The following is a 72,089-nucleotide window of genomic DNA, read 5'->3' as shown; positions in this document are numbered from 1 at the left end:
AGATATATTACATCTGAAAAATGCAAGGAAAGGATGGATTTATTACCATATATAACTCCAGTTCATTCATGGACATTTTAAAATGTTAAATCCTAAATAAAATTCAATTTAATTATACCTACGTATAAACTGAAAATGTATAATTTCATTGTAATTCTTAATAAAACTGAATTGTTTTTGTTATGTTATATTTTCTACAAGAATATTCTTTGTTTTGTTTCACGTTTTATTTTCACGTTTATCAAATGAATGAATAATTGTAAATTTTTGAATAGTATTTTGTTTTTATTATTAAAAAAAACAGACTTAGGAAACTGAAATATTTCCCAATTAAATGAACGTTTACAATAATTCATTAATTTTGAAAGTGAGGCAAGTCCAATTAGTTATTATAAAACTCTTATTTTTTTAGTCAGCACTGTAAACACTATTGGATTATAAACTTACATTATCTGATGCCACAAAATACAAAAAAAATATATCTATTAATACTTACCCATATTTTTAAATTTATTGAAATGCAAACCTTTAAATATCTCGTAATAACAAAAAATGGACTTGCCCCATTTTCAAAATAAATGGTTAAAATCAAGAGTATATTTCACAAGCCTCTTAATGATATATTAATAAAAAAAATATTCTGAGCTGCTTTATTATTTTTTCAAACCCTTTCTTACTTTATTAAAAGCACTATCTGATCTTATTGCACTGATAAATTATTCTCCATACTTATTCAGAATAGTATCTAAGTTTTAAAGAATATGTGATTCAAATAATCTGAGTTTCAAAGAATGATTATTTTTTTAAATAAATAGGTTTTGCTTATTTTATATAAATTGTTTAGAAATAATGTTTCTCTACAATCCTTACAGTTTCTAGATAGCGTTGTGTGCTATCTTACGATTCAAAGAATTCCCTTTCGTATCGGAACTCTGAGAGCGCCATTTATAACTCTTTTATATTTTATAATGATGTCATTCGATACACTTTCTAGAGCATCTATTTTTAGTTTGACATTTTTAAAAAATACAAAATACTTATTTATTTTGACCCCATTTTTCTTCTTTGCAAATATCTCTGCTTTCTTGGATTCTAAGCTTTCGTTTTCAAACTATCACTCCATAATCCTTTTCTTACTTTTCCTACATAAATCTTGCAAAAACAAGTTTTCAAATATAATCTTCGAAAAACAATTTTTAATAATTCGCTATATTTTGTTCAACAACAAAGTATCGAAATCTTTTGCAATGTTTTATATATAATTAAATACTATTTTATGTAATCTTTTATATTTTATTCCTTAGCTGCATTAAATAATACATTATAAAATATCCTACTACTTTCTAATAGTCTATTCTATATTCCGTTATTTCTAATTGTTTATAAACACGTATTTCTTATACTTTTCAAATATAAACTCATAAAAAACTATATATAATTTTCAAAATATATTTAAAATAATTTATTATATAAAAGTCCTTACTTTCTTTTTATAGCGACAGAAATAAAAAGAGAATAAAAATTCATTGTAAAGACGAAGTCAATTTGTCTAAATGGAAAGACTATAAAACTTTAATTTTAAAACAAAAACATTTGTTCTTATTAATTTTTAAATTATAAAATATATATTCAATAAAAACAAAGGTAGTAAAATGTTAATATCATTGAGGCTATAGTATGTGTTATCCGCAAAATTCTGTAAATATGAAAAATTTTTTAGTGAAAACAGTTTTAAACTTTTCCATCTGCTTGTAAAAGCATATTTTAATATACCATGGCATATCAAATAAATCATAACTTTAAAAAAAATAATAGAAATCAAACATACATAAATAAGATTAAAATTTAAAAAGTTTTTGTAAGTTCTAAATATTTTGAATGCTGAGTATAATAATATTTGGAAAATTAGGGATTGATGATTTTGAATTGTTACTGATTGATTTGATTGAAAAATAAAGAATGATAAAAGAAATCCATGCAAGAAATTATTTTTAATTTTTTTTCTTTTAAAATACATATGTGATATTTTCGCCAGAAATGGCATTAAAAATTCACAAAATTTCATTACTATTAAGAAAATACATTTTTTTTTATTGTTCTTTGTGTATGGAAAAAAATCTCATAATTTGATTTACTTTGTTATAAAATGGCAAATAAGATTTATAAGGCATAAATAATCCCTTCTTCTTTTAAACGTTTAACAGTTTTAGGAGATTGATTAGAATTACTTTTTATGTAATAATCTCCTTTCAAATAAAAGGATGTTTCATCTTTAATATAAATTTTTCAATTAAAATTAATTTAAAATTATCCTAAATTCAATAAAACATTTTCTTTCTAAAGTTTTAAAAACTCTTTTCTAATGTTATTTCTATCCCTTATCTGCAAGAAGAAAGACAAGTTTAGTATAATTTTACTTTGTTCAACAATACTGGCTCAAGCTTTAAATAAACTTGGAAGATTTTGGAACGGACTTCAAAACTTTGAATTCTAATCAGATTTCGTTGATGATTCTTGATTTGCTTCAAATGTTCCATTACCACCGAGACAAAATTTTGGCTTCCGCAGGAAGTTTTCAGGTACCAACTGAGATGACAAAAATCATAGAACAGCAGCATGCAAATATACAGATAGTAGATGCGTTTCGAATAAAATGTATAAAGGGGCAGTACATTGGCAAGGCTTTCATTTGTATTCAAATGATTCACATGGAAAGGTTTCTGACGTGATTATGACTATGCGACGATTAATAACAGACTTTGAATGCGAAATCGTAATTTGAGCTAGATGCACGGGACATTCCATTTCGGAAATTGCTGGGGAATTATTCAACATTACGAGATTCACAGTGTCAAAAGTAGGCCTCGAATACCGAATTTCAAGCATAACTTTCCACCATTGGAAACATAAAGATCGAGATTCTGCACTTAATGACTGAAATTAGTAACGCGTGCGTGGAATTGTCACGTGAAATAACAATATTGTATGAAATAACCGCTAGAATCAATGTAGGACGTACGACGGACATATCCGTTAGGATAGGGCGGCGAAATATGGCTTTAATATGATGTGATAGCAAAAGACTGACTCGAGTGCCTTTACTAACAGCACGTCATCGTTTGCCACACTTCACCTGGAAAACCTGGCTTGGTGAGATGAGCCTCGATTTCAGTTGGTAACAGCGAACCGAAATAAATCCCCTCGATCATTTTATTATTTCAACTATTTATGGGATATAATGGAGAGATTAGTTCATGCTTTAAATTCAGCATTGCCAAACCTTTCGCAATTACGGATATCTAGAGAAGGAGGATGGCACATATTTGCAGGGGATTTACAAGTTGTTTAGTCCATGCCACATCGAGTTACTATATTTCGCCTGGAAAAAAAAAAAGTTCTGACACATTTTTAAGAATTTTTCCATGACTATAGTCACCTGAACGTACATTAGATATTTTTAAGGTTCAGTTTCTTAACTTAAATCCTTCCTGTTAGATCTTCTCACAAGTCCATTGTGCTCCTAAAGCGAAGAGATAAAACAAATGTCACATGGGACATTTTAAGAAATATTACTTTCAACCTGTTTATATTTTTATTATTATTATATCAACAATTTTAACAAAAAAGCTTATAACGGGCAAGTAAAATATGTATTATTAATTTAAATTATAATATATGCTCGTTAAACTGAAAATATCAACACTTAAACACCTTTTAAAAGTCTGTTGGAATTTTATTACTTAAAAAATTGTATATATTAATATTTTTTTATTCATTTCAAATTTGTATCCAAATTTGCCGAATGTTGTTCAAAATTTTGGGGGAAATGTAAAATTTGGTATAAGAATCAAATGTCAAATATCCTTCATCTGTATCTTTGCACTTTTTTATTTCACTTTTTACACATAGATATATAAATATATACATATAGTTTAGAAAATGTTTTTTATAGGATATAAAGCTATGATTGTTCCTGAAAATCCTATAAATAAATTTTTTGATGAAAATGGTAGTTTTCTGTGTAAATATATTGGAAAAATATGCTATGTTGTTACCTCATTCATCTTCATTTATTAAAACTGAAACCTGATATACATTAAAAAGGACAGTACAGAAGTTTTAGCAGTTGTACATTTTCTTCACTCTCTCAGCATCTGACTTAGTCAGACTTTGCTTATCATAAGGATTATACAACTTCTGACCGTTCTTGGCGACCATTGTGTTAGAACCATCCTTGGAGAAGGCGTCGTTGCCATAGATCATAATGGAGTCGTAATCGAAAGGTGTTAACAAGAGGTTCTGTGTTGGAGCCAATTTGGCGAAGTTGAATTCCATACCTAAAAGTATCAAGAGTTAAATGTAAACATTCATTGTCAGTATTTGGCTGAAAAACTATCAGTAGTTTAAAAAATCTAGTTCTTCAGAGTGAGTTGGTTGTATTGACTTGAAATTTCCATTTCTATTTGAATTGAAACTTTCAATCTAAAACTCGTTCATTTAGCAAGAAAGGTTGAAATTTTAAAATAAATCTAATTTATTTATTTATATTTTTTCAGGTTTGGATGAAATGACATTTTAGGAAAGTCGTAAGAAGATTACTGTATTAAATGTTGTTTAAATAACACTTCTAGCACAAAATGTTGTTCTCTTTGTAAAATGATTCTTTCAAAGTATGTAAAAAAATATTGATATATTTATAAATATACCAAATGTTTAGGAAGTTAGTTATCAAACAACATTAACTGATGAAACTTTTAAATCTTCTTTAAATAATAAGAATTGGAAAGCTATTTTACTCAAAGTTGCTTTGATTCCAAATCTAAATTAAAATTATTTTCGGCTGATATTATTTCCCTTTCTTCTATCCCACACGAAAAGTAAAGAAAAAACGTTTATAAATATTATCTCCATCTCCATAGAATTTTACACATCTTTCTTTCGAGTTAATTCAAAGTCAATGTATTGACTTTTCCCCTCAAAAATAGGGGGGGGGGGACTTAAACGGAAACTGCAAAGTGCAATGCAGAATGCTATATAAATACAGTTTTGGAATGTTAATAGAGAGTTCAAAGATTTAATTACAATCAATGAAAACACAAAGAACCTTTTCACATTGCTCTTAGTTCTTCACTCTTGCCTTCTCTTTTAATGCATCTGCGGGACTAATAAAGAGAATTTCTGCACCCACACTAGCTGTAAAGGAGTGTAACCCTAAAATATTTGATTAAAGCAGTGGGATTACGTATTCCAAAACATCAAGTTTCTGACAGACATTTAGAAGCTCAGTATTTTTCCTTTCACCGATATTTTACAGCTTCCGTTGTTAAATTTATATATATATATATATATATATATATAACAGGTAATTTTTTTTTTCAATAAAAATATCAGTCATGTAGATGCAAAGAGGAAAATTATTTAAATTCATAATTTGGATAAAAAAAATATTTCATTTTTATTAATTTTTATTAAATATTATTTTTTCAAAATTATTTCTTGTTTTACAAAATTAATTCACTCTCCATAATCTCACTAAACAAATAGAAACAAAACTTGCATCTGAACATGATACAAACCTTTTTGGACGTTTTCAATGTAGATGATTAGATGGTCATCTCTGTCTGATCTGTTCTGTTCGTGGTAGAATCCTAAAGCGTGACCAAGTTCATGGATGGCTGTGCCCACGTACAGACATCCATTGCCAAGAGATACCATCTGCTGACCACCTGTCCTTCCAACGTTGGAGTAGCATCTGGAAGTGAACAAATTTTATCATTATTTCTTATGTTGCTAATGGAGAAAATTATAATTTGACTGATTTCATTATTCTTCAGAATATAAATTTTCATCCTTCCCTGATTTCTTTAAACAATTCCATTCATTCAAAGAAAATTCTACAGATTTTACTGACCCCGTTAAAGTATTGTGTAAATATTCAATATATTCTGGAAATATTTACGATTCTCAGATGAAAAAGTAAACATGTAATCCAGCAAACCACTTTCAAAATTCCACACCTCATAAAAGTAATTTTAAAAAAGAAAATGTTAAATAAAACCAACCTGCAATGACATGATTGGCTTGAACAATCTAATCAGTCTTTTCTTAAGAATATAGTTCTAGCAAATTCTCATTTTTTTTAAGGGTTTGGCAAAATAAATTGCTTTTTGAGAAAAAAGGCATATGAATTTATATTGAGTAAAATAACGTAATGCAAAATAGAAAATAAAAAAAGCGTATGCAAAGATTGAAAAATATTAAATGCATGCATTCAGAAATCCATGTATATCGATATTATTTCTTGGATATTTTATTGGCTATAATTGATTAAAAACACAGAAATTCAGAAAGTTATATTCCAAAAGAGATAAAAAATTTATAATATAATTCTAAATTTTTGAACCGACGTAAAATCATGATTTTAAATTACATTGAAAGTTTGCTTTTTTAAATAACAATGTAAAAGTTTTGCACCTTTACAGCAATACGATAACTATTTCAACTGATATAACTGTAAAACAATTTTGTTATTAATTTTTGCCTAGTAGAATTATATGCGTTGCATCACTAGCATTTTTCACCACTTCACTCATAAAAGTAGGCAATTTATATCACCATGGAAACAATTTTATTTAAATGCCAAAACTTGCACCTTGTGATGTCTCAATTCACAAGATATTCAAGTCTATGAGTATCCATTCCCCATCTATGAGTGACATCAAATTATCAGCTGAAGAATTTCATTCTGAATTTGACAGGACATTGCATATTCACAGTGATTATTTAATTGAGCATTTCGAAATTAATTAATTAATTAACAGAAAATATTTTTATGTTTATTGTCGTGACTTTTTTATTCAATTAATACTTTAATTAGTCGATTGATTAATTTCATTGAAAGTTCATCCGAAAAGTTTCGAAAAAAAGAAATTAGGTTAAAGAATCTTTAGTACTCACCCTTGGCCTAAGAAAATCCTGATGTAATCTTTTTCGGTAGTCCTTGGAACAAATTTCACGCATGTGTAGGTATGGTAGTTCTTGAAAGCATCCAAGATGAATGGTGAGTAACCAACTGTTTAAGAGAACATCATAAGCCATTAATGAAAATAATTATTATCTAAAATAATTATTTATTATCACTCGTTGTTTAATGAAATGTTATTACAAAAACATTTTGTTTCGAAGATGTGCTTTAGAGCTAAACTCAGAATTCCGACCCGTTGACAGATAATGAAGTACAAATATCTTTTGATTTCTTTATTACATCATGAAGAGGATGTTTGTCTCATGATGGCAAATATTATTCCCTCTAGATCCACATACTCAATGGATTGGATTTCGAACTTAAGATGACCTGGTCTTTAATCCAAAACTTTACTATAAATTACCTATAACCTTCACTTCCTAGAACATATTTATCTATACTTCCTTAACTACCTAATTGTCTATAACCTTACCTAGGATACCGAAGCGCCAATAGGAGCTAGGTAGACATAAAATAAAGTAATCTGGGCTTTAATCCAAAACCTTACTATAAATAAATTGTAGCCTTATCTTCCTAGAATTTATTTATCTATGTTACCTTACCTACTTAACTACATGTAACCTTATTTAGGTTCTGCACCAACATGGCGAGGAAGATATAAAATATCTTCTTAAAAATGTAATTAAAGTTCGGTTAAATTGATACTATAAATTGATATGGTTGTAGAAAAATAAAGGCTTAGTACCATTATTAGTACAACAAAGGCTTAGTAAGAACCATTATTTATTCATTACAGAACTATCCTTAATTAACTATATTTTCTAACTATACTACAAAAAACTTTTGAAAAGAAATTTTAATTGAAATATGAATGTTTTAATTTATCCAATTTAATAAAACGTATGGAAGCACTTTTTGCAAAAACATTTTAATTGGACAATTAATTGGTTTCAATTAAAATTTAATTATCCTCTTTAATTATTCATTAATTATTATGCATGGATTTCTGCAACCTTTTCCGAAAAAAATCATTTTTAAAAGAATTAATTAAAAACCTAATGATTATTTTTCATCATAAAAAATGTATATAATAAGGAATTACAGGATTGAAAAACAGCATACAGAAATTCTTTGTATGCAATTATTCAACCTAAAGTTATGCTTTGTATTCTTAGAGATTTACCCTTTTTCTGCAAGAATTGCATTTTTTTTAAGATTTAATTGCGGATGTATATATGAAAGAATTACGTACGTTTACAGAATAATATCTGAATAAAAAAAAGGAAATTCAAATTCTTGTTCAAAATCAAGTAGCGGGACAATTTCATCATTTTGTAAATCATTGTTTTGATTCCCTCTGATTTTAATAAATTTTACAAATTACCATCAAAATAATACAAAATGTGAGGTACTTCAATTAAACTTGTAACAAGTAATATTACAAATGATCTATATCAATGATAAAATAATTTTGAAACTTAAATTGATTAATTTTTGAATTGAAGTTTCATATTGTAAGACATATTATTGAGTCATGAACGATGACTGATTTCATTAGTGATTGACTGGTCATTGCATTTTAATTACGAATTTCAAAAAATAAATAAGAAAAAGATTTATTGGAGCGCAATTAATTCCGAAGAAGGACTATTTTTTAAAATTTAAAATGAATAACTCTTCTGGGTAACTCTTTCTTCTTGAACTCATATTACTCTAAGAGAGCTTTTAGAATATTTACCCAATAGTATATGACTATATTGGATTTTTAATACGATTTTTAAACCATGAAATTTACAAAAGTACAAAGAAAAAAATAAAAATCAAATTTATAAACATTATCATGTTTAAAATAATTGACTTACTCAGAGATTGATCAATAACATATGGAACTTTACCACCAGGCCATCTGTAGTTCTCTCCGGGAATAACATTTCTCTCGGCGTCCTGGAATTTAAAAATATAGGCTTTGATTTAAAAAAAAAACACAGTCGTATTAGAAAAAATTTTAGCACACCTAAGTTTCTGTTATAAATTTTATGTAACTTTTTTTATCGATACAATTCTGATCGATGTCAAATAGTAAATCTGTCCACCTGTAAAAATTGAATATCCCAAATCTTGACTTTATCAATAAAAATAATGCAAAAATTATTCTAATAGCAAAGTATACTTATAAAATGATTTTTAGATAATCATCAATTCCTATTAGATAATCATCGTGAAATATTTTTGCAATATTTCTTTTACTGCATGTTAATTACATGTTATAGACATTCTCAATAAACGGAGAAATTTGCCACCAAAAGTTAACAATCATCAAGATTATTCTTTAAAATTTTTACTCAAAAGTTTTTTTTTTAATTTTATAACATTGAATAAACCGTCAATTAAAAAAAGTTTATTATTTTAGTTGCAAAAAAAGTTCATAGTTTTAAGATAAAAAGGCACAGTAAATTGAATATAGACGTTTTCAATGTTCATGGCACTTTCCAAAGGCATGTCTTCTTTTACTTTTACAAATGAATTCCAAATAGCATAGAGTATTGTGTCATAAATAAATAATGGCGACATTCTAAAAAAGAGAAACCAAAGAAGAATAATTGAAATGTCTATATTAGAACACCAATCAAATCAGCCCATCCTTAAACAGCAGACATCGGAGCAGATTTAAGTAAAATATTCCTGGAACATCAGCCTTTTAGGCCTTTTGAATATACTATGTACAACAGACAAGAAAACGTTATGTAACAGTGACAATAATAAACTACGTAAAACTGACAAGAATATATTATGTAAAACTGACAAGAATATATTATGTAAAACTGACAAGAATATATAATGTAAAACTGATAAAAGTATGTAATGTATTTCAGCTATGTAATGTTGCATGGTAACAGATTTGTTAAAAATTAAAATTTCCATCAATCTCCGTTGTGTGCAGACATTTAAAATTAGCGTAAAGTTGTGGTCACTTGGAATAAAAGATAAGACAGATGTTTTGCCTCCAAATGAAAAAGATAATGAAAAGATTATTTAGGGGGGGGGAGTGAAACTATCAGATAAATATAGTTCTTCCGTATCAAGAATTATCAGGATGGCTTCTGATAATTCCATTAGTTATCACTTGAGAATAACAATTAGAGAAATGCATTGATAAAATAATTTTCAGAAGCTTTCTGATGAATTTTATTATGACCAACAGAATATAATTATGCTATAAAATTAACCTCACAATTTACCAGTTTGTATCATTAAACAAATTAAATAAAATATTTCATTTTAAAGAATTCGTTTTTAATTAAAATCCCAATAATATATTTTTAAATTTATTTTGGATACATTATTTATAAATGCTGCTTGCCTCAAAATTTTTAAATTCTTTTTACAATAAACATTTTTTTGAATTGAAAATGCAAATACTTAATTATCTGATTGATGATCTGCTAGTTTAATCAGATCTTATTAAAAAAGGATAAAAATAATAGCGATATACATGAAATCACTTAGTGTTATAGTCTAAATAAATGAGAAGAAGCATTTGGAAGCAAAAAATTATTTAATATGCCATTTATTTCATAGAAATCCAACATAGTCATCAGTTAACTTTAAAGTAATATTCCAGAACAGGAACAACAGATAAATGAGATTATAAACAAACATTGGATTTCAGTACAGACGTTTTGGTGATGGAAATTTTTTATGTTTCTTCAAAAATCAATGTTGAGTGAGAATTTCAATCGAATTCTATACTATCTGAATATATATTCTATCTGTAATAAATAGTATAGAATGCAGAATCTCTGAATTCTATACTATTTATTATACGATGATTAATATAATTAGTTTATTTTACCAAAGCTTTGAATATTTTTACAAATTAAAACTCATATTTTATTGTTTCTACTTAGACATTTATTTCCAAATTATTGTAATCATTTAATGTGCACAGTAAAATATTAAATACGTTTTTAAAGCATTAAGCTTGCAATTTTAATTACTGATTTCTTTCATTTTAAAAGTATTTATGTTACTATAAAAAACAAAATTTATATAACATTAACTCTTTAAAGCGAATGTTTAATAGCGATTATAAAAATCCTGACATTCACTAATGAATGCAAACGATTGCGAGATAATGGTTTTTCATAGTGATAATATATTTATGCAGGGCAGCGACATCATTTGAAGTTTTTGTTATTAAGATATACATTATAATACATTAAAAAGTTATGCAATATTTTTATTTATTAATTTTTTTTCTTGTAGTAAAATTTTAAAACGTGCGTAAACTTTTATGAAAATACTAATAGAGTAGTAAATATAAATAGAAATAAATTTTGAGATAAAATTGGTACAAAAAGTACAAAAAAAATTGGTACAAAAGTACAAAAAAACACAAAAAGTTTTGGTACAAAAGTACTAAAAAACACAAAAAGTTTTGGTACAAAAGTACAAAAAAAGACAAAAAGTTTTGGTACAAAAGTACAAAAAAAGACAAAAAGTTTTGGTACAAAAGTACAAAAAAAGACAAAAAGTTTTGGTACAAAAGTACAAAAAAAGACAAAAAGTTTTGGTACAAAAGTACAAAAAAAAGACAAAAAGTTTTGGTACAAAAGTACAAAAAAAATTGGTACAAAATTGGTAAAAAAAGTAAAATGGTTGAAAGGTAGTAAACATTCATTTAACTCCAGCACAATAGATTTTTTCATTATTATTTTCTCGCATATGAAGTTCACCAAGAGAAAGTGCTTCTCAAGATTTGAATTTGAGCTTTTGATGCATTTCAACCTCTCTGAGTTCGACACTTTTGGAGTTATGTGTATCTGTCTATCTGCGAGCAAGATAACTCTTGTTTACTAGATGGGTGGGCTAGATGGATGAAATGTTATGTCGACTTCACTCCCAAGTTGAAGCTTCCATGAAATTTTGGATGACATACATTCAAAGAGAAACTGTGCGTACGGCAATTCCGAATGCAAGTGAATACAGTAATTACAGAGCATAAAAAAGTAGATAAATAAAATTTGGCGCTCAGGTTTAACATCTAAAATGCAGGTTGGTATCGAATATTGAATAAAATTTGTATGTTTGAAACTGTCATATGCATGTAAACACAATGACTATAAAAAGCAGTCATTTGAATAAATGTTATTTGGTATGTGATCCTTTGTCTACAATTATAATTCATTGTCAAGGGAGTACAAAATTTATTTTCGATTTTAAAATATTTGTACATTTATTGCATGCTAAATAATTATCAGTGTAAAAAAAATCGCCAAAGATCCCTCTCTAGATTTAATAAAAAGACGAAATTCATTGCAATGGTCTATATTTCGTAACTGTTGTTCGTCAAATCTATGCAAGACATTTACGATTTTATCTCAGCTTCACAGGTTTTATGTGTGAGAAAGAGGAAAAACTTTTATCAAAGAATTTCTTTTATAAAGAAAGTTTTCGAAAAAAACCACTTTCAATGGACGTTATTTGGCATATGTCATGTTAGACCGGATAGATAGGATTCTGAATCAGCGTGCACACTAAGCCAACTATTGCACGCAATGGAAGTCCACGCCTACTTCAAAAGCATTACTTGACTCTATTGGGACTATTGCAAACAGTTGTCTTAACGGAAGAACATTTGACTCTGTCCCATTGTGATGACGTGATCTTCTTGAAGTGTTCTATAGTTTACCTCGTGCATGCTCTGCTTGAGAGCATGAGCAAATGTATTTAACACGTTTGTTGAAAGACAGAATGTTGCAGTTGAATGCAGCTGTTTTGAATAAAGAATATCTTTCATAAAAAAAATGAAAACTTTAAAACCAATAATTGTAATACAATTTGTTAAATGTGTCTATTCTTTCGAAACTTATCTTATTTTCTAAAACAAATGAAGTCATTAAGATTTGTTTATTGTCCTTTAAAATGAAGTATAAATAAAATTATGTTTGTTTCACAGCGTGACCAACACAAATAGCAGCATGTATTCCATGTATACAAGAAAGTACTTACAAAGGGTCCATCAATGCCGGTCATGTCTCCATCGTATAAATCGGGATTTTGCAAAGCTAGGCGCTTGAATTCTGAAATAACAAAAGAATTAAAAAAATAGACTGGCCCATTAAAAATATCTTGTGAATGAAATTCAATTTTGCACATAAATTTGCATGCTTTTTAAAAAATTTAGACTTACGAGCCTTAGTCCCTTGTGTCGATGTTTTTGGAAGAGGATATAGGATTATATTTTATAGTTAATTTGTTGACCGTTATGCATAACAAAAACGCCTTTTTGAGTATGAGCAAGAGAATCCCTCTTCTGACTAGTAATATTTCGTTATTATTTTTATATTTACTTCTTTTTTGTTTCTTATTTCATTTTTTGGTTTTTAATGTATATGAATGAATATAAAGTTTAAAAATTTTATTTTATTTTATTTTATTATGAGATATAATATTAAAATGCACGGAATTAAATTTTAGATCCCCAAAATTTATTTAAATTGCCAATCTGCTACTATTTTTACTTTCCTATATTCTTTTTAACAATATGCTTTTCCCTTATGATATTCCCTTAATATATTCCCTTAAATATATGCCTTTTTTTATTTATTGAGTTAGAAATAATAATCTATCACATCATTGTTGCTCATATTATCTAGAGTTAATGTTACGATGATGAAATCTGAAGTCTGTTCTTATTTTCTTTAAATGCAATCGCCATATTCACTGTTGACAGAAATTTTTTTTTAATTAGGAACTGGAATAGCTTTATGGTTCTCATAAATCACGCTACTGAAAAATTCTAAATCCTTATTCGTTTCTTTAAATCTTTATAAATATTTCCATATTATCTATAAATGGCATATAATTAATCGCATTATGTCCATTATCCCATACTTTTTTTATTACTCAATTATCATTGGTGTGTCATAGTAAATTTATATGAAAGTGACTGAGTAAAGCCAGGAAATTTTAAAATCGATGAAAACTTCTTCACATCACATCCTCATTGAGGAGCACCACAGATAAGGGAATGTAAAGCTTCCGGAATGGTAGATCTTGCTACCCTAGTGGATACAGAAATGGTGTGTGGATGGCTACTTTCTACCAATGGCGGGACATGCCCCCTATGGGAGGAGTTGTACCATGGCTGGTGATGGCTCTTTAGTCTCAGCCTTAATACCCTCCAATTAGGGATTGCAATACCGGACCAAAATTTCAATACCGGTATTCGGTATTTTTTAAATCTTAATACCGGGATACCGGTTTTAATACCGGTATTAGATATTTTAGAAAAAAAAAAACACTGGTGTTTCTTTGTTTTATTTGCCAGTTTTGTTACAGAGTGTAAATATAAAAAAAAATTTGTAACTTATAAATTATAATAGTATATAATCACAAAAAAGTAAAGCAACATCTTATTTATTTAAATCACAAAAAAGTGTAAATATTACTATTCAGTCTGTGGTACTATGACAAATTTTGGAAATGTGATCTTAATGCATCAATTGTAGTGTCATTAAGCCTGAAAACTAATTTTGTGTAAAAATTACCAGTTGTCGAAAACGCTCTTTCAGCATCTACGCTAGCTGGTGGTACTGTTACCAATGCGCGATATTTTTTTTTAAGTATTTATCTCTAAATCCCTCATCTTCAAATAAATCGATTTCTCATCGGATGGTTTTGGATATAGCTGATTTCTGTATTGTATTTTGGTTCGTTGAAGTTTTTTTTATTTATCGCTAATTCTAATTTTTTTCAAGAGACAATTCCTTTTCACTATCGACAGTAGCGACATCATAATCTTCGATAAGTGAACCGAATTCTTTTGAATGTGGATAGGTTTGTGGGTAAAAAATTTTAAGAAAATTTACTATACATACTTATACTATATTATATATATACTTATAAATACATACTTTATTATATTACTTATAATAAAAAGAAAATTTAAATACCGAAAAACCGGTATTTAAACTTGTGAATACCGGTATTACAAAACTGTACAAATGGCTCAAAATACCGGTATTCGGTATCCCGGTATACCGGAATTGCAATCCCTACCTCCAATGCTATTGCAGTTATTTGGTCAGTCAGTTTCATATCCGAATGCCTTACAACGTGGTAGAAAATCTTCTTGTGGTTACTTCCACGTCATATTTTGTTTATTAATGTTTAAATATTAATTTTAATAGAAATTTTGATAAGAAAAGAGAACTTGGTATAAAAGTGTATAGATTAAGGAAAAGAAATAGTTGGTTCAGTTACTCCAATTAAACAAATTTATAAAAACAGAAGAAGAACGACTTTGTTCCTTTTTATAGTATTAAATTATTCCAGCGGGTAGTAGAGAAATAGAAAAAAAAATGTCATAAAATTAAACTATTTGCATTCTAAATATAGAGTTTTATTATTCTATATATATTATATTGATATATTAAATTGAATGTTGTTATAATGCAGATATTATTTTGTAAATATATCGCATTGCATTTACAGTTATTTAACTGATACACCGAGGAAATGCTCTCGAATTGTTATCTTCAGTTATTATTTAATCATTCAGTTATTTAATAATCATTACGAATAAGAGAATAAGCATATATCATTGAATTGCAATAATGATAAGAGTTTTTTTTTAAATCAGTAATATCATACTTCATTTATTTTGAAAAAAGAGAAAAAATTCTATATTTAATGAAAGTTAATCAGTATTAATAAAAACAATTACCGTCGTCGAATTCAGCAGGGGCTGCAGCTGCAAGGCCGAAGAGCAGAAATAGGATCATCATCTTGAATATCTGATATCTGTACGTGAGGGTGGATATCTCAATGCAATGATCATGCTCTTTTATAGAGCTAAGTTTTTATCTTTAGCTCATTATCTAAAGTAGTAGATTAGCACCTGGTTAATCGTTTACTCCCGTGAGAATATTTACATATTTTGGAAGAAAGATTAAACGAATTATTTATCAAATTATCGAAAAAACTTCAAATTTCAGAAATTCTATGAATTTTAAAGAGCAGAGACAAGATTAGATAAAACAAAACACTTCAATGTTTGAGATCCTAGAGACAATCTTTTAGATCTACACAAACTGCGTCGTATTCTTCATATTATGCAATTTTTCTAAATTTTTTTTTTTTCTAATTCATAACTTACCTTTGTTTTGAATGTCATTTAGGGCGATTTCTAAATTTTGTAGGGATATGCTATGTAATAATTCATACATGCAGCATTAGCGTATTTACCAAGCATTAAAATTAATTTTGGTTTACTCGGTAATTATTGGTCACATCTATTTATTTGTTAGCATTTCTTAATTAAAAAAGAAAGATATGTAATAAGAATATATTAATTATTATTTTATAAAAATTCACAATTAAATTTTATAATTTTTTTTGTATTCCTTTATTTCTGCATCACTATATTTATTTATTCTGTTTTTATATAAATCGATAGTCGATACGTTTGGAGGAATGTGAAAAAGATTTTTACATTATCAAACTGAATTTCTGAAATGATTTGCTGTTGAGTTTAATGTAGAACGTATCATTTCAGTGATTTTTATCAGAATAAATATTAAATAAACTGATGACATCAATAGATAAAATTGAACTGGCAAATAATTTCACTTTATTGAAAAAAAAAGCATGAATACAATTCCAAGATCTAGAAATTTCTTATTTGTACAGCCACTGGATAAAGTTAAGACATTGCTAATTTATTTCATATGAATTTTCTGACTGACCTAACAATTAATCACTGTTCAGATTCATCAAGTTACTAATTAGGCATAACATTTCTTAGGTTATGAGTGAGGGCCGGCGTCCTGGCATAGGGGTAGCGCGTCTTCCTCGTGATCTGGGCTTCCCGGGTTCGAGTCCCGGTTTGGGCATGGGTGTTCTTCTGTTGTTCTATCTGTGAGATGTGTGAATGTGCCCTCCTGTAAAAAGGGGTTGTGCAAGCGAATGAATGATGCGTGAGTGGCAAAGTCGTACTCTTGGCCCTAGTTGGCGCTGCTATAAAAAATAAGAGACGTCCCCCTCAGGCTTAAATCGCTGTCTTCGTAACAGCGGGCTTGTCAGTGGCAAGTGCCATAAGAAACAAACAAACAATAGGTTATGAGTTTTGAAAAGTAAATAAATAGAAAATAAAAGTTCTTCTAGTTACTTAATTTAACATATTTTTTCTCTCTCCTCCCCCCCCCCCCCGAATTTTCATCCGCAGCCATTTTTCCAAATCTTTGAAACATTCGGATGTCTGAACAGATTATGTCTTGGGAAATTTTAATCACTAACTATTAATTTCATAAAAATTTCACTTTAACAACTATAACATAATGTTTTTAAAATTTTATTTGACTTCTTTTCTTATCTTCTTAACAGCATTTAATGAAATATTGAAAGCTAATTTTCAAAATCATTTTACAATGATTTCAATAAAATATTAATAAAATCATAATTATAATCCTAAAATAGTTTTCCATATAAATCATTTAAACAAACTATATTAATTCTCAATGTGACGTATCTCTGCTGCGCACCACAAATCTATTTGGAGTTCATTGCACGTATAACAGGAAGAAAAGGGACGGGAAAAAACTGAGCAAAATATATTGCATCTTACTTCGTCAACCTTATTATATGATTCTGACTTCTTTAACTTTATTCAGTTAAACTTTTAAAAAATTTTATTTATGCATTAATTATGGCATTTATCAATTCTAGCCATGGTATCTGCAGCCTTATAAAAAAACATTTAACATTTTACGAAATGTTCTGAGTCATTAATTGATTCCTAAATAGCATTTAGTGATCTATCGGTGTGTCGAAAATAGAGGAAGAGGTCGTCATAAAAGAGTATTTCAAACTTATAAACTTTTATCAGAGAAAAAATCATTTTAGATAAAATGATTTCAGAACAAATTTCTTTTCTAACTTCATCCCTACTTTAGTCGAAACGTTTACATATTTTAATATTTAGATATTTTCATTTTTTTAACATATTTTCATATTTACATATTTTCATTTTTTTAACATATTTTCATATTTACATATTTTCATTTTTTTAACATATTTTCATATTTACATATTTTCATTTTTTTAACATATTTTCATATTTACATATTTTCATTTTTTTAACATATTTTCATATTTTCATTTTTACGTTTACATATTTACATTTTTTTAAATAGTTCAGTTTGTTTCCTTCTTTGGATGCAAAATTAAAAGAAAATGTAATGACATGAATGATATGTAGACGCATAAAACTCGTTTTTTTTTCTTTTGGAAATACTTATAATTAATTAAATTATTTCAGCCACATTTTTGAATAATTTTTTAAATTTTTAATGGGAAAAAATATATTTAAGAAAATTAATAATTAAAGGAAACATATGGAGAATGATACCAGTGTCGATGAGTTAAAATAAAGAACTAAAATATTACGAATACCATTTTCTTTCTAAATCTTTTTTTATTAATCTTCTCTTTTCATATATATATATATATATATATATATATATATATATATATATATATATATATATATATATATATATATATATATATATATATATATATATATATATATATATATATATATATATATATATATATATATATATATATATATATGATGTTCAGCATTCATAGACAACGTTCTATAAAATCCTCAAAAATTCACAGAAAAAAAAGAAAGCGCCTAGAAATGTCATATTTTTTTTTTCAAACCATAGTAAAAAAATAATACCAATATTACTTTTATTTATGTATGTTGACCACTGTTTTTTGATGCTTTATTGATTGGATATTACTTTATTTGAAATAATTCGTATTTCTGTCAATCATAATTTTAATGGAGAAAATGCCAAAACTATTTCAGAAAATATAGGACTGTGACTTATTGTCAACCTTTTATTTATTCTATCATTTTTAAAGAATTTTAGATAATATTTTACGGAAATATTCACTTAGTTTATATTGACTATCTCTACTAATAATAAAGATGAATATGTGTCTCTATGCTGCCGCGCTACAAGTAAGGTCATTTGACTTACAGATACAAAAGTTGGTACATTTTTATTTTTGTGTCTCTAAAATTTTAATTTATTGAAAATTAAGTAACATTTGGACAATTTCTCTAATAATATCAGAAAATATTAAATTAAAATTGTTTTTATATTATCTTAATTGTTTAAACATTGCCGTTTTAATGATACAAGCTTTTTGAAAAAAATTATTTTTCAAGTTTTAGTACTTTAAAAAATATTTTAAATTTTACAACAATATATTTCATTTATGAAGTAAAATGATGATCTAAAATACGATATTAATATTTTTCATGACATTTTCTCGTATTTGGATAATTAAGATATTAATTTCCTTGATAAAAAATTTATTTATTTTTCTGCTGCTGAGCAGGTTTTAGTATAAGGCATGCTTTCAGTAATTCATTTTTTCTTTGTTGCACTTGCAAATAAAATTTAACTTCACAATCAAGCGATGAAGAAAAAACTTTCAAAGCGCACCCGATTTTATGTACTGTTACGATTTTTTTATGATTTAGTTTAATATATAAATATGTGGATAGAATCTTAGGGATTGTTGTACAATGAAGAAAATAGCGAAAGCTTCTAGTATAGTATGGCTTAAATGCTTATCAAAATTTAAAATTTAAATATATATATATATATATAACTAAGAATGCCATTAAACTCCAGAGATGCAAAAATTAGGGGTGATTATTAAAACATACCCAAAAATTCAGGAGATCAAAAATTATCTTGAGATGGTTCTTGTCATTTGCTTATTTTGTTAAAAACCGAGCAAATATGTATTATATAATTATTATAACTAACAAATAAAGGTTATTATCTTTGTTTCCATTTATATTAAGGTATTTCAGTACGTATTTTCAAGCTTTGCGGATCAGACAGTCGGTCTTAGAGCTACCAAACTTAACGCAAAATATTTTGGAGAGTGGGAAAAAACAGCTTGGAAGAACTTTTTTTTTTTCGAAATTTTAATCAGAATTTCTTTTAAGTAAAAATGAAACAAAATTTTAACCTTCTTTGTGATAATATCCGAAAATATTTTTACATAAAAATGATTTTTGAATTCGGTTTTAAATACAAAATAATTATCTTTTCTATTATACTAATTTAATTTTTTTAAACTCTTTTGTGTACATTGAATTTTGCAAATATTTTTTAAAGTATCTTTTACAACAATATACTGAAACTGGATTTCATTGTTACTATTAATATCATACCTTATTTCTTTCGTTCATAATTGATGATCATGGTATGAAAATTCGACTTATTTTTCTTTATCAAATAGATTTTAAGCTAAAGCACGAGTTTAATAAACGTTTTGAATACTGTGACAATTATATCTATTGCTTCACTTCAGACGTAAACACTGATTAATTTTATTTTAAAGTTTTCTCATTTTTAAATATTTTTATATTATGGTTTATTAGGATTAATGTTTTATTTTTTTATCGTTGTATGCTGATTTTTATTATTGGCGCAAAATAAAAGATTGACACCTCTAAACCTTAACAACTGGACCAGTTTTGCCTATTAATTTTGCCACTTTGAAGTATGGCTAAATAAATATGGAAACAAACATATATTCAAAACAAAAGAAAGTTATAATTTAAATTCTGTACTGGTGATAAGAATAGAATGTCCTTATTAGTTGAGTATGCATACGAGTGACAAAATCAATGGGCGATGAAAATTCAGAATATATATAGCATCCAGATATTTAATTGAAGGCTTTCTGGATGAACATCTTGAAGGATATCTTTTATTTTGCGATATCTCACAAAAATTGAGACGAAATATGCAGACGTATAAATTATATAGAGATGTAAGCTGGTATAAAAAAATAAAAATTTTCAAAATCGAACAAATGATCGCGCTTTTCTTGGTTTCTCGATATATATATATATATATATATATATATATATATATATATATATATATATATATATATATATATATATATATATATATATATATATATATATATATATATATAAGTAACCAATCTAAAGTAAGAAAAAGTTTGAAAACGAAACTAAAATGAAAACGAAACAAAACAGTTTCGAAATCGCAACTAAAATTTATTACCTATTTAAACTAAAACCAAAAAGGAACTTCATAGTATTTAGAGAGCGCAATTGCAGCTACTTCTAAAACACAGATGAATTGATACAAAAGTATTAGAATCAAGTTAATAGGAAAAACAAAAATCAAATAAAAATTAAACCAAAAAAATTATTAAAAAAATATTAAAAAAGAATCCGGCCTGAAGACTTTTTCAAGGGTCACCCTCAGGCAGGGATTCAAATAAAGGGATTTTTTCTGTGAGGACATACAGACATAAGCCTAATAATGATTCCTCGTGACCCGAAAATCCCCTGAAATTATGCTCAAGAGATATACCATTTTAACAGAAAGAAAATACAAAATAACAAATTAGAAAAAAACCACAAAGTAAAAATACAATAAAAACAATAACAATAAAAACAAAAACAGCATTAAAATTAAAATTAAAATTAAAAACGAAAAGGCCAGAACATACCAACAGTGAAGGAAACTTTAAACAATCGATTGTGATTTCCTGTTTTTAAAAGTTAACGGTAAATTATGTAAACAGAGGTAGGCACCCAGCGCCATCTATTGAGTGATCCAATATGCAAGTAAAGTTCTATTTTTATTGAAGCCAAAAGATTAATCCCAAACCATACCTTGTTTAATTAAAAAATTGACATTACAGTAATTTCTAGGAAAATCATTTTTAATTAAATTTTTAAGGAGGATATTTGATGCTTCAATATAAGAATTTTTATTATTGCAAACCCTTTTGATCCTGTTAACTTGTGAGAAAATTAGATTTTTGAAAATTTTAGAGTTTAGATTGGAATGGTAGTTACATAGTTTTGTTATTTTAAAGTTGAAATCATCCCTTTTATCGTATATACCAACTATTGTTTTATCATTAGCAATTTCGATTTTTAAATCCAGAAAGGTAGCCTCAAGTTGATTTATATTTGTATCTTTTAGAATTAAATCTTTTGGATAGCAATTAGTAATAATATTAGTATTGTCGAAGTTAATCAAAAGTAGGTCATCAATATATCTCCACTCGTTTATTAAATTATATTTAATTATTTTTTTCTCATAGTAATGCAGGAAAATATTAGCTAAAGCACTTGAGAAAGCTGTCCCCATTGGAATGCCCTTGACTTGTTTATAAAAATTAATACCATTAAACACGTAATTTTCAGTAATATTAAAATTACATAACTCAAGCCAGTTATTTTTAGGAATGATATTTTCATTTAAATATTCGTCATATATAAAAGTGCAGACTTTTATTAATTTTTCATGAGGTAGATTAGTGTATAAATTTTCGAAATCAAAAGTATTAAGTTTATTAATGTTGTTATCTTTAAGAAAATCCAATACTTCTTTGTTACTAGAAATAATAAAGTTGTCTTCATTTTTTATTTTGTCCAGGATAATTTTTAAGTATTTAAAGAAATGTTTACCCGTATAGTAATTATAACTACCAGTGCTACAGGTTACGAATCTGAATTTTAATGGATTTTTATGAAATTTAACTGTTGGGAATAAATAAGGATAGTTAAGAGAGCAAGTCTTAGTTTTGGTTTTTTTTGCGAAAGCTAGCATTCTTTTATCTAATTCCTTTTTCCCGGTGTTCTTTAACATATAAGTTGCATTAGAGTTATATTCATTAATTAAAAGTTCTTTATAATAATATTTACAAATTAAACAGAAATTATTTGCTGATTTATCTATTACTGTAATAACAAATTTTTCTTTTAAATTTTTTATTTCATTTTTTAATGTTTTACTAAAATAAATCCCACGTTCTTTAGATCTGTCAAAATCAGTATTCAATTTTATTTTAATTTCCTTTAAAATTCTCACTTTCCATTCCCCGAAACCTTCCGCAGGCCAGTGGTATTTTCTAGATAATTTGGCAATAAAAACATCCAAATCATTACCAATAGAAATCAAAATTTTGTTATGGTTTATTTTTTCTCTTAATCTAAATTTTGTTCCTCTTCCCATCAAATCTCTTAAAGAGTTGGATTCAATAATTTTTAAATTACCTGTAATAATATGACCTTTATCAATATCTATAAAATCTTTATATTTTTCCTTGTTACAGTAACAATCTGTTTTATTTATTTTATCTAAATTTTTGCTATAGTAATTATAATTACAAATTTTTTTCTTTAAAGTTGAAGTGTAACTAAACGCTATTGATACAGTAGTTTTATCTGCAAGAGGAAAAAATATATTATTATTATGTATAATTTTGGGTAATTTTAGATATTCGAAGTAAATATCCAAGAATTTAATCACACAGTATTCTTTGTAAACATTATTTTTATTATTAAAAAGTAAATCATTTTTTCCAATGTTAAGTTTACATTTAATAAGATCTAGAATAATACATTTAGTGTACGAATTTTTAAACTCTAATTCCCCGAATTTATTATTTAAAAACCATTTCATTTTATTATTTCTAAGACCAAAAATGTATTTCCTAATTCTGTGAATGTTTTCACTATTGTGTTCCAGATTACAGTAATTTTGAAATTCCTCAAATATAATTTGAAAATTGCCTCCTTTCCCTTTACCTCTTTTAAATCTTTTAGAAAAGTTATCTTTATTTAGAAAATTTTTAAAAATGTTAAATTTGTTATAAATGCAATTATTGTTTAAATCTGCATAACCTTCCCCATTTAATTTACTATTGAGACCATAAGGAAATAAAGTTTTCAGGTTGCAAATATAAATGTTTTCCAGATCTAATCTTTTGTTTAATTCGTTAATATTGTCTTCTAGAATGTAGATATTAATATTGTTAAAGTTATGGTTTTGAAAATGCTCCAGTTCGAAGTCAGTGGTCCTATTTTTTATGAAGTTTTTTATATCGGATCTGTGATTGTTAATTCTTAAATTAAGCTCGGTGCTAGTTTGGCCAATATATTTTAAATTACATTCTGAACAATTAAGGAGATAAATCAAATTTTTGTTTTTACAGAATGTTTGTAATTTTGAGTTTTCATTTTTGATCTGTTCCTTATCTGCCAAAGGACATGTCCTACACTTTCCGTTTCCACAAACTTTATATTTTTTTGTATTTTTAAGATTTTTTAAACAAAACAATTGTGTCAGTAATTTTTTCTCCGTGAATGCTCCTGACACAAAGCTATCCACAGTGCCCCTTGGTAGAGCGCGCGACGGGCCATGCGCTATGATAAATTCGTTATTAACTTTTTGCATAGTTTAATTTATTTATTAAAATGAAAATATATCTCCTAAACGCCAAAAACAAGGAATTCTCGAAAAAGTAAAATCAGGAAAAATGATCTGAAAATTCTTAAATTTTTTAGGCAATACACCAAAAAACCTATTGAACCCCCCCCCCACCAAAAAAACTATTAAAAATATTTTATTTAAAATTTTTTTTTTTTTTTATATTTTTTAATATTTTTTTAATAATTTTTTTGGTTTAATTTTTATTTGATTTTTGTTTTTCCTATTAACTTGATTCTAATACTTTTGTATATATATATATATATATATATATATATATATATATATATATACACACTTTCATTTAACAAACGTTTAATGAAACTTGACGAAGTTAAAGGCACTTTGCATAGAATTCGCACTGTAGCTAAATATGAGAAATGTTAAGAATGTAGAAGACATTTTTACTCAATATTTTCGTATTCCCTTATTATTCCACTGATAATTTTAAACTGCCTTTACTTTTTATGATAAAAATCGAGTATTAATAAAAAAAAAGGCAAATAACAAGTATAGTACGGTTATAAATAATGTTTATGTAGCTTCAGCATTATCTCCCTGTGGTAGATTGCTAGTTCTAGTATTTACAGCTTACATGCCGGCGTCCTGGCATAGGGGTAGCGCGTCTTCCCCGTGATCTGGGCGTCTCGGGTTCGAGTCCCGGTTTGGGCATGGTTGTTCTTCTGTTGTTCTATCTGTGAGATGTGTGAATGTGCCCTCCTGTAAAAAGGGGTTGTGCAAGCGAATGAATGATGCGTGAGTGGCAAAGTCGTACTCTTGGCCCTAGTTGGCGCTGCTATAAAAAATAAGAGTCGTCCCCCTCAGGCTTAAATCGCTGTCTTCGTAACAGCGGGCTTGTCAGTGGCAAGTGCCATAAGAAACAAACAAACAAACAACAGCTTACATTAAAATCCAAAAAAAATGCACAAAAAAAATGCACAGAAAAAATGCAAAAAAATCAGCACACAAACAACATCAAATATTTGTGGTTTCAAAGTGGGCTAACGAATGACACGAATGTTTCACAAACGAAAGACAGTTGTTAAATTCTCAACTTATTCAATTCTATTATTGTGATATTTGAAGGAGGAATTCCTGCGTATAAAAGTTTTGTAAATATTAAAATTTGATGTAAACGTTCAATTGTTTTTTTTAAAACATGCAAAATTAAAAGTAATAAATGATTTTTTGCTCAATTTTTTACTCTCTTTTTTACATCGCCTCATGGTGAAAATAAAACGTTCTATGAACCATTGATTATACACCTGCATTGTTCCAAATAAGTATGCATTATTTAGCTAACACGTAATGTCTAGAAATATGGCTTGCAATTTTTATAAATTAAATAAATGGTAAAACTTGCAAAAAAAATAATAAAAACTCAGACTGAATCAAACTCTTAATAAAACCTTTTAATATTATTTATTTGTTCTTAACTTTTTATTAGTTGTAAACTTTTTTTGAAGATGCTGAAGTTAGTCTGTAATACTATTTACTGCTACTATATCACAATTAAAAAATGCCTTCAAAATCACGAAGGCGGATTTAATGCCTTGTAAAATTCTAATGACAGCTGGCCAATTTTACCTCCAAATTCGACTGTCTTTCCATAGGTGAAGAGGAAAGAAAACTGAAGAGATTTTTACAAAGCCATTACAGAATCGCAGGATTTTGTAAGAAGGAGCCTTACAGATCTTTTTCGGATTTTAAATTATAAAATATTTGGTGAAGAATTTTAACTTAATTATTAATTATTATCAGCATGAATCTGGAGCAAAGTGTGAAAATGTTGTTATTTATTCTGAATAATGATAATTATTCTCTTCCCTCTTTTAAAATGAAAATCTAATCTAATTAGTACAAAATAAATTCATTTTATTAACCTGTGTAGAAAAGAATCCGACATGTTTTCCCTCATGGAATATAAATTTGAACACATTCTCCAAATGTGTCCAATATTCCTGATTTTGAAAAAAAAAAAAAAAAATGTTACGAAATGAGTGTAACTTAATCAATCCTTACCTACAAGCAAACGTGATTTAGTGATGACCCAATTCATTATGAGAAATTACAGCAAGGCATTTTTTATACATTTTTCAAGCATATGACTTGAAATAATGTGTAAATGAAAAGATGTGCAGTCAAATTTTTAATAAATGATATTGATTATTATGAATTTTTTATTACAAATGCAAATTTATTTAATATTAAGAGAATTAAATACTTAAATTGTATTAACATAGTACTAAATAGTACTGAAAAATAAATAAGTTTTAAAAGTAAACATTTATTATAAAAAAAAGTTATTGTAAGTTTTAAAATTAAATATTTATCATAAAAATTAAAATATTATTCTGTCTAATCATATCTGACACATAGAATTCAGCAAAGAATTCCTTAAAAATTTAGCTGTAGCTATATGTTGCTAAAATGAGAAGAATACAGAATTCATTGGTTCTTAAGACCTTTAGAATTATTATTAAATAGAAGGAAAGGATTTATACTATCTTTCTAGATGATAAATTATAGCACTCGATATTAATGATAAATATACATTGGCTCAGAAGCGATAATATTTACTATCGGTTATATCGGCAACTGCGTTTTAATAAATCTTATTTTGACAGGAGACATATTTGTATATTTTACGATGATTGGTAATACGGCTAATTTCAAGAGGATTCATGCGATTGCGAAACAATAAATGACAGACAGACACAACTGAATAAAAACCAGATAAACATAACAGTTTTCTCTTTTATTAAAATAGTTGCAAGGACTTGCAGCAATTAACATCCATACATCTTGTTGACACGCTCGATGTCTGACCAAGTCATGCTATTCTTTTCGAAAGGCTCATAGAGACGCTGCCCGTTTTTGGCCTCCATGGTCCAGTATCCATTGTGTGAGAAAGCGGTGTTACCATAGATCATGATGGAGTTGTAGTCAAAAGTAGTATATAAGATGTTTTGGTTGGGTGATAACTTGGCGAAGTTAGATTCCATTCCTGAAAAGAAAATACAAATTTATTTTCACTTATTATTTATACTTACTAATATTTTTCCTGTAAAATATTAATATTTATAAAAACTCGAAATAATTAAAGATAGAGTTTTTACACAATATTTTAACTAAACAGAATTAACGAGTGTTAGCATACATTATACACAATAAGACACGCTACAAATCTAATAAAAATTTTAAAAAATAGAAAAAGAGTAAAAAGTTTAATTTATGGAAAAACATTATCTCATTCTAAACATTTATCCCTCGTATAACGAAAAAAAAAGCACCATATACGTTTCTTAGCTATTCGTTTTAAATTGTATAATAGCAGTTATGCTGTTTTTTGTTCATTAAAAATAATATAATAATAAATTTATTGCATGAACACGCAAACTCAGCGTTTGCAAGTAATGGACATCTGATGCAATTTGCCTTTTCGCTGTCTTGTGATGTCATGCTCTTTTGCCTGCCTTAAGATAATATAGAATGTCCCACTTAATTTTAACGTTGAGGATCATTATCGTTGAATAAGTATTCATCGACTTTTATTTTAATTGCAAACGAATATAATAAATAATATTGATATTTTGAACGTTGCCTTCATGGACCAGGGACAGAGCGTCTTCCCCGTCATCTGGACGTCTCAGGTTCGAATTCTGGTTCGGGCATAGTTGTTCTCCACCATGTGTTCTATTTGTGAGGTGTATTTAAAAGCCCTCCCCCCTGTAAAATGGGGATGTATAAGTGAGTGTCGCCTTCACATGAAATAAAGTCAGACTTCTGCTCACTGGTGCTCAGGGGTCTTTGCCCTCACGAGCTACTGCACCCCTGTTTCTCTGATCTCCTGTCTTGGTTTAAGTTAGTGTTCATTCCAAAGACGATGCGCAGCAACAAGTTGAATATTATTTCTTATATATGTTATCTAAGAAAGAGTTTATGTCGTCGCTATTATCAAATGCTTAGAAAAGTCGCTAAATCAAGTAAATAATCTCCATTCAAATGGAAAATGAATGTCGTAAACGACTTCCGTAAGTTAAATGTCACCTTTTAAATACGTCATCTTACAAAGGATCTGCGGCGTCATTTTTGTTTTCTATCTAAGAGAAATGCCATGAATACCAAATTTGGAGATTTTCAAACAATGTCTATCATACCTGGGTAAACGTTTAAAACATGAATATTATGCTAAATAATGACAAAGGCAGAAGTTGTGTTCCTGTACCTTGTACAACATTGTTGATGTAAATGTAGAGATAATCGTCTCTGTCTGATCTGTTCTGCTCATGGTAGAATCCAATGGCGTGACCAAGTTCGTGAATCGTTGTTCCCACGTACAGACATCCGTTGCCCAAAGACAGAGGTTGCTGGCCACCAGTCTTACCGACGTGTGAGTAGCAACTAAGAAAAGGGAGAAATTATTAAAAAAAATGCATTGATTTTTAAATTTTTTCTTGTCATACAATATCAATTTCTATTAGTGATCTTGTTTTTAAAACTGTAAAACAGATGCTCTCTCAAACGATGTGTTTATTCATACGTGAATAAACCAATGTATTTGAAAGAATTACTAATCTGTCTGCACTATTAATTCACATTTGGGATTCCTTATTAATTGGAGATTCCTTTGATGTATTTTTTTTTTCTTTTCTTTCATGTAAGAGAAACTATGGAGAATTGACCCTGAAAGAAATTCTTGTTCGAAATCGAAGTCAACTGGTAATGCGTTTTTGTCATCCCTCATTAGTTTTTAGTTATATTGCTTTAGAAAAAATTTTCATTTCGATCTGAGAAGCCATTAAAAAGTATGAATGTATTTGCAAGAATGCCGAACCCAATTTTCATTTTTTTTATTATTATTATTATCTTGCGAATTTTGACTTTGTTGTTAGAAGTAACATTTGCCTTAAACTATTTTAGTGTTTTAAGCTTATATGTGCATATATGCTTTCAGCATACATAATAAAAATCTTTAATCGTAAAAGTAAGCACTCTAAACTGCGAAAAACGAGGGATGCAACATAAATGGACTGATTGCAAACCCGAGGAAATCGCGGGATAAGCAGTTGGAGGGTTAAGATATTCCTAACAGAATTTTTATGTGAAATGAAAAGTTATTTCTAGTTTGAAATTATGGCATTTATTTAATTTCATGCTACTTGCTTAAGTTTCTTTATAAACTCTTTGAGAAGGTTGGGAATCTACTTTATTTGGTAGTTTGAGGAAAAAGTTTGGTAGACATATTACTTCATTTTATGTTGTGGATGCTTCAAAAGGGTAAAATAACAATTAGAAAAGAATATGTGATCTAGAAAAATTTATGAAGTGTTACCAAAATGTAAGTGCTACTTACCCTTGTCCTGCGAAAATGTAAACGTAATCTCGCTCATTGGTTCTTGGAACGAAACGGACACAAGTATACTGATGGTAATTCTGGAAAGCAGCGTTGAACATATTGCCGTAACCCTCTGTTTAAAAAGAAATAATAATGGATATGAATACTAAAATGAATGAAACAGGCAACAACCTGTTGTTGGAAATTTAAGGTTGGTTTAACCTTTTAAGGAATTGTGGTAACTCTGCTTAATAATAAATATCTGTAAAGCATATCTATAATTTAAGTCTCTAAAGCTCTGACTTATTTTCCAATATTCTTTAATAGTTTCTTAATTTACGAGTTGATTGAATTATCAGCTTATTAATCGATAATTCATCCAACAATCTGATACAGAAAAAATTGTATTGCATAATTACAGAAGCTGTTTAACCCTTTCTTCAGCAGTAGGAAATATGCTTCCTACCAAATTTATCAATCTTTGTATGAAATTATGTAGGTTGGCTTAAGTTCTGACAAACCTTTTTTTGAAAGACAGAAACTTAGATGCTTCAGTTTTTTTTCTCACACAAAATGATGTGTTTTGATTTGTTACTTAATTATTAATTAATCAAATTAAATTTATCTAATAAGCTAAATGAATCCGTTTTCTTATTCTAATTTCAAGCCTAAAAATATTTTAACATAATATGACTAGAAAAAAATGGTCCCTTAAAGGGTTAAGTAAAAATGCATAAATCGTGCAAAATATATGTCACAAAAAGCTGTCTTAATATTAGGACTGAAATTGATTTAGTTTACATTAAAAATGTAAATGCGTTTATAATCTAACTTTTCTATTATAAATTATTTTTACGTTTTTTAATACAATGCATATTCAAAAATTTCAAATCTATAAGTTTTATATTCAATTTACTCGTTCTATTTGATGTATTTCACGTGATCATGTTTTGGTAGCATTTTGAGTAATTCAGAAAATGATAAATACTTACAGAGAGATTGGTCTATTACGTAGGGAACTTTTGCGTATGGCCATCTGTAGTAATTTCCGGGAATTACGTTTCGTTCAGCATCCTGAAATATTCATATGGTATACATTAATTACATTTTAGTCAAAGAAATATAAATATTGATTTTCTTTTGACTAGAAGGCTGCAATTTATATCTGGTATTGATGACAAATTCAGTCCTTAAGAGTTAGAGATCATTTGTACCATATTTGTTTCTCTTCAAAGGCAGTATTGCAATCTTAATTCATTATTGTACTTTAAGAAATATGTTGCGACTTTCAGCAATGAAATTGGTTAATTCCGTAGATTAATATAGCATATATCATTAGTACAAAGTTTATAGACTTTTAAATTTTAATTTTAGAAAAAAAATGTTGGCATGACTTTTTCTTAACTGCTTGATACAAGTGGGGATAAATAATGGAGGAATGACAACGAAAAAAATCTGATGATTTATGCTTTTTTTTAAATTTCAGCTATTTAAAAATTTTATTTTTCATCTATTTTCAAATTTTAGCAGATACCAATCTGAGTGAAATACCAAGTTGTTTTCATAATTTTATACAACTGCTTCGAAATTTCGGCAAATACCAATCAGAGTGAAATCGTTTTCGGAATTCTTAACGTATAGCCACCGGAGCATCTTTTTCTAAAGCAGGAAAACAATTATTTATGAACAATATGTTTGCCTTCCAGTTATAAAAAATGTTTAAACATTAAATCATTTAAATTATAATGTATCATCCATGGATTGCTTAAAATCCTCTCTTTAAAACATTTTTTTTGTTGCATAGCATGCATAAATGATTTGTTTAAAATTTAAGAGGTTCGGTTTATTTAATTAATTAATTATTTGATTTACATTTTCTATAGCGTTTCCAAAAAGTAGAGCACGGTTATCTACTTCTGTATCTTAACATCTTAATTTTGAATCACCTTCTTGTTTCTAAACTTAATTTTTGTGTTAAAATTACAAGAAAAAATCAAAAATCATATTTAAACCATGTGACGTCATAAAAAAGGATACTTGAAAGAAATATAGCTTATTGACTATAACTTTTATATAAAACAACGTATAAATTCAAAGCTTTATCTCAATGAGGGTGCTCGTATTTTTAAAAATGTACATTTAAGAAAACTCAAATATTGCTCCTAGAATTTTTAAGGGTCAATATTTTTTGCTATAGTTGCATTATTCAATCGCTTAAGAAACTTACTTTAGGTGATTACTGCTTTAAGAAAATTGATCAAAAATATATATATTTAAAAATATATAAAAAATATATTAAATTATAAAATATATAAAAAATATGTATTTAGAATAAAATTCAGAGTGATTATATAGAATAATGCTTATAGCCATTTGCTATTAATTTAATTGGTATTCACTTTTTTATTCATTCTATGAATTAATTATTTTTCTATGAATAGCAACTTATTTTAATCATTTTCATATTATTACTTAAACAATAATAAAAAAGAAACTTACAAGTGGGCCATCAATACCAGCCATGTCTCCGTCGTACAAGTCAGGATTCTGCATAGCCAACCTCTTAGTCTCTGCAAAATGAATAGGGGTCAAAAATAAATACATTTAAAATTCATTTTAAAGTTTTGTATAAAGGAGATTTAAATTTAAACGGGAATTAGGATTACAAAAGTGTTATCTCACAAATAAGGGGATTTTAATATTTTATTAAATTTATAAATAAAGATTTAGTTACCACAGTTATAATTACAGAAAATCAAAGTTTAAAAATGAATACATCATTATAAAAATTTTTGAACCATATCTTTATGAAATTTGTGTAGATACAGATATTTATCCTAATATCATTAAATCCATGAGATAAGCTTCCAAAGATAAATTTTCTATCCTTACGTTGATTAAAGAAAACTCTATTATTTGCCACTGCAAACTCAAATTTATTCACTTCTAATCATCTTGAACCAACGATATACTGCGGAAGTGAAAAGTTATAAAGTGGGAAAGTATTATTTTTAATGAAATCTACACGGTGCTGGTTTTAATTTTAAGATGTACAAGCTATTGCTTAGAGCCTTCCACTTTCTTGATCTGGTCAAAATATTTGTTCATATTTATATTTGTCAAAATATAAATATGAGCGCACCTGTCATATATGCTATATGTATTACCTAAACAGAACCTTAAGGAGCTTAGCTCTGAAAAAACATAAGATCTTGCCAATTCTAAAGCCGGCAGTGAATGTGGAATTTTGGAATGTGGTTTTGGAATGTGTGGAATGTGGTTTTTTTTGAACATATTATTAGAAAAACTTTCTATAGACATGGATTATATATATATATATATATATATATATATGCTCAGGGATGAGAAAAATAACTAAAGATTATAAGAATATTTTTTTCTTATTTTATTCAAAATACATCATTTTAAAAAAAAATACATATCTATTTTTCTAAGTTAGTTTTTTAAAGCGTGAAATACTGTTAAAACTATTTGGATCACTTTTATTTCAATTTATAGTTACATAATGATAAATCTCTATAATTCAATATAAAAGCACTTCCCATATTTTCTATATGATTTGTCACTCACCAAATATAAATGGAAAATTACTTCTGATATCAAATTTTTAATAAAATTAATTGAGTTAATAAGTCACATAATTAGTTCATCATGCTTATAGGATCATATATCTAACATCAACACTTTGTTATGGTTGTTTAAATACAAAAGAAGAATTTAAACAGTTCTCACAGGTACACACCCAAACGGGTCTCCCTCTAACGTGCCATGGAATACTGAAAATAACACGCCCACTCATATTCTTCTAATGTAAATGAAGCAAACTCGTTATGAATTTCTGTTCTTAATTTTTTAATGAACTTAATTAATATTCAGCTTATTATAATGTTTAAAAATCATTTATCGCTAAAAAGAGTATTTATATTCTGAGAAGATTTGAATGTTATATGCAATACTTTTCGGAAAACTGAATGATATTTTTATAAAGTTATATTTCATGTCCCAGCTTTCGAAAATATTGTTCCAACATGGGAGAGAAATGTTATGTTTCTGAGCTTGACATGTCAATTCTTTATTAACAAATAATTATTTTATCTCATAAGAGCATATCTTCAATTAAAAAAAATCAGAAATACTAAACCTTTTATTACTTCCCTAAAGGTCGCAAATAATATTTTAAAGCGAATTCATTATAATAAATATATAAATATTTATATAAAATCTCCTAATAATTTTTGTTAGTTTATTTTGAAGTAATTGATTTCAAAAAACCATATTTAATCCAAAAAAATTGTTAAAATTTGATATTTTAAAATTTAAATTATCTTATTAAGTAAAAATGAAAACGAAATTTTATTGTTTTATAAATATTTGCAGAATATTAATACGATTTTCAAAAGAACTATCATTCGTTAATAAATAATTAAATCAAGGAAATTCAAAGTAAATTTTCAACTCTTAAGTAAGAGAAGAGCATGGCTTTTTCGTCTTACCGAATTCTTCATCGTAAGGTAATCTGTTGTTTTTCCCAGGCCCTTCGCTTGGGAGAACTGCAGCCCTTGCAAATACGGCAGCCAAGCCCAGAACAATCACAAACGATCTCACCTTGAATTCTTCTTCTAAATCGCAGCTCCCTCAGCTCTTCTTTTTTGCTGTTTAAATACCATTATATCTTGTCCCAAAAAATAAGTCGTAAAAGAAAATTGGCAGGTGCATCATGCATCCTGGTCAAAGATTAAAGTTGCTTAGAGTGATAGGGAAAATAAGAAGATTAGAAAATGCAAATCAAACCACTTTTTTTGAGGATTTGCTATTATTTTTTCAGAATAAACAAAAACAAATTTATCTCAGAAAGCGATTTTAAAAAGATAACTGTGTGTAGTGTTATATTTGAGAAATGGAGATTAAAGCTTTCTGTAATATTAAGACTTTTTATAATTCCATTGAAGTTGTTCATTTAGTATATATGACACTTACTCACGCAGGGATTTGAGAGTGGGGGACTAAACTGGTGTTTATGTTTGAATACAGCAATGAATGTGTATCTACTAAAGCAGCTGGGTGAATTACAGTCGTACGTATTTGTAGTGGTTTAAAATCAAACGATTTCCTATTAGAATATTCGTTCAGTTTAATTACATTAACGCCCCGTTTCAAAGTGACACTGGGGTTATTTTGGGATGGGTGTCATAGCTCTGAGCCGCGGTCAGATGACGAGCATAACACCGAAGCTGGCTACCTCTCTTCAAGCTTCCAAACCACACTAACAGGAGGACACTTCGCTCCAACAGATTTAACGTGCACTAGACCCTCTTCCATGACGGCTCATTGGACGAATAGGGTCTTGAACCTGAAGCCCTCCATTTCCGGAGTAGAGATCCTACCAATAGGACCAACATGACCCATTAGAATAATAGAAATAGTCTCTAAAATGCATTTACAGTGATTTTATGATCGCTGCATTCAATACAATTATCATGAAATCATTGCACTGCATACAAGTTAATAAACGCTGAATATTTTCACATATTCTTTTTGAAATATATAAAATGATAAAAAGAAATCGCAGTAATCGTTAACGATAAAAATGAATAATCGGTTTACGGCTAATGATAACTCGGTTATTTCTTCTATAATCCAGATAAATCCATTATGCCAGTGAAGTTCTGAATGCAATTAATAATGCGAACTTAGGTATTATAAGCAAGCAATGTGTAAGTAGTTGCGTAAACTAAAGCTTTTTGATCTATCATTCATTTTTTGAATCATTTTTTAAATGGGAGAAAATCCAAAGGCTCCTGAACATATTCGCACAAACCGCAATTACTTTCTTATTATGATTTTTTCAGAAATTATGGCGCTCCTTGTAATTGGAAGAGTTCGTACCCTTGTAAAAAACTCTTTTACAGCGTGGGAAATTCTTTATATAAAAACTAAAATCTAAGCATCTTTTTCGGGGGATATTCTTTTTTTATATTATGTAAATAGCGTTTAACTTCATTTAGACTAAAGTTCATCATATCAATTGTTCCTCAATTATTAACGTTTGCTGTTTCCTTTTCTTCAACAATTGGTAAACGTTTCCGGAGGATGAAGTCACTAATCAAAATCATTAAACTAATGCACTCATGTGTATCATTATCTAACTTATTTTTTTAATAATTAACTAAATGTTTAAAAAATATTTTATTCTCTTTTGCATGCGCCTATTAAGAAAATCTCTATAACTGGATATTTTAGCCATAAGGATTTGTCTTTTATACTTCGAATGTATATTCTTGAATTTTCCTGTTTATTTTCTTTCTTCTATCTAGTAAAAGTTTTTAAAACGCTCTAATTTTGCTTCTAAAAATTTGCAGTTCCTGCCTCCATTAAACATTGCTTTCTCTTTTTGCGGGTTTCTTTCAATTGTTTTTAAAATTCATTATTTCTTCATCAATGATGTTTCTAGTTACATTTTTTCATTAAATTTTGCATTGAGTATTTAATATTTTTCATTAAATTTTGTAAATTTTGTATTTGTATTTTATTTGATTTATTGAGTCTGATAATAAGGTCAATTATTTTTAAATTATTTAATTTTCAAACTTCAAACTTTTTAGCTCATTTATAATTGATTTTAATAGCATATGTGATCTGTCTGCAGTCGCTATTTAAGATTTTAAAGCGAACCTATTTCAACCTTTTCTTTTTTAATAGATTTCGCCATATCATTCATTGTCTAACCAGTTTTCATATTTTTTTCACATGAATAAATTGGAGGAATATCCAGAAAATTTATAATTTCCAAATCCGTATAATTTTCAAATTTATAAATTCCAATTAATCAGTACATATACCAATTCTGTCCTCTTTCAACAATTCGTAGATTTCAAATAGAATCTTTATTTATTTATTTATTTGCGTTGAAATTACCAATAACAACCACTTCCTTTCTTACATCCTTTATACAGATATTTTCAAGTATCTGTTAATTTGAGTTAAATTTCTCTTTGGAATAAAATGAACGATGGAATATTTCTTTGAGTTTAACTGAACATGTATTGAGACAATATCTCTTTTCTTAATTAGTGCTTATTTAATTACTTAATTAGTGGTTACTTAATTATTTTAAAGAGTTTTTAATTGTAATTACCGCACATAATTTATTCTTTATTGAGAATTGTCTGCAAGTCAGCAATTCTCAATAATTCATTCAGGCTAAAAATTTCACAGGAACAACCCATTTTTCTTAAGTAGTAATATCGTTCATTGGGCCCAATTAAATCTATTTCCTTATTTAAGAAATCAATTTCAAGTTAAATAGCTGTCCTGATTAGAATAACAATGAAAAGTACCCAATTAAGCAATGCACCATAGATTTAAAAAAACGCAAAATTAATAATTAATTATTTTTTCAGCTATTTGATCTTTTTTTTTAAGTATATTTCAAATGCTATTTCGACAATTATTTTTATATCACAATTTTGGACACTCCATGCTTATGATTTTGTTTCTCGGAATTTAATAGAAATTATCGCTGCATAGACAATATTTCTGCTATTTTTGAATAATAATACTCATATTTTAATCATCTACTTTAAAAATATACAAGATATTATCCCGATTATAAGAATCCCTTAATGGTAAAAATTTCGTATCAATTTTATCAAATCTCCTAAAGAAAAAATCTGGATACTTAAAAATAATCTAATTAATTCTGAATTGCATCTTTTCAAGGAATTCTGGCCTTACATCTCCCTCTTCTAGCTTTATACTCTTTTTACTATGTTTATAAATCTTTCTGAAAAGTCAATATTATCAAACACCCTAGAAATAAATTTTTCTTTATAACTTTATTTAGTTTTCAAACTTCAAGATCTTCTTTGAGAATTGTGTTCTTTTCAATTTCGATTTGAAGCTTATTAATATCCTCATCATTACTAAACTCAATTGAAATGGTTTCTTGATTAAAATTTTTATTCTCATCTTGAATTTGGCTGACACGATCGCATCATGCTACATTTCCTTTCTTGCATAATTTTGCCGTTATTTTTTTTCTTAGAACAAAGCAAAGCATATCTGCTCTCCCCACTTCGTTTATTCTTAAATTCCCATATTCTTGATTTTGTCATTTCGGCACAGTTGGAGTACAAATAGCTTGCTGCTTTTCACATTTCCAACGTTAATATAATCAATTTAATTTTAGCTTGAAACTGAATAGTCGTGATGGCCTCAGATATCATAATCGAATATCATTTTTAACAGTTTTTCATCATTTCAGGTATCCTAATCTTTAGCTCACCAAACATTTCCGCATCCGTGTGTCATTTAATCTTTTTTAAAGATTTGATCATAAGACCTATTTAAGTAATCAGATTTTCAGTCCCATTTCCTTTCTATGAGTTAACGTTTTTTAATCATAAATAGAACGTACTTACATTGATTAAATCTTAAGAGGCCAAACAATGTTAAAGATTATAGAACAGCTTTTAATTCTCATTAGAAAAAAAAATCCTAATCAAGGCGGCGATTAAGAACGATTCAACGATTAAGAAAAAATGATACATCATTGTTTAATATGCATACGTTTAATAATTCAACAGGTATTTGTATCCTAAGCGCAACGATATTCATTCACAATTACTCTGGAAACTCATCGTCACGTAATTCGTCCATAATCACTAGGTATTGTAAATAAAGGCTTTTTAATTTAGTATTTAATTTTTATTAATAAAAATTTTAATTATTCAATTAGAAATGATTAAAAATTAATAAAAAATAGTGTAATCGTGGCTATTCACCTTTCCTTTCTTAACAGTCAAAAAAATTATAAATGTAAAACTTTAAAAAAAATGTGGTAAGTAAAAATAAATAAATCACATATTTTTAGTTTCAACGATTCATCAAGCTTAATTATTAAGTTCTTTTCAAGTGAGGCATTTTATGAGATATTTCTTAGATGCAATCTAGTAAATGCATTTATTCTATTTCTTAACTTCAAAGGGAAATCAACTATTTTATTTAAATTGAAACAATTCTTAAAATTTTTGTAGTAGTTGTAAATTTATTAAACACTGCACTTACTGCACTAGTGTATTACACATAATGATAGAATGTTCAAGAAAGATTAATGCTAATTTGCATGTGACAGAATTTTGATTCTCAAAAGAAAAGTGCATAAATGAACGAAAGTATCAGCATTTAATTTTCAGTTAAATAAAAGATTTATACAATATCAGCTAAAGAAGATAAAAAAGAACATTCATACCTATAAAAAATAGTAAGTTATTAAACAGTTCCTTATTAATCTTAAAAATGGTTATTAGGATTTAAAGATGTTTAATTAATATTCACAATTAAAATGAAGCTATGATATTAAATTGCGAAATAAATGCCAATGTTTAAATAGACGTGTAATTAAGTGTACCATGATTTGTTGTAAATCATAGTGCCTTATTTATTACTTAGGAATTATTTGATTTTTTTTTTAATATTCTGTTGTATTCTTATGTTAAAATATAGATAAAAAAGACAAATTTAAAAAGGTTCCATCAAAATTAATTTATTAATTAACAGTGTATATCATTTTAAATCTTCAATAATTAGAAATGGGGACCATTTCCGTGTTACACTTTTCATTTGCCCAAAAAAATAAAGCAACTGAAAAAGATTTTTTTCCCCTGAATTCTGGTAATTTTTTTTAACATTTTTATTTAGCATTGGTAGTTTCTTGTTTACAAAGGTAAACTTTGGTAATTGATATTTTTTATTTAGCTTTAATTTGTAAATTTTGTAGTTTTGTATGCTCTCGATTGCAGTTCAGGATTATATAATGAATTGGATGAAATTAAATATCATATACAGACTGTAGCAGAAAGTGGAAATGAATTAAAAAAAGAATGAATGAAATGTTCTCTTAAAGTAAAGATATGGCACATAATTCATGGATAAAGATCTGAATCCTTAGAGGTAGACAGGGAAGCATAGAACTGATTAACAAAAAAATCATACAAATTTAAATATATTTCGATTCCGATGGATATTTCAATTTATTTATTGCTTTTTTTCATACGCCAATAAAAATATGACTTTACTTTTTGACCATAACTTCTAAATTAGCAAATTAAATTCAGCTTAGAGTATGCGTATTTAATGATAGATTTTTTTTTCTTTGTTCCATTATGTAAAACAATTTGTTTATTGAATTAAACACATAAATAATAATGTAAATGTGTAATAAAGAAAAATAATTATAATAGTGGAAAGTAGTTGTAGTAACTTAAGTAAAAATTAGAAAGAAAAAGAATTTTTAAAAAATGAAAGGAAAAAGCTTTCTCCGAAAAATTGTGTTTCATTTTCTTAAATGAACCAACAATAATTTGCAATCACATGAGTGGTAAGCCTTCGTGTTTATCCTCTGTTATTTTTTGCAATATGGTAAAATCTCTTAGGAAAAAAACAGCCTTATTTTTAGCCCATAACAATGTCCAATTACAAGTTTTTTTACGAATTTTTCCCAGACATTTTGGAGAATTATTCTGAAGATCTTTCACAATGCTGTTTCATTATTTGTAGCTTTATATATGTTATTTATATGCAGTGTATTTATTTGAAATGTACTTTATTTATATGCAGTGTAACCAAGATGATTCTATTTTCAATTATAAGTTAGCAAATAACATTTCTTTTTTCAAAAATCATGCTTTTTCTGGCAGGTCAATCATTTTTTAATGGAATTTTTTGATTCTGTTATCCTATAAACCCAAGAAAAAAGAATATTTTTTACAGCTTTGCTGATCCAATGGATATTTTACTATTTTTAACCCTAGACAAATTGCTCATTTATTCTTCGCGAAATCCATTTCATTACTGATCTACCTTTGTGAAGAAATACAAATATCCGTCCTTTCTTCCATGTGACTCTTATGTCCCAAGGAATAACTTACTCTTTAAACTTTTAATTATATTTAATCTCAGATACTCCTTGATGTGAAAAACTGTTTACTTGTTTGAAATCACCATGACAGTTTCATCTTGTATATGCTCTTCCATCACTGGATCATTTGTTCGAATTTCACACAGTGCGTTTTCGGGCTTCTTTGTAATTATTGGCGTGGTTTTGGTGCAACAAAGGCAAAACTTTTCCTGTCGGTGAATTTTACTAGTTTACCAGAATTTCTTATATAAATCTTTCTGTGTCTGTACCTAAAATTTTGTTTCATTTGATGATTTGGATTCATAGCTATTGCTGCTTTCAAACAAAAAAAAATGATAATATCGCCTCCTAGTATATTTCAAACTATATATACCATGTAATTTCTATTTATAAAGTCTTATATCATCCACTCAATTAGACCAAATAAGTCAAATTTGTTTATCGATTTTTTAAAAGAAAAAGCCGTATAAAAGGATGGAAAGCAATCATGAAATATAAAAACAATATAAGTGGAAACAAAAAAATAGCACTAAAAGCAAGATTATAATTTTAAAAAAACGAAGAAGTACTACCAAGATAAAAGAAATTAGTTAAAAAATTTTATATTTCTGGATCTATAGTCAATTTATTACAGATGAAGAGAAATTAAAATTGCAGTCTGGTTCTTGACAAATTATTTTTGATGGCTGCTTTTCAACACTTTTTTTAAGTTAGAAGAAGTTAGTTTAAGTTTTAAATTACCAGGAGACTCTTAGTGGATTTTTTTGTTGCACAGTGCCTTGCATCAACTTTTGTTTCTATATGTTCCATGCCCCATGAATTCGGTGGTAGATGCGAAAAGTGTAAGAACGAATCCTAATCTCTTCTTTACTCTATGCGACAGATTTCGTTGCTACTCCTAATATGTTTTATATTTCCTGTTTATTTTCATTTTAGAGTTTGCGTTGTATCTTATTCTAGCTTAGAATATGGCAATCCAGTTTACTGATTCAGTATAATACATTGTGTTTGCTTTAAGGAAAGAACTTTTGCGTTACTTTATTTCATTTATTTGATGTATCGAACTATTGATCAATTTCAGTCTGCTTCATCTGTAAATATTCTGTCATCATTATGTAAATTGTCTCATGCAACTCTCTGTCTTATGTTGTACAAAAATAAACTGATTCCAAAACGAAAGTACATTTCCGAGTTAAAACAACAAGAAACTCTGAATATAGTTCCATATGTGCTACTGCGGTTTCTCTGTAATTAAACATTTCTTGCTACATACCTATTTAAAGAGACTATCTTCTGATTTTAAATTTCAAATATGGGAAAAGAAAGAATTTATTTTCGTAATGGTTTTTTTTAGCTAATTGGCCTTCTTATTCCTATATACCAAAGAAAACTTTCAAATATTTCAAGATAACATTTTTTAAACTTTTTTGTGGCCCTTCCTCTCTGTTGTGTGGGTAGTAAATTTTGATGCACCCCATATCACACGGGTTCTATTATACTGCATGTTCGGGAATGATTTGGGCATGTATGCTTGTATGAAATTGCTTTATAAATGGCAACTTAAATATTAAGTCAATAATGAATTGATTTGTAACTGTTAGAACTGATAGAATTAATACGTTTGCATTAATTCTATTAGATTTTGTGTTCTAATTAATTCTATTAGATTGCGTTCAATTAAATTTCAGTGTTTAACTTCTAATTGTAAACCAAGTAATTCTGGCTAGTAAAAGGGCTTAAGTTTTGAAAAAAATCTGGAAATGATTCGGAATGTAGCTATATTTTCGGTATTTTTGAATTTGAAATTTAAGAATCTGAAGATAATAATGATTCCATGCAGCAAATTACGTCAAATCTGCTGATGTGACTCTTCCCGTTTTCTATTCAAATGATTGCGTTTCAAACGAGTTCAAGCGTTTTGCAATATTACTGACATTTTGTAAATGATAAAATAATCATAAAGTATACTAAGCACAATAATTGATATGTTGAAAAATCGGGTAATATTGCATGTTGAAGAAGATTGAAAAGCAGAAAAGAATGGTAATCTCTATCTAGATCTGAAAAGCATTTGTTCCTAGCATTTAATTTTGTATTTTATTACTAAAAACTTGAAGAAAGCATGTATTGGATTAAGAAAATGTGTCATATAATAGTTATATTTAAATTATTAGCTTATTAATTATTGTAATTTTTAGAAAAAAAAGCTACAGCAGATATTATTCAAAACTAATTTGTGCATAATTAAAACAATGTGTGCATAATTAATGTTTAAAAATCGGTAATCATAAATTGAAAAATTTATAAATATTAAAAAAAAAACTGTAAAAAAATCTGACATTTTTTTAAAAAGTTCATTTTCTCAGATTTCTATGATTATTAAGGGTTTGGAAAGCTAAATGAATTAAAGTTGTCGGAAGTCTTGGTGTAATGTAATATTTGGAATAGCTTTCAGACCAAATAAGGGGTAAGCCGAATTTTTGATTAAGTGTTGTAGTACACAGAATGTTTTTTTCATTCTTCATTTAAATTGTTTGGCTTGATAAAACATAATGCACAGCACAGATCTGATGAAATAAACTTTTATCATTGTACAACATTCCAACTATATGAACATAGAATTTGTTCGCAAGTTCTATAGTATTTACAAAACTGCTTTCTAGAAATTTGAGGAAGTGATAAAAAGACTTGATTTCTGAAACGATATATGCTTCGTATAATGTTATTAATATAATTGAATTGTTATGCTTTTTTTAAACATGTATTCCACTAAGTTTGTGCTGCAATTTTTATTTAGTGTATTTTAGTTTTTATTTTGAGCCTTTCACTTTCTCATATACTTTTTAACTCACTGATAAAGAAATCTCTATAGAAACCCCAGTTTATCTTTTTGAATACATCTAAATTTAATTTTTTCTCAATGCCTGGCTTACTCTTAAATTCTGTAACAAAATTTATGACATTTTATATAGTCTCAACATAGTGATATTTTAATGTCCTTTACCTGTTGACAGATTTTTATACAGCGTTTAATACAAAATACTATTGTAGCAGTTGCATTACTCTTATCTTCTCTTTTGGACACTAGATGGCGATACCTGATTAGGCCATCCCATATGTCATCCCATAGTGCATTGCGATTGTAATGAGAACGAGATGTGACGCTGAACTGTGAAGCCGCGTGCGTGAATGTCTTGTCTTTGTGTTTGTGCTTGTTTAGTGTGTGAATGTGATTATTAAAAAAAAATGTTCCTAAAAACATTCGTCCTGTTGCTTCCTGTATGGATCATAATAATCTACAGACCACCACACTATTTAATAATGCTAACTATTTATTACTATCAATACACAGAATCATTTCATGCCTCCCACTTAAAAATAGTGAGCTACGTATGTGCATGTATTTCTCCGGAAAGTTTCAAGTAATACACAAAATATTTAGTTGTCAGGAATTCTAATTTCCGTTAAATCATGCCCTTATACTGGCATTGTATGGATTTTTAAGTATAGCACTCTTGCTCAAGTACCTGCCGTTCTGATCATCCGGCAAAAGTTCGACCCATATCGGCCTAGTGATTAGGCCTTCTAATCCATCAAATATATGTCGGGCAAGCGGGCATGGTGCTTGTTGGTGCAATCTGAAATCATCGGTTAACGGATCTTTCATTGGAAAGTTATAGAATTTGAGAAGTGTTGCTACGAGCTCAAGTGTTATCTTCTTCATCTGACCTACGTTTAAAATTTCGAGATCCTTCCCAAAGTATCCTTAGTTTCATTTTGAAATCGGATGCCAGTATAATTGAACTGAATTAAATAAAAAAATTACAAAATTACAAATTTAAAAATGCCCTCAATTATCTTCAAAATGGGACTATAGTTTAGAAAATCAACAAAAAAAAGTTGTAAACATCTTACTAATAATTTTTGCCGAAACTTATTCCTATCATTTGCCCACATTTACTCATATCAACAGTAATTGATAAACATTTTTATTCTTTTAGAATAATCACACAAGTTACCAACCAGCTTAATAATAATTATTTTGCAATGTTAATATTCACTAATTTCTTGCAGTTTAGCTAAAACTTTGATTCATCAGATTAACATTACTGTGCAACATACGCAGCGTATTATAAGTCAGCAAAAGAAAAGAGAAAGGTAAGAAACGTATAAATATTTCCTGTTATTTTTTCATCATGATTAGCATTCGGTTTTTGTCAACTTAATAAATTCTTATAATATTCACTAAAAATAAAGTCTGATAACACGGAATTCTAAATCAGGAAATAACTAGATATTTCAGTTAACCACTTTATTGAAACAACATTAATAATAAAAGAATATAGAAACTTTCTAATACCGCAGAGATCGAAGAAAAATGACTCCGGAATTAGCATCCGTACATCTTGTTTACTCGTTCAATGTCAGCCCAGGTCATGCTGTTTTTATCGAAAGGATCGTACAACCTCTGTCCATTTTTGGCCTCCATGGTCCAGTATCCATTGTGAGAGAAAGCGGTGTTTCCGTAGATCATGATGGAGTTGTAGTCAAAAGTATTGTATAAGATGTTTTGGTTGGGTGATAACTTGGCGAAGTTGGACTCCATTCCTGAAAAGATATCACAAAATTTATTTTATTTCTTTTTGCCAACTTATATTTGCCAAATTTTTATTTTCCCAATAAAAAAATTGATTAATTTCCGAAACTCGAAATATTTCTGGAACAAAATACAGTTTTTACATAATTATTGATTGAAATTATTGAAGCAATTATTATTTCAGTTATATATTACGATAAAATAACAATGCATTTCAAAAATAAACAAGAAGGAAAATTTATGAAAAGAGTTTAAAATATCATATTCAGAAAACTTTACTTCGTTCTATTCACTTTTTAGTCGCTTGTGAAAAAAGCATTTATTTGTCTTCTTAAAATTTTATTTTTAATAGTAGAACTTTTTTATGAGTTGAAAACTAACTGAATTAGCTTATAGGACATTGATTTTGTTAGCATTAAAAGTCACTAAACGTCACTTTGCATCCTATCTGACATTTAATGTACTTTGTTTTTTTTTAATACATTGAAAAGCCATAGTTATTCCTATTTTGTTTGTGTGTGATTTGTATTTTTGTCTATTGTTATTCATATATTGTTTGCTATTCCTATTCAATCCTCTGGCCACGTAATTCTTTAAAATCACTATTTAGATGCGATGTTTCCAAGTACAAATATTTTGTAAAGAAAGTGAACTGATATTGTTATACGATAGTAATATATATATATATATATATAGTATAATTTATAACATACATACTATATGTTATACGATAATAATAATAATATAATATACGCTTTATTATATAATAAATATAATATAATAAAGCGTAATCGTAAAAATAAACACTCTTAACTGCTAAAAACGAGGGATATAGCAGAAAATGGACTGATTGCCAACCCTCTGAACTCGCGGGATACACAACTGGAGAGTTAAGGACATGCAAAAGTTTCCTCTAAATTAAAGTATCAAGCTTCACAACTATCTTGTGAGGCAAATGTAAAAAAAAAAAAAATGGCAAATGGAATAATATTATTTTATTCTATTCTATTCTTAAAACGGTCGTGTCACAAAAAAACGCTTTTATTAGTATCTAATAATTAATTTTATGTAATATTTAAAATAATACAGCAACTCTTGTTATTTATGTATTAATTAAAAAATATTAATTTATATAAGATCACTGACACACAGAAATGCCGAATTATTTTATTTTATTATAATATAATGCCTAAAGATATGCACTTTTCAGCAAAAGTACTCGTTGAACATAGTCCTACTGGGAGGCTGAGAAGCTTCCGGTATGATGGTTAGTTGTCGTCACTCTGGTGGGTTCAGTAAAAAATGGGGGTTGGCTACCTCCCATCGATGAAGGGACTTACTTCGGTCGTAGTAATTAATCAGTTCGTAATACTCGTTGAATATCACTATTATTATGTGAGTATGTATTGATCTCTGTTCAGTAATAGACAAATGTAATAAACGACCAACACACGTTGAATATCAACTGTCATACATATCATCTTGCAAGAGACTGTGAAATGCGTCGAGCATTACTAGTGTCAAGTGAGTAGGTGTTGGTTTCCGCTCTCGTGGCAAACGAAAATTGTGAGTGGCATTCGCATGTTAAATATCATATCTTATATAATCTTATAAAATGGCTGTGACGTCTCTTTCTTTTTCTTCCAATAGAAATGCTAAAAATACCAAATTCAATGAGTTACAAACAATGTCTATCAAGCCTGAGTACAAATATCTCCTACTGAATTTGAATAATTTTAAATTGAAAATATGAATATATTCTAAATTAAAATAAACACAAAAACTATAATCCACGTACCTCGAACTACATTGTCGAGATAAATATGGAGGTAATCGTCTCTGTCTGATCTGTTCTGCTCATGGTAGAATCCAATGGCGTGACCAAGTTCGTGAATCGTTGTTCCCACGTACAGACATCCGTTGCCCAAAGACAGAGGTTGCTGGCCACCAGTCTTACCGACGTGTGAGTAGCAACTAGAAAATGGATGAAAATAACATGTTTTATTGATAGAATTTTTAGCGGTATGTGATGCGCTATGATAGAACCTGGGACCTTATAGTTCACAGTCCAGTAACTAAACCAGGATACAAAAGCGTACGCTCATATAGCGTAGTTGTTATCTGGCTTATATGCCATTCACCACTGTACTCTCCCTTCAGTGAGTCGGAGATGAGACGAACGAACGATATGGCTGTTGAGTGGTGATGTATTTAGTTATTAGCTGTTGTTTAAATGGGCCTGTACATACTTGAGTAGCGAGTGTGTGGGGGGAGTGGTTGCCGACGCTGCTGCGTCAAGTGAGTGTGACGACTCTTCGGTTGCTGCGTCAAGTGAGTCTGACGACTTTGGTTGCGGGTAGATGGCGCCACTACGAATGTACGCCATGTACGAAGGTTCAGCGTCCGAGGTCACCAATTTAGCGAATTTGAATGAGCGAGGATAGAACCTGGGACCTTATAGTTCACAGTCCAGTAACTAAACCAGGATACCAAAGCGTACGCTCATGTAGCGTAGTTGTTAACTGGCTTATATGCTATTCACCACAAATTTTAATGTTTAGAACCATAATAAATTTTGATTTTTATTGATTTTATCCTTAAAACTAACATATTTATGATGTTATTATCATAAATATCAGTGTGTTAATTCCTTGACGTATAAACGAATGCAAATTTTGTATTTATCACTAATTACTCATCTGTGTACGCTCTGTTTATAATCTGCATATTTTTTTGGTTCTTCTGTTTTATTTTATGTAAGGGAAACTATAGAAGCTTGACAATAATTAATTGTATTAACATTTAAATTATATATTATAGGGATAAACATTAATTAATTGTATTAACATTTAAAACAATAGTTAATTTCTTATTGCTATTTTTTTTCTTATCTTTTGCTCAAATAGCTTATTGGAAAGTATTTCTCTTCAAAAGAAAAAATTGGTAATGCTGTGTGAGGGAATGTATTTGGGAGGATTCCGTAACAAATTTCATTCTTTGTCTTTCTCTGAATTTTGACTTTGCTCTTTAAAACATGGAAAGTTAAGATAATCTGGTGTTTTCAACATATTTCAAGCATTATTTTGATATGCATTTTGAGTTGTGTTCTCAATTCAAATTCGAAGGAATTCTTATTTGTTTCAACTATTTAGATTTAGTTGGACGGCGCATAAGGGTAACGCGTCTTCCCCGTGATTTGGGCGTCCTGGGTTCGAGTCCCGGTTTGAGTATGGTTGTTGTTCTATCTGTGATAGGTGTGAGAGTGCCCTCCTGTAAAAAGGGGTTATGCAAGGGAAGGAGTGATGCGTGAGTAGTAAAGGCGTTCTCTACCCTAGTTGGCGCTTCTAAAAAAAAACAAGCGACGCCCCCCCCCACCGGCTTAAAATCGCTGCCTTCGTAACAGGGGGCTTGTCAATGGCAAGTGCCATAAGAAACAACAGTAGCAGTTTTATTTACTCAGCCTTTATTATTTGTTGCTTTGGACTAAACCCGTAATTTTTTCTTAACAAAAAAGAACAATATCCTTAGCAAATGTTCTAAAATAGTTATTTAAGTTTAGAATGTTCGTTATATAATATTAAAATTTTTCTAAAAGCATCCTAAATCTTTTTTCTGTAATAAATTGCTGTTTTTATTTGAAAATTGTTGCCTCTGATGGCCCTATTAGTCGCTTATTTTTCTTGTTAAAATTTAAAGGTCAAGGAGCCAAAATATTTCATTTGATGTTGAGCTTGTCTGAAAATAAATGCATGGAAAGCAAATTCACAGAAATACTATTTCTACTTTCCCTTGTCCTGTGAAAACGTAATCCATCTTATTGAACCTTGGAACAAAATGGATAAAATGGCTTGAAATTTAGGTGCGTTTTTAAATGCTTACTTTTACATTTATTTCGGTGATATTATTATTTATATCTTAGAAATACTTTTTAAATTTTTTTTAAAGAATAAGAACATCCTTAGTGTAGGTACTAAAAGGATTTCCTGGGCTCAGTATATTCACTATAATAAACATACTTTAAGATCATTGAAAGAGAAACTCCTTAATAACATTGTGTGAAACGTAAAGATTTTTCTGGTTCAAAATTGTGATATTTATTTAACTTCTCATTATTTGTGTAGAAAAAAATGTCTGAGAATATCAGGAGTCTGCTTTATTTATGATTTTGACTAAAGTTTTGGGAGACGTGTGGCTTCATATGATGTTGCGGATATTTGAAAATTGTAAAAAGGCAATGAACAGATATTTAATCAACAACAAAAATATACAAAATTTTGCAGAAAGTTATTTCTACCTACCCTTGTCCTGCGAAAATGTAAACGTAATCTCGCTCATTGGTCCTTGGAACGAAACGGACACAAGTATACTGATGGTAATTCTGGAAGGCAGCGTTAAACATATTGCCGTAGCCCTCTGTTTGAAAAGAAACATTCATGTATATGATGAGTAAAACGTACACAAAAGAGGAATATTAAAACTGCTGGATAATTAATATTAAAGAAAATACTTTCAGAAAAATTAAAGTAATATTGGCTCTGTATTTATAACATGCCAATTCTGCAAATTCTGTCTTACTTTATATTAAATATTTTTTAGCAGACATCCTTTATGTACAAACTTGCTGATTTATCAGATATAATTTACTGAGCAGTTATGCAGTTTTTTGGACGCTGTTATTGGAATACTGAAGGGAAACATTTCTTTTTTATCAACTTTTCTGTATCGCTACTGAGCCACTCAAAACACAGAGTTGTTACCTCATGAAAACAAAAGTGAGAAATGTTAAAATATGCTAAGCTTCAGAACTATTGTTAGTAAAAGCATTATGTTTTGCTAAGTTTTAGGAGAGATTTATATTTGATATATAAAACATCCACTTATTTATAAAGGAAGTCAGTCGATTAGTATTTTGAAACTAAACGTATGAAAAGCACATTTCTTTGTCCGTGATTTTAGAAATTGTAGCATCAAAAAATATGTTAAGAAGACAAAAAAAAAATACTAATTAGCATAAGATACCTTTATTTTTAGTGTTCAGCATTACTCTCGATTAATGGAAAATGCAGATTCGAGATCTTATTTGAAATTCGCATTTCACAGATCTTTCCATATTGGCTAAGTGCGCTAACAATGATAATGTATTATAAGAAGTCTTGCAATAATGGTAGAAAATATCTGTTTGTGTTATTCCCATAGGAAAAGTTATATTGGGTCCATTTTGTATTTGAAATTTACTCCTTCTGTCTACAGCTTATGGTGTCAGAATTTCGGAAAATATAAACTTACATTTAAAGCGTTCTATTCTGAGTATCAATATTCACAAGTAATTTTTGTATAAAATAGAAGGCGTTCAGAAATTTTGCAGTTGAAATTTTAGCTTTTTTTTGTATCGTTTTCAAGCTAGAAACGTAACTCAGTTAATTGTTGATACTTGAAGCTGAAATCGATCTCACCATGTAGCGAGCGCATGGTAATTTTACTCTATATATATTTCATGTGTGTGGCAATAATTGTCGTCGTTCCCAAATTAATGTAGGATAGGAGCACCTGTATGATCTATGTTGCTATTCTATGATATAATACGACGGACAGTAATTTGCAATTATCTAATTGCTTAACTCGGTATATTTGACGTATTTCAAGTGATCATGTTTTCGTAACATTTTTTATTAATTCAGAAAAATACTTACGGAGAGACTGATCTATGACGTAGGGAACTTTTGCGTATGGCCATCTGTAGTAATTTCCGGGAATTACGTTTCTTTCAGCATCCTAAAATTTTCAAATGGTAATTTATCATTATTTGATTAATTTAGAAAGTATTATTATATATTTTCCTTTGAATAGCATGTTTGGGGATAAATCCAATCCTGCAAAATCTGCGAAAATTTTTACATAGTGTTTCGATTTGTGGGCTGTTTTACCCGATTAATCTATCATTTTATTTAAATACAACACTTTGCGATTTGTAGCAATGGAGCCACTTAATTCGGCGAAATAAATTTATAAATACAATTTTATATTTGAATATTTCAGAAAAAATATCTTGTATTAGACTTTTTACTTTACTGCTTCTTACTAATATTAAAGACTAATTGTCGAGGAATGAATGACAATAAACATTTCAATGAGCAACGTGTTCTAGGGTGTGTCAAAAATTCATATTTTTAGGCTTTATTTGTAACTTCTTAACATAAATAATTTCGGCTTACTTTATTATTTTTTATTTCCCGATCTATTTCTATTTTTTTTTTTTCATTATTTTTCCGAAGAATAGAACAATCCTATAAAAAATTCTATATATTTAAATTTATATATTTAAATGAATAGATTTATAGATTATAAATATATATCTATAATCTATAAATCTATATTATTTTTAATTATCCTTTTGCAGCGAAGCTTACAGAAAAATACTCATAAAAACACATTTATTACTGAAACCCATGACGACATTAATGATAGAATCTTGACAAAATGTGATTTATTGAATTTAGTTTTCACGTAATGATGTGGCTATATATATCCCGAATGCTAGAATACTACAAACTTTTTTTTTTACAGTTGTAGCATGTAGTCCTTTAAATTGCTCTTAATTGACTTTGCATGTTTGTTACTATAAGAACATTTATCACAAATTTATAAAAAATTTCCTTAAAATATCCTAAATATATTCTTTCAGAGATATAGTGTATAATAACATTTTAAATCATTTACTAACATTTTAATTAATATTAAATTTTAATACTTTTTTAATTTATTGTCTTTTTGTGAATTAATGTTGTGTGTGATTATTTCCCACTTAGAATTTCCATATAAGTGTTCGAAAATGTATAAATACTTACAAATGGTCCGTCGATACCAGCCATATCTCCATCGTATAAGTCAGGATTCTGCAAAGCTAACCTCTTGATCTCTGTAAAATAAATGATGGATACAAATAAAATACATCATTCTAATTATTCTAAGGAATAAACATCGCATAACTGTAAAAAAAAATCAATATATTTTTAAAGAGCAACGTAATATTTAAAAATATTTCCTCTCCTTCGTTGATTTACAGTAATTATTAACAGCAAAAGAATTCAGAATGAAAAGAAAGATGTATAAAAGATTAAAAGAACTTTAGAGGAATTTTTTACTTTACTCATTTACTTTACTTTAATCATTACAGTTACAATGTAAATGTACAGAATTCTTATAATGCAAAGTTTATAAATTAATTTTATTTTAACTTTATATTCCACTTAGCATCATCTTGTTTTTTACAATTTTATTTGACATGAATAAATTTTAGAATAGAATAGAACTTTTCTAAATTGCAAATCGTATTTTTAGACCGAAGTTCAGTGATTCATCCAGAGTTTAAGAGCAAAAATGGTTTAAAAGCATTCCTCTGGATTTGGCAGATTTCTTTAAATGTTTGGCAAATAACTATCTAAACCCCTTAATTGCCAAATTGGGAAAAGTTGTAGCATAAATATTTTTGGCTGTGCATTATAATTAAGTAACATGCTTATAATTTATTTTTGCATTTTAAATTATTAATTAATTTATAGAAACTGATGTTAAGTAATGACTTCAATTACTTAATATACCTGTGTTAGTAAGGCGTGTTTTCAATACCCATGTAAGTATTTGGATCAGCAGATCTTGCATAAAAACTATTGAAAATATTCTGCTTCTGAGCAATTATGCCAAATAATATTTCACATTGGATATTTGCCAAATTTATTATTAATTAAGTCTTCTAATTTTTAGAAATCCCCTGCTAAATTTTGTGGATTGGAAATGACAGAGAGAGTGAATTAAATTTCAACGAGAGTTATTATATAAGCTTAGGTTTTTCAATTAATCGCATTATTAAAGATTGCTTACTTCATGTCTGAAAAATTCTTTTTATATAAATGTAAGCAGTATAATATAAAATAAAAAAAATTTTCAGGGGAAATTTTATCATGGCATAAAAAAATGAAAAAAATCTCTTCTAATCAAAAATGTTGGGATCAAAATAAATATCGTGTGCTTTAAGTAAATTGAAAGATGCTATAAGTATATAAAAAATGATTAAATTGCTGTCATATTTACTATTTATTTAAACATTTTATAATGAATATATAGTATTTTTTTTAGAGCGAGCGTGATCATAGCGGTCTTTTCTTTAAGTGTCGACTCTATTGGTTGAGAACCCAAGTTCGAAATGCGATTTTGCTGTGAGTGGGTCTAGTGCGCACTGAATCCATTGGTGTAATGTGACTCTCCCCCTGTGTGGTGCGGAACACTGGTAAGGGAATCCACTGTTCTCCAATAGAAAGAACTCTTATTAACTTTATTAATATCCAATTTAATGTATTCTTTTGTTTACAAATCGTTTCCTCGTTAAAAAAATGTCTATGTTCTAAGAAGATTTGAGAATTATATTTGGAACTCTTAGTAAAACTGAAAGATATTTTTAAAGAAATTTTTTTAGGTAGGTTAGGTTATAAATTTTCTGTCTACTTCATATGAATCAATAATTTATATGAATATGCACCATTTTGTTTTCTTTCTAATATGCGAAGTGTTGTGTTGGAAATAATGCAAATAATAATTTTAAATGAATCCATGGTAATGAAACGATAAATGTTTATTTAAAATCACATAAAAAAAAACTTTCACCGGTTTATTTTAGCTTCATTATTCGTTAATTCTAAATTGCATATTAAATGCCAAAAACATTGGATAGAATTTTTAATTCTTTGAAATTTTAAACTAGGTTCTTAAAATGATAAATCGAAATTCATTGTTTTGTAGATTTTTGTAAACTATTTTAATTATTTTGAAAGGAGTTGTCACACTTTAATAAAGAAAAAAAGTGTTAGCAAAATTAAAACAAATGGCCAATAGTTTTAAGCAACAGAAGTACATGATCTATTGGACTTACCGTATTCTGCATCGAAAGGTAATGTATTGTTTTTTCCGGGTCCTTCCCTAGGAATAACTGCAGCCCTTGCAACTACTGCAACCAAGCCCAGAACCAACAGAAACGATTTCATCTTGAATTTGTCTTTATCCTATCACTGCCAGCACTGCTGTTCCACCCTTTAAATACTATTCCATTCTGTCCGAACAATATTTCCCAAAAGAAAATTGACAGCTGTATCATTCATCCTGGTCAAAGATTATAGTTGTTTATATTGATAAACGGAATCAAAAGATTAAAAATGCAAATATAATTCCTTACTTTTTAGATTCGAGTGTTATTTTTTTCAGATCAGATCAGATTAAGAGAAATTAATCTTACTAAGAGTTTTAAAATGATAACTGAGTGTAATGTCGTATTTAGACTTAAGATATGTGACAACAAATTGTGACAGAAATCGACTTTTTAACGTAATCACCTACCTTAATGAGGTTTTACACTATTTGAAACATTGGATGCCTTCATAGGAGCCTGTCCTCACCCCCAAGAAAATGGGTCTCTAAGTTATATCTTGTGTACATTTTATGTAAATCCGATACTTACTGAGAATGAATAAAATGCTGAAATATTAGAAATATAAAAATTCATCTATTATTATTTGTTTCGTTTCTAAAGGATTGTGCACTAGAATTTTAAATAGTCTGTTAAAATCGATTTTAAAGCTTATTGATCATAAAATAATTATATTGCATACAAATTAACAAAGTCCAATCCTAAAATTTTCTCTCTTTTGAAATTTAGTCAATAATTACAAAGTTGACGATCAAAGGAAAGACGTGTTTGACTGACCTAGTGAAAGAGTGCTGAACTTAATCTTAGTACTTTTAAAAATGATTTTTTATACAATATTTAGTTTTAAATGCATGAAATTTGAATCTAATAAAGCTATATACTTAAGAGATTACTAAAATTCATGTAATTCTACAAACATGGAATATATAGTACATATGTTACCGCTAAAATGCGGAAATTTGTTAATCTTCAAATTAGCTAGGTAATATACACATTAACTAGAGGGATTCGTTAAAGTCCGAAAAATTATTTTATTTCTTAAATTACTTAGGTAATCTGCAAATTATCAAGACTTACCTGCACATTACCTACTAGACATTCGTCAATTTGCATATTGCCTACTAGGCACTCATTAAAGAGAAAATAAGATCTTTGCTGGAACAATAGCAACGTTTCTATACGCTGAAATTAAATGCTTACTTTTTGATATCTAAAGAATCAAGTTAATACAGTCAACATTTTAGTTGATAGAATCACACTATCAATCTTGTGCAAGTGATAACGGCTCAATGAGTTTTTCACAGCCTAGTACAACCAGCACATCATACTTTTGAACTACTAGATAATCTCGAGAAGCTCCTTTCTTCTTGGAAACTTTTATTCACTTTACCTCTTCAATTCTAGAACTATACTTTCATTTTGTCATGAAAACAATATTTTATTTTGAATCCTCGCTAAGCACGTTTGCAAAGAAGCTTTTCTTTCATTTACTCACCAATTCGGTTCTTGCTTGCACCGAATTGGAGATTAGTTCTTGCTTGCACCGAATTGCGAATTAGTTCATATGTATCTTATCTAGGTGATCTGCACATTAACGGTTTTAGAGGAGTTTTAACGGCAATATATATATAGTATCAGCCACCTTTCGCAATCAGCTGGTTAAAAAGAATTAATGTTTGCATAAGTTTTCATTTAAATATGTATTGTAACCTGATATGAATAACTCCTTCAATGATATACTTTTAAAGAATCAAGTTTCGATAGATATATAATTCACAATATTTTAGAAGATTTATGCAGTTTTATTCATTTTACTATACATTTCCTATAATTTCTATCACCTTTATTAAAATTTATAAAAATTGGATACACTCTGCTGTGTTTAGCCTTTTGGCAATACAACCTAATTGTTAACCTAAAACAAAGAACAATTCGGCATTTTTTCTGTTTTTTAATGGTATTTAAATTTGAATTCGTTTGCTGATTCTTCTCAGAATCAAGTAAATAAATAGCTTGCCTCTCTAAAATCTACTTTGCCAACAATAATTTATGTTAAGTTGAATTTCACTATTTTGTATGCTTCAGTAGTTTTTGTATTAATATCGATAATAATTTGGATTATAAAACAAAAATCTTGAAAAAAAATGCAGTTTTAATAGCGACTTTTATTAATAACATTGGTGTTCTAGATTACTTATGTTTTTGCATTATCATTTGTGATATATTAGTTCAAAATTCTTACGTATATTTGTATTTTAAACAGAGAAAGTGCTTAATATATTTTTTAAACAAATTATTAATTATAAAAAGATTTTATATGGTAAAAAATGGTATCATTATAAAGATAACATTCTGAGGATCATTTAAAAGTCATTTTCGTATTGTAATATTTTCGGACGTTATCGCAAGAAAACATTAAAACTTTAGTTAATTTTTAATTGAAATCTTAAAAATAATAGCTCATTTCCATCTCAAGAATATATGTGAAAGTTTTAATTTCTAGTTCTAATGATCTAGTCTATATAGAGCCAATATACATATATACAAATTCATGTTTATTGTAAATAAAGATAAAGATATATATAGATATTATGCCATATTTTGGTGAAACTGTTGCCAATAGGTTTAACATCCGAAGTTACTGATGATTAGAATTCTATGAAAATACTTTATTTCATATTGAGATTTGTCATAATTATAAATGCACATTAAATGTCACATGAACTGTTTCTAGAACCACGGGAAATATAATTATCACCAAATTTTTCAACTTATCTTCATATTCAACTTCTTATAGAGTTCCTATGTACTAATAGTTTATATAGGATATATATATATATATATTGTTATATATATATATTGTTACGGAATTTCCGGGTTTAGTTTGGATAGTGGGAGTTATACGTTGTGGAGAATGATCAATCAGCAGGCGGCAGTAGAAAATGAAACAACGACGTTTATTTACACGAAGACACACAGGATAGAACAAAGACAACTATATACAGCACAGAAGACGATTATCTTCAGCCGAGACGTGCAGCATACAACAAGACTCTCTACTGTAGACAGTAGCGCACAGCTTAGTTCAGCACTAGCTTGACTCCGTCGCTGCTCCGTTTATCCTTGGAAGGCCACTCTTCACCGTCGATCCCGACTACTCTTCTCTGTCGCTTCCGACTACTCTCCGATCTGGTTCACGACCACCCTTCTCTGTCGCTTCCGACTACTCAATTCTCCACCACTCCCCGGCAGCTGCAGTTCCTTTTATAGGTCTTAGGAGGCGGTGCTAGAAGCCTCTCAACCAATCAGGAACGTTCTCCTGATTGGTAGATACGTTCAGGCATACGTAGAACGGAGATACGTTCAGGCGTATCTCCGTTCCTACTGGACGTATCGGGAAAATTCTCGATGTTTCGGGTATAATCTATTTTGGCGCCAAAGTCGCCAAATTCGTCGCCAAGTCATCAAATGGTCGCTAAGTTTATCGCCAAGCTCTGGGACCTCCTATGGAACAACTATGCTGGGAAGCAGCATCACAGGTTCAACATCACGTAACAATATATATAAAGCTAACACTTCAGTGGATGCAAAGTGAGATAGAATATTTGTGAATCGTCATTTGGCAACAGCTGACAGGTTTGTTTACATGCTTGCCTTGGTGGAAAAAAGTGAGACAGGCTATTTGTTTTCAATTTGATAATATGATAAAACTATTGTAAGGCGAGCAATAAATCGAAAGCAAGATGTTAGGGCAAATGAAAGTTTCAAAGAAACATTCATAAGAAGAATCAGCTGGGATGAACGAAATTGGAGCTTGCGTTTGAAGTTACTTTGCAGAATGAAGTTTCCGAATTAAAAGAGCATCGTCAAATACCATCGCCATTTAGTTATAAATTTACATTAATACAACAACATGCGAATAACAATCTCACAAGTCATGCGCATTCTGACTTATTGCAATTTTAAGTGGACTATAATATCAACAGTAAAATTTCTGAGAACTTAAATGTTCAAAGGATTTATTTTTTGAAGTGATATGTGCTTCAGATGAAGTGCTACTTATATAACAGGATTGTAGGTCTGGTATAAATTTGTGTTCCATTAAATATGTGTTGCATATTTTATCTGATGTATCCATTGCCCCTTTATCCTTCACTCCTTTTAATTCATTAATAAAAAAATCTCAATAGTAGAATCAATTTACACTTCTGTAACCTTGTAAATATAATTTTTGAAGCCTGATTTATCCTTAAAATCTGTATACAAGATTTTATGATATCCTATACTATACCAACATAATGAAATTTTTAATTTCTATTGTTTGATGCCTTATTTGTATGTAGTAATTAAAAAGAAAACAGTGTTTTATTTTAATGAATAGTTTTATTATCAATAAATAAAATACTTCGTGCTTTATATTTCAGAAACATGAATCGTTATTGTTCTTAGAGATTCTTAAGAATTAGGTGAAGTGATTCTGTTACCAGAATGCCTTATTATCATTCATTCGAATCTTCATGCAGTGTGGTATGTATTGTTTTGAGAGTAAAACATTTGTTCATGTTTCGCTTTTGCTATCTGAGATAAATTCAAATTTACGAACTAATCATAAAAATGCCTTGAGTTAGCTTTAAAGCGAAACACTCAATTAGCAAGTGAACAAAATAAGTGTAAAGATCTTACATTTTCATTTCTGATTTTTCTTTAAATTAATTGTTATCATCTGTCTTATTAAAAGAACAACTGAAGAAATTGTTATTTTATTTAGAATATGTATCATTGTAATCCAGTTTGTGACGCAACGTAGTTATAATGATCTTGTGATATTAATATACGAGGGTAAGTCAAAAAGTAAAGGGACCTTTAAAATGTATGTTTCTGGGGTTTGGTAATACTGAATTAATGTAGTGGCTGAAATAGTGTAGTCAACAACACTTCTAGGCAACGTGTCACTCTTATTCCCGCACTAGTCGTTAAATATACCACTCCAACTATCGATTTGCACCAAGGGGAAAACGAAGGCAATGATTCGCTTTTTTGCTTGCGGAAGGTGTTAAATTTGCGGAAATTATTAATGCAAGCGCAGTATAGTGACAGTTGATGATCATGAAGCAAGATCTACAAATGAATAAAGCGAGTGCTTCAAACAGGACAGAACTACTTTATGTGACAGCAACAATTTGAAAGTAAAACTATTGTGATGTGTTGCGAATTAAATTGATACCTTCGAATCATATCAACTATCAATTAAAACCAACGGACGGCCGAAACAATACAGGAGTTGAGATTTAACGTGCTAGAATACCAGCCATACAGTTCAGACCTGGTTCCAAGCGATATTCATATGTCTGGACTATTGAAGAAAGTGCTAAAGGGAAGAAAATTTGTAATCGATGGAGATGTCATTGATGCAATGCGAAATTGGTTACTAATAAAGCCTAAAAGTTTTTCTTCCGACGGAACCAAAAAGTGTGAGAGACGCTGGAAAAAGTCCGTTGAAGGATAGTTATGCAGAAAAATAATGTATGCTTCAGTTTTTTATCATTAGAATAAAGGCACCATTTCTCAAATTCCCTTTACTTTTTGACTCTCCCTCGAATAATAATTGCAGTTTGGAGCAAAGAATTGGTTGAATAGATCAGCATTGCATTACGCATTACAACTAAATAAAGAAGAGAGAAACATTGGAAACAATTTTTGTAAATATTTTAAGCAGTTTATTCGTCATGGTTAAAAAGATGTTGCAGACAGTCAAAGTATACCTTCTTTAATGTTCACTCTAAGTGAAATTTGATGCCAGAAAATTTGAATCAAGAAATAATGCGAATATTTCCGTAAACTACTTTATTGGGAGCATATTAAAGAGAAAAACAAATATTGCATAGTAATGTAGACTGCATAGTAATATGACTGAGGAATCAACATCCGTACATTTTCTTCACCCGTTCAATGTCAGACCTGGACATACTGTTCTTATCGTAAGGGTCGGATAACTTCTGGCCAGTCTTGGCTTCCATGGTAGCCATGCCATTCCTGGAGAATGCTTTATTGCCATAGATCATGATGGAATTGTAGTCGAAGGATGTAAAAAGGATATTTTGGTGGGGAGCCAGCTTAGCAAAATTGGATTCCATACCTATGAAAAATAGTACATTTTTATGACAAATATTATTTTGAATAATGTATAAGAGAATTTAAAGTAGGTGCTACATTGAAAAGTTGAGTTCTGGCAGAAGCATATTAGTTTTTTTTTGTTGTTATTTATTATTAATATATAAATATTTTGCTTTATGCAAGTATTTGAATATTATTTCGTGTCCGTTATTTAGAAAATTACAATTGTATTTGTACTTAATGATTTTATATTTTATTGCTGTATTTATATCTTTCAATGGCATTTTCTCAAATTATAGAATTAGGTAAAATCAAAGTTAAAAAGACTCATAAATTATAATCCAATGAATATTTTTATTCAAATTTGGAAGAGTAATTTTTTAAAATTCTCTTTAGTTCTTGAATTAGGTAACATGTGTGTTTATTTAAAATAATTTCACAGGCGTGTTTAGATTTCACAATGAAAAAAAATGTATTAATCTGATATTAGTTATCAACCAGACATTGGTTTAAATTTGAGTATTTCATGGTGCAGGGCTTAGCTCTAAGTTTTGCAGGATTTCTTTTTTTTTTCACAAGATTCAACTGCTGCTAACATGGAGACTGATAATATTTCTCACTCAAAAAAACATAATAAACGATTCCTTAATTAAGGGTAAAATTAAATCGCCAATCAAATTCCTCGCTATACCAGTAGAGATCTTCGTCAGCAAAACTATAATGCAACTAACCCTTCTACTACAACTGAAGATGCAAATACATTACAATCGAAATGAAATCTTAGAAAAAAATCTCTTCCTGCCATTCACGAATAACAATATTCTATAAAGAAAACCTCCGATGAAACTTACCTGAGATAAAAATTTAAAGAAAACCCATTTCAATAGGTAAATCTTAAGACATTTTATATGACTATTAAAACAACTAAATTAAAGCAACACAAAATTAAAAGATTAGAATGATTTTTTCAATTATTTTATACAGAATTATTTTTTTAACTTTTTCAGTTTGTTATTTTTTTTTTTTTTCTTTTTTGCATATTGACATTTTTTTTTTCTCTTTACAAAGTTGATTGGACTACTGAATTGCATTTCACGTTATTTTGAATTGTAATTACTCGACTTAAATTCTCTATGGATTTATCATTTTTAATGCCAACTTGAAAGGTTTTAAAATCCTATATCACTACGTGCCTTTAATGAACTGTATATTTGGAACAGTATAGCCAAATTTGTTTTTTAAGCCATAAAATTTCAAATCACAATAACATGAATTAGGACCCTGTTTTACAATTTCGCACATTCAAATATTGTATTTAGAACTATGCAAACAAATTTGTATTTACAATGATACAAAATGCAGTATGAGTTTTTTCTCAAATTTTTAACTAATATAACTCTGAATGTTATAACTAATCACATAAATAACATGAGAATTAGATCTAAAACTATTAATAATTTCAGAATTTTTATATACATTACATAGAAATCAAAATTATTTGATAGTACAACATTTTTTTAGCCGCTGTATTTTTCATTAATTAAAAAATATATATAAGTTATATCAATAAGAGACATAAAATACGAACCTCGCACAACGTTATCAAGGTAAATAATCAGATAATCGTCTCTATCTGATCTGTTCTGCTCGTGGTAGAATCCAAGTGCATGACCCAGTTCATGAATAACTGTTCCCACGAACAGACATCCTTGTCCCAAAGACAGAGGTTGCTGGCCGCCTGTCTTACCAACGTGAGAGTAACAACTAGAAAAATAAAAAAATAAAAAAATCACTCAATATATTTTTTAAAAAATTTCGTCCATTTTATTTTGATATTCTAGATGCAGGGAACAGGCCGGGATAGCCTGGTTGGTAAAGCGTCGGGTTCGCGTCCCTTACGTTGCGAGTTCGAACCCCACCGGCCGAAGATTCCCCGCGTGCTTGGTGGCTGACGCGCGTTAAATCTGTCGTGGTCACAGAGTCCTCCATGTCGAGAGTAATACCACTGGAGGTACTGGATCAGGGGTGATCGTTCTCTGATTCAGGTCTAAATTACGATCTGTGGTTGAGTGAATGAAGTCCGCCCCGTAAAAAGTGTTGTGACGTGTGTGTAGCTAAGTCGTTCTCTTGGCCCTAGAAGGCACTACTATAGAAACAAGAGGCACTCCCTCCTCAGGCTTAAATCGGCCGTTTTCGAACAGCGGGCTTGTACATGGCAAGTGCCATAAGAAACAACAACAGATGCAGTGAAAGTTTCAACCATTTCATTAATAAGCAATTTATTGCAGAAAATGTGATCAGTTCATTTGCACTTCCTGAACGTTAAATACGCAGTATTAAATTAATCTTGATGGAAATGTTACTTTTCGTGGCGCAGTATAATATAAAGTTTTAGATTCCCTTTAAATGACAGGTACAACTTATTATTTTAGTACAATAATGCTAATTGGCTAATAAATGTTCATAAGCAAAACTGTATCTGTTCTTATAGAATTTCTTTAAATACAGGTCGTATACAGGAATTTAGTCCAGGTTACCCCAATAAATTAGGCTCCATTGAAATTTTAACGGTTGTAAGATTAAAGGCAGTATTAATATCTATTAGGTTCAATCTCTCTATTAGATTAGGAATCAATACTAATAATTCTGAAAAATAGTTAAATTTCTGGATTAAAATTGCATCAATATCATTTATCACAGACTTTATTTGTGATTATTATTTAATGGGCCATTTTTTTCCGCATTGTGGGGACTGGAAGAATGAAAAAAAAAATCACGTTTCAATAAATATGACTTCAGAATATTTTTTGTACCAAAAATAGTGATTGAAAAAGCTTGAAGAATCTAATTTTTTTCCGGTAAAATACTGTACTAGTTCTTGTTTTAGATTTGGAAATCATTAATTCTATCTTAAAAACTGAAAGAATATGCATTTGTTAAATATGTATTCCCGTAATATTTGAACTATCCATTGATTTTCCTCTATTTTTAGACTAGCTGTAAAGATGTTTCTAATCTTAGAGCAAGAACAGCTAAATTAACAATAAAAAAATGAGCTCATTAAACATATAAGAAAGGCTTTTTAGACTGTGGCAATTTACTATGGATATGATTTTTGGTTTGATACCAAGGATTCAGTCAATAATTTTACCATTGTAGGCGTCAGTTTCTAAAATTTAAGTTTCTGAAAGTTCCTCTGAGGCATGGAGAAATTAAAAATAAAAATAAAAATGAAAATTCAACAGATCTTTAGAAATACATTTGTTCATGAAATATTTAAGATGATCAATTGTAAAATTATAAGTATAAATGTATTTATTTGTTGATTTCACCATGTAAGTTTAAGTGTTTTAGATGTAACCAAATGCATACTAATATTGTTAAATTAAAGAAATGAAATTCTACCTAAATTATTTCTAATTTCTTAAACAAATTAGTTAGATGAACAATCATTTCGAAGCTATACAAAAGCTATGTTTAATCAGATTTCTTCATTCTGAGCAATAGTCAGATGACAAGGAAGATATCTGAACAGGAAACTCCTTTTAAAGTTTTTACGAAGAGAGGTTATTTAAACTCGAATACTTTAATCTGCACTCGGTACTAATATGCAAAGGAAAAATAATGCATGATTTCTTTTAGCTAAGCTACGGAGTACCATAAAATTATTTTTAAAAAGAAGATTTTTTTTTGTTGTGACTACAAATGTCTGAGTAATAAAAAAATGCAAAGATATTTTAAAAGAACTTCTTTCAAAGTTGGAGTTTTTGTTTCTTAATGACATAAGTTATATGTTTTCAAATGTGTCAGTAACCGTTTCAATTTTCTAGGTTTCCGTAACAAACAGTTATTAATACATATACTAATTTGTAGATTTTTTTTTCTAGATAATAGTTGTCAACACGTAATTTTGATACTTACCCTTGTCCAGGGAATATGTAGATGTAATCTCTTTCGTTACTCCTTGGCACAAAGCGTACACACGTGCTCTGTTGGTAGTTTTGGAAGGCAGCATTGAACATGTTGCTCTGACCTTCTATTGGAATCAAATAAACATGTTAAGAATAATCAATACAAAATATTCAAGCAAGCAAAGACTGATGTTGCTTTAAAATATTCTGAATGCTTTGAATATCTTATTCTGAACATAATTTAAAGATTATCTCTTTAAGAATGTTATTATCGAAGTTATATTAATTTTCATAACAGATATTCAGGGGACAATCTGATGTAGATTGTCAAAGCCCTAAACCATAAACAAATAAACCTACTTTTTAAAAAATGAATTATTTAAGAAATAATAATTTTTTTCTCTCTCAGACTTTTAATACAATGGAACAAACACTCTTATTTATGTCCAAAGAATGTTTATATCGCATTAGCCAGATAAAATTGTCTTTTATTTGTAATTAAACTCCTTTTTATTTATAATTACCTTTTATTAGAAATTGAAAGTTATTACATAAACATAAATCATACGACTTCCTCCTACAAAGATTTTGTCAAATTTTGATCAATGCATTTTATGCAACAAGATGTTAAAAAGCTTTGAGTTCGATTCTAAGAATCCCAAAGTTAATAATACGGAAGTACATTTTTTTTTGTTAATTACATAAATTTCTGCTTATCTTAAACAGTCAATGAAATTATGAAGCAAATATTCTGTGAATAGCAAGATAATGCAAAGATATTTTATTATTAAATACGTTTGGAGAGTTTTTTTCACTATTTAATTGAAAATTCTTAGTAGCACAAATAAATTGCCTCGTGTCATAATAAACAATATTATGCAAAGTCTGCTCTTGATGGAATTAATTATAAATTCCATTCTTAAAACCCCATATAACGATTACCAAAAAGTGAAATGTTTGGAGTTCGATTCTAAGAATCTGTTTAAACAAACGTAACATAATTTATTCCATTCAATATTCTGATTTCAAGATTTCAATTCATGCAAAAATAGCATTAGTTCCAATCCTTTCCACAAACTGCAATAAAATAGTATTTTAATAAGTTGATTTCTATTATGTTCCGAAAAAGACATTGCTAAGATTTCAGATTGAATGTGATGATAGATTCAGTTCTTCCTCAGAATGTAGCAGCCCAACATCAGCTTGGCGAATTTGTAATGCTATGCGATTCTCTGTGATGGCTAAATTACCAATATCCTCTTTATGAATCACATATTTCATATGATATCCTCCAAACAGCAATTTGCCAAACATTGTTAGCAGGCGGCTTGGCAAATTGAAAGTTAATGAGTGACTGCCATTCATCTTTAAAATATTGCTGTAAAAATCGTTGAACGTATAATTCAAAGAGATAAACTTTTTCATTCCTTTCGTTTATTTATTTATTATTTTTTATTTTATTTATTATTTATTATTTATTTTATTTATTATTTTTTATTTATTTTATTATTATTTATTATTTATTTTATTTTGAATAATAACATAAATTTCATGGGGGAAAAAGCAGTTGGATCAGAATGTAGATCCCATTTGTTTGCATTTGGCTGAACTGAATTTTTGCAATGTTCCATACTCTTCACATTATTTTTGCAGCGACAACGACTTCTTCTTGAATCCTATTCCTGCCTTGAACCATATCAACGCAAATTGGGAAAACTCTTTCAGCAGGACGCAAATAAGTATTGTTCTTATATTTTTATACATTTTTGGTGTTTTTTTAAAATTTGAGGCTAATTAATTTTCTAAATATTTGATGCAGAAGTTGGTTACAGGAACAGTTTGTATTAGTGATTAATTCTGTGTGAGAAAAAATGAGTCAGCATCCTTAAGACAGGCACTCCCAAAATAATATGCTTGGTATGATTCAAGATTAACTATACTTACTTTTCTTATAGTGTTAGCATAACCCTTATCGGAGATAATGACATGAAAAAGGATTAAAATATTTATTACTACATTTTTGCTTTACTTCTAAATTGGTTTAAATAAAGAAATCAAAATCCGTTTGTTTTATATAAAAAATCAAATCAAAAGTTATTGTGGATACTTACGCAGAGACCTGTCAATAACGTAGGGGACACGAGCATTAGGCCACCTGTAGAATTGTCCAGGAATAACATTACGTTCGATATCCTAAAACAGGGACAAAATAAATACAACTTTTGGATTCGAAATCAAAAATAAGATAATGCTTTAAGTTATTTGAAATGTTCAGCTTCTAATACTTTTTATATTATTTTAAATAGCTAAACAGATGGAACTTAAAAATTTGTCTCTTTATATCTTCTACACTACTTTTATGAAATTGGATTTCATCTCATTCGTTAGTTTTAATTGAAAATACCTTCAAATAAAAAAAACTGTGTTACGGTTATCCTGAATTTCATCAAAATGTTTTATAAAGTAATCAAAATAAAACCTAATATTACTCGAAATTCCCTTAAATGTAATGCTTACATTGAAATTATAACAAAATATTTAAATAGATTCTAAAAGACAATTTTATTTTAAAACGGTGAATATATTTTAAAAAGCAAAAGCTAGATTTTTCTTATAATTCGCTGAAAAAAATTAATTCATTATGGATATATTTGTTTTTTGGGTTTTTTTTTTCGATAAACCGTACTGCTCTTCCATGTCCTTAATACAAACTCCCAATTTAAAAAAAAAATCTGTCATTAATTAATTATACAAATATTTTATATAATTTTATTTTCGAATCGTGCATATATTCCAAAAAAATTACTTCTAAATGCTTTGAGGTATTCTTAATAAGTGTATTTAATCTAAATACCCTTAATCTTTTCAAAGAAACAAATTTGGATGATGTTATAATCGGACGTTTGAATGAAATAAATTTGGATGATGCTATTCATTAAACATACCTCAAAAGAGAGTTAACGTTCGTTTAATGAATATTAAGGGTGAAATTATGAATATTGACCATATTGAATTCAATTCAGTAAATAAACAGAAAATCCTACTTCTGCTACAAGATATATATGTTAAACAAAACTAATATTTCAAAGGTCATGATGTTTCAATAAAATATTGATTATCATAAAATATCGAAATGCATGTCATTTATTTGAATTGATGAGATTTTATCATCCCTCCATCAAAAATAAATACTTACAAATGGGCCATCAATTCCAGCCATGTCTCCATCATACAGATCAGGATTTTGTAAGGCCAGTCTTTTCATCTCTGTGAGTAAAAATAAACAAATTATTCAAAATAAATTAAACGAAGAATATAAAATGTGAAGCACACAAACGTAAATTATAAAAATATAGATGACATGAAATAAGAATAAATTATCGTTTTCCACCAAAAGAAACAAAAGTATATTTAAAAGTATTACTTAAAAATATTGATGGATATACCTAAAGCAATAATTTTTAAGTAAATTCAAATTATATTGTGGGTTTTTTTAAAAAAATTTAACTCTCAATAAAACTCTCTAATATGTTTTTTCTAATTTCATTTCAGATAGAACAAAAATCTAGAAACTCACACAGCATTTGCATAAATAGCAATAAAATAGCATAACTTTAAACTTGATAGTTTTTCTAATCTGAGGATTTCGAGTCTGGATTTCCACAAACCTAATCGGCAACAGCAGTATTCTCATATTAGATATAAGATAGTTTAAATTGTTTTAATCAGATTAATGTGCCTTTTTTTTAATTACACTACGAAAATACCTTGTGGACTTCATAATACTCTGTTTTGATTAGATTCTCGAGACAAGACATCAGATTTCATTTCTTTTGTAGATATTCCATAGGCAAGCCAGTTGGAACCCACTTGGATATGATGGATTTAATGAACGAAAAGTGAAGATGAATTGTAACTCTGAGGATATTTAATTTCATATTCGGGTCAATGAAGTACAAAGAGATTATGCTACTAGATACTGTTTTAATCTTAATACCTAGTTTTAGTTAGATATTCAAGACAAAAATTGAAAAGTCATCTCTTTTTATCAAATTCCATCACTACGCCAGTTAGAGTCATTTGGATTTAATGGACAAAAGGCAAGGATGCATTATGAGTCCTATGATATTTAATTCCAAATCTGAGTCCATGAAGCTCAACGAAATTAGGCTACCAGATCACCCCACCCTCCCAAATACACACTCTTCTTGAACATTTTAAGATTTGTTGTCGTGAATTTGTAATTGCATGCTTTCTTTCATGCATTTCTATCACGATTTAAAATTCGTTATGAAATCAACTTCTATTTGGCCACAAAAAAACATTTTTGATTACTTTCTTAAAATATTCTCAGACACTAGTCATAATTAAGTAAGGGAATCTTCATTTAATATGTGAATAATATCTACACTTTATTTCATTGCCTGAGATTTCCATTCCATAATCTCAAATCTACATCTAAGAAAACAAAATCTTCTATTTACTATGGCTTCCATTTCTCAAACCTTGAAATTATTTTTAATTTTCTCAGTAAAAACCTTAAATAATTTTTGGCACATCAATGTCTTTGTTTTTTAATATTAATAGGAATCATTTGTTTCTTATAATATAAATAAATAAGTAAATATAACTTTTATAATAAAATTCTACAATAACTATCATTCTCGATCTAAGTCATCCTATGTCTTAAATTTCAACCAAGACAAATAACTGCTCTAAAATTATTTCTATTCTTGTTTCAAAAAATGTAATTTTGTCTTATAATACAACAATCACTTTAACATATACTAAGATCAAAGATATCATCTCTTTTTGTCTATGCAATGAAATTTTTGATATTATTCGACTTAGATCTAATATTCTTGAACCTGAATCGCTTTCCCTTAAACATTCATTAATGAAACACAAAAATAAATCTTATCAAAGTCTTATTTCAAAATATTCAGAAGTGTTTTCAAATTGTCTGAAACAATCTTACCATTTTCCTCGAAGGTTATATTGCGGATTGTTCTGCCATTTCCAATAGCAAAGATGGCGGCAGCCAAGCTAAGAAGTGTCACCAAGGAATACATGTTGGAAGAATTGCTTTAGCAATATCGTAATGCCTTACACTACATACTCCTCTTAAATACCATACCTTTTATCTTAACCCGGATTATCTAAAGCTGAAAATTAGCAGATGGCCCCATTCATTGTTTTCAAAGATTATATTGTTTATTTGTTTTTAAATCTCAGAAAACAAAAGATGGAAAACAGGAAGTAGGCTTTCGCCATTTCATGTCTTGGCACGTGTATGGTATTGATGAATTTTTAAACTTGTTAAGTAAAACAGTTATTCAAATTTCAAATTAGCTCTTAAATTTTCTTAATTAATTTGAATAGTTGTAACTCACTTCTTGTAAATTCTGTCATTATTACTATAAATAAAATCCAGTTCATTCTTTTGCTCATTATTCTATCAGATTAAAACACACTTCCTAAGCAAGTCATTCATCAAACCATGACGAATATTTTGCTTCGATTGCTTGCTAATTTTGCATTACATATTTTTATTATTTCCAATGCTACGTTTATCTGAAATATCTGTCGAGAATGAAGTAGTAAAAAAAGAACCAAAAAGAACATTATTTCATTTAATATTTGTTCAAGTGTAGACCAAATGATTCGCAACTAGCCTTTTGTGGACCCGTGCTTTTACTATCAAAAATAATGTTAAAAATACTAGCTTCTTATCCGCAAACTATAGATCTTATATATATTAACCTTCCAGCGAGAAGCCATAATTTGTTATAGGAGCTGATACGTACTGTACATTTTATGACATAACAATTTCTTATATTATTGCAATTGAAAGATATATCATAATAGTAAAACATACAAATTAGAAAAGTAAATCTATGCAGGAATAGTTGAAATTAATTTTGATATTACATGCAAACAGTAAAATTACAGTGAAATCAAAGAAAATAATTAAGTACCATGCTTTGCCTCTCATTTGATTTATGTATTGGTTCGTACCTTTCAAAATTTCATTAGTCATATTTACATCTATTATCTTAAAGAGTTAATGAGTTTTATTCTCTATATTTGTTGCTTAAGTTTTGCTTTCAGGCTTTCAGGAAGAAATTTCACTAAATCTTACTCTTTAACTATTAATTTCTTGGTATATTCTATTTTACGTCTTCTATGAGTTTTATTAGTACCAATATAAAAATCTGAGTTTTTAAGCAGTGCTTTTGGATTGCCGTCAGATATAGATTGATCAAAATTACTGCTGATATAATTTATGCCAATATTTTCATTTTCGAGAAACCTTTATATCTTTGTCAAGTAATTTTTGAAGAATGTGGGAAAAAAATCATCATATTCTTCCAATTTTCTAGCCACAACTACTGAAATTTTGCTAAATATTTATTTGACAATGCTAAAGTAAGCACTTTCAGTAAAAGTAAGCCAGAAGTAAAGTAAATAGAAGTACCACTATGCACTTTCTATTAATAATTCTTAAAATAAACCACTGAAACATCAAAACGGAAGCACAAGAACGTATGAAACTATAGTATTCTTTGAAATTTCACCTCGAAAATCAACCAAATCTATTTTATTCCGAAGGAAAAAGAATTAAAGAATAGCAATCATCTTCAGACAGTTTCGACGCCATATGTGATAAAAGAATAAAAAAATAACCCGTTTGTAATAAAAAAAATTTTCAGACGTTCCAGCTGAAAAATTAACAAAAATTTTTTTTCTGCAGATTTCGTACTTAACTAGTAACTACTAATGAGATATTATTAGGAATTAATGAAGACAAATATCTTTTGTGTGAAGGTTTTCATGCCCATTTAAAAAAATTTTTAAATGATAATTTTCTAAATGTGTTTTTCAATAAGCAAGCGCAGTTTGGTGATTCCTGGTCTGCTTTCTTCACTAAAACAGTCTTTTTATTGTAGAAAATCGTTGCTTTGCTTGGATAAGAAAGCTCATCCTTGCTGTTACTCCTCTCAATTCGACCAGATATTTTTAGAACATTTTGTAAAATGTTTTTAGTCTCTCAGAGCACAAACATCTCTTAGGAATGGAAAAGATAATAATTAACAACATTAAAAAATTTTGAAAAGAGTTTCTGAAATGAAAGATTATTTTGTGGAATGCTAATTTTAAAATTTATTTTCTTCGAAGTTGGTTCATATATTTATCCTTAGCTCGTAACTAGAGAGGAGAGTCAAAATGACTCCACGTTGTTCATTAGCTCGGATTATCACATGGTATTTTGTCCTGGAATACAATAATCCCCTCCGTAACTTTAAGTTGTTCTTTCAGCTGTATGTGGGCAAAAGTTTGAATATGAAGTCGTGGGTATAACCGAGTTATTCATTTTCATTTTGAAAGTTTTTGATGTTATTTATCGAGTCATTGACTCCATGTCTCTGAAATTGTTTTTAATTTGAATAATGCAAAAAGAATAAAAAAAAAATATTCTTAAAATAATATTTTAAAATATTGTATTCTTCATCTTTGTTTGCTAAATTCTAACAGTAATTAACATTAGTGTAATTCCGTAATATCTAAACGAAATAAATATTCATTAAAAGATTGTTTAGATTTTTCTTGTAACATCTTTCCAACTTAATATTATAACATTTAACACTTTTAATATTAATATTAATATGTTTTGGTAACTACATGATTTCCATAATGTATTGTGTTTCCAAAACAAATTCCAATACTGTTTACAAAAGACAAAAAAATAATAACAATTGAGTCCTTTTAACTCCATGTCGCTGGCCACATGAGGAAATTCATATTTCCAGTTACGGTTTAAATATGTGCGCATCTACTTGTTAATAAGGAACACGATA

General features: G+C 28.4%; 3 protein-coding genes and 1 pseudogene across 3 annotated transcripts; all 4 read right to left on the bottom strand.

Moving 5' to 3' along the window:
- Positions 1 to 4,048: 4,048 nt before the first annotated feature.
- On the bottom strand, positions 4,049 to 15,820 carry LOC129989156 (astacin-like metalloprotease toxin 5). Its single transcript, XM_056097509.1, has 6 exons — positions 15,717 to 15,820; positions 12,998 to 13,068; positions 8,848 to 8,929; positions 6,958 to 7,072; positions 5,577 to 5,752; positions 4,049 to 4,337 (listed from the first exon to the last, which is right to left on the bottom strand). Exons 1-6 carry the CDS (start codon positions 15,775 to 15,777, stop codon positions 4,120 to 4,122), a joined length of 723 nt encoding a protein of 240 aa, XP_055953484.1. The 5' UTR covers positions 15,778 to 15,820; the 3' UTR covers positions 4,049 to 4,119.
- An 11,280-nt stretch (positions 15,821 to 27,100) lies between these two features.
- On the bottom strand, positions 27,101 to 35,035 carry LOC129962217 (astacin-like metalloprotease toxin 5; annotated as a pseudogene).
- Positions 35,036 to 44,931: 9,896 nt separating this feature from the next.
- LOC129961776 (astacin-like metalloprotease toxin 5) lies at positions 44,932 to 54,311 on the bottom strand. The gene is made up of 6 exons (XM_056075340.1): positions 54,155 to 54,311; positions 52,077 to 52,147; positions 50,922 to 51,003; positions 49,530 to 49,644; positions 47,030 to 47,205; positions 44,932 to 45,242 (listed from the first exon to the last, which is right to left on the bottom strand). Exons 1-6 carry the CDS (start codon positions 54,264 to 54,266, stop codon positions 45,025 to 45,027), a joined length of 774 nt encoding a protein of 257 aa, XP_055931315.1. The 5' UTR covers positions 54,267 to 54,311; the 3' UTR covers positions 44,932 to 45,024.
- Positions 54,312 to 60,034: 5,723 nt separating this feature from the next.
- LOC129960562 (astacin-like metalloprotease toxin 5) lies at positions 60,035 to 69,351 on the bottom strand. The gene is made up of 6 exons (XM_056074052.1): positions 69,209 to 69,351; positions 67,427 to 67,497; positions 66,342 to 66,423; positions 64,241 to 64,355; positions 61,908 to 62,083; positions 60,035 to 60,341 (listed from the first exon to the last, which is right to left on the bottom strand). Exons 1-6 carry the CDS (start codon positions 69,300 to 69,302, stop codon positions 60,124 to 60,126), a joined length of 756 nt encoding a protein of 251 aa, XP_055930027.1. The 5' UTR covers positions 69,303 to 69,351; the 3' UTR covers positions 60,035 to 60,123.
- Between the last annotated feature and the right edge of the window lie 2,738 nt (positions 69,352 to 72,089).

The sequence above is a fragment of the Argiope bruennichi genome, chromosome 2 (assembly GCF_947563725.1).
Source record: "Argiope bruennichi chromosome 2, qqArgBrue1.1, whole genome shotgun sequence".
Taxonomy (NCBI): Eukaryota; Metazoa; Arthropoda; class Arachnida; order Araneae; family Araneidae; genus Argiope; species Argiope bruennichi.
This window is presented reverse-complemented; position numbering and strand designations above follow the sequence as displayed.

Coding starts and splice junctions, on each gene's coding strand:
- LOC129961776 (XM_056075340.1), bottom strand. CDS start 54,266: ATGAAATCGTTTCTGTTGGTTCTGGGCTTGGTTGCAGTAGTTGCAAGG. Junction 52,148..54,154: donor ACCTTTCGATGCAGAATACG/GTAAGTCCAATA, acceptor TTTATTTTACAG/AGATCAAGAGGTTAGCTTTG. Junction 47,206..49,529: donor TACATTTTCGCAGGACAAGG/GTAGGTAGAAAT, acceptor TCCATTTTCTAG/TTGCTACTCACACGTCGGTA.
- LOC129989156 (XM_056097509.1), bottom strand. CDS start 15,777: ATGATGATCCTATTTCTGCTCTTCGGCCTTGCAGCTGCAGCCCCTGCT. Junction 13,069..15,716: donor CCCTGCTGAATTCGACGACG/GTAATTGTTTTT, acceptor TTGTTATTTCAG/AATTCAAGCGCCTAGCTTTG. Junction 8,930..12,997: donor CCGGCATTGATGGACCCTTT/GTAAGTACTTTC, acceptor TTTAAATTCCAG/GACGCCGAGAGAAATGTTAT.
- LOC129960562 (XM_056074052.1), bottom strand. CDS start 69,302: ATGTATTCCTTGGTGACACTTCTTAGCTTGGCTGCCGCCATCTTTGCT. Junction 67,498..69,208: donor TATAACCTTCGAGGAAAATG/GTAAGATTGTTT, acceptor TTTTACTCACAG/AGATGAAAAGACTGGCCTTA. Junction 64,356..66,341: donor CGTTATTGACAGGTCTCTGC/GTAAGTATCCAC, acceptor TGATTCCAATAG/AAGGTCAGAGCAACATGTTC.